Source organism: Ictidomys tridecemlineatus, chromosome 2 (assembly GCF_052094955.1).
Source record: "Ictidomys tridecemlineatus isolate mIctTri1 chromosome 2, mIctTri1.hap1, whole genome shotgun sequence".
NCBI lineage: Eukaryota > Metazoa > Chordata > Mammalia > Rodentia > Sciuridae > Ictidomys > Ictidomys tridecemlineatus.
Window position 1 is genome coordinate 10,144,510 of NC_135478.1, and position 67,444 is coordinate 10,211,953.

At 56.0% G+C, this 67,444-nt stretch overlaps 4 protein-coding genes and 1 long non-coding RNA gene across 8 annotated transcripts in view; 4 read left to right on the forward strand and 1 right to left on the reverse strand.

Annotated features, from left to right (window-relative positions):
• Nucleotides 1-14,321: 14,321 nt before the first annotated feature.
• Nucleotides 14,322-17,975, reverse strand: LOC120891759 (uncharacterized). Its single transcript, XR_005736272.2, has 3 exons — nucleotides 16,760-17,975; nucleotides 16,508-16,628; nucleotides 14,322-14,743 (listed from the first exon to the last, which is right to left on the reverse strand). It is a non-coding gene; the product is annotated as an uncharacterized LOC120891759 (long non-coding RNA).
• Nucleotides 17,976-18,427: 452 nt separating this feature from the next.
• Yju2b (YJU2 splicing factor homolog B) lies at nucleotides 18,428-42,403 on the forward strand. 4 transcript variants are annotated; one of them, XM_078037122.1, is made up of 12 exons: nucleotides 18,428-18,563; nucleotides 26,248-26,320; nucleotides 32,026-32,142; nucleotides 33,385-33,438; nucleotides 34,599-34,681; nucleotides 35,505-35,560; nucleotides 37,880-37,940; nucleotides 38,861-39,003; nucleotides 39,089-39,261; nucleotides 39,797-39,868; nucleotides 41,388-41,526; nucleotides 41,710-42,403. In XM_078037122.1, the coding sequence occupies exons 3-12, from the start codon at nucleotides 32,140-32,142 to the stop codon at nucleotides 42,183-42,185; spliced, it is 1,260 nt and encodes a 419-aa protein (XP_077893248.1). In that variant the 5' UTR covers nucleotides 18,428-18,563; nucleotides 26,248-26,320; nucleotides 32,026-32,139; the 3' UTR covers nucleotides 42,186-42,403. The 4 variants fall into 4 exon arrangements, with proteins under 4 accessions (XP_077893248.1, XP_077893237.1, XP_005336290.1 ...); XM_078037111.1 differs by lacking the exons at nucleotides 18,428-18,563; nucleotides 26,248-26,320 and adding an exon at nucleotides 29,461-29,601; XM_005336233.5 differs by lacking the exons at nucleotides 18,428-18,563; nucleotides 26,248-26,320; nucleotides 39,797-39,868 and adding an exon at nucleotides 29,461-29,601.
• A 1,378-nt stretch (nucleotides 42,404-43,781) lies between these two features.
• Nucleotides 43,782-48,826, forward strand: Mri1 (methylthioribose-1-phosphate isomerase 1). Its single transcript, XM_005336236.5, has 6 exons — nucleotides 43,782-43,989; nucleotides 44,088-44,326; nucleotides 45,085-45,260; nucleotides 46,254-46,430; nucleotides 46,514-46,738; nucleotides 48,599-48,826. The coding sequence occupies exons 1-6, from the start codon at nucleotides 43,858-43,860 to the stop codon at nucleotides 48,724-48,726; spliced, it is 1,077 nt and encodes a 358-aa protein (XP_005336293.2). The 5' UTR covers nucleotides 43,782-43,857; the 3' UTR covers nucleotides 48,727-48,826.
• A 1,652-nt stretch (nucleotides 48,827-50,478) lies between these two features.
• On the forward strand, nucleotides 50,479-53,540 carry C2H19orf53 (chromosome 2 C19orf53 homolog). Its single transcript, XM_005336234.5, has 3 exons — nucleotides 50,479-50,635; nucleotides 50,713-50,768; nucleotides 52,462-53,540. The coding sequence occupies exons 1-3, from the start codon at nucleotides 50,539-50,541 to the stop codon at nucleotides 52,600-52,602; spliced, it is 294 nt and encodes a 97-aa protein (XP_005336291.1). The 5' UTR covers nucleotides 50,479-50,538; the 3' UTR covers nucleotides 52,603-53,540.
• A 5,953-nt stretch (nucleotides 53,541-59,493) lies between these two features.
• The window catches only part of Zswim4 (zinc finger SWIM-type containing 4), a 20,386-nt gene continuing 12,435 nt past the window's right edge, over nucleotides 59,494-67,444 (forward strand). Inside the window, exons 1-5 of the mRNA XM_005336237.5 lie at nucleotides 59,494-59,881; nucleotides 62,411-62,612; nucleotides 64,370-64,726; nucleotides 66,214-66,362; nucleotides 66,446-66,596. Coding sequence (XP_005336294.2) covers nucleotides 59,729-59,881; nucleotides 62,411-62,612; nucleotides 64,370-64,726; nucleotides 66,214-66,362; nucleotides 66,446-66,596 — 1,012 coding nt within the window. The 5' untranslated portion in view covers nucleotides 59,494-59,728. The remainder of the gene's footprint in view (nucleotides 59,882-62,410; nucleotides 62,613-64,369; nucleotides 64,727-66,213; nucleotides 66,363-66,445; nucleotides 66,597-67,444) is intronic.

Consider the following 67,444-nt stretch of genomic DNA (forward strand, 5'->3'; position numbering starts at 1 on the left):
GGCAGGGACACGGGCAGCCCAGTCCCCCGCAAGTGGCTCTGTCTGCCTCGCAACCAGGTCCCTAAAGCTGCCACGCGCTGGGCTGCTTCCCTGCCCTCCCTGCCTCCCTCTGCAGACTACCCGTGCTTCCCGGGCTGCCTGCGCCATGCCCGTCCCCAGCCCCTCACCCACGAAGCTCTCCCACAGCCAATCTCAGCCTGCCGAGGGGTCCCCAGACTCACCCACAGGAGAAACCACTTGCCAGACATCCACGCGTCTTGGTCCGTTTTCTGTTGCTACAACAACATACCTGAGGCTCCGTGCTTCATAAAGAAAAAAGGTTTATTTAAGTTCACAGTTTGGGAGACCAAAAGTCCAAGATCCTAGGGCCCCAGGGGTTCAGCCTCTGATGAGGGCTTCGTGGCAGATGACACAGCAATGACAGTGGCACTGTGGAGTGATAGTGGCCAGACTGCATTATACTGTGTGTTTGTGTGTGTGTGTGTGTGTGTGTGTGTAGAAATGTGTAAAAACAAATCCGATCAGTGTGCACAACTGTAATGCACCAATAAAACACAAAGGTGGGGGCTGGGGTGGTGGCTCGGTGATGGAGCCCTTTCCTTGCCTGTGTGAGGCGCTGGGTTCCATCCTCAGCGCCGCATAGAAATAAATAAATAAATAAAGGCACTGAGTCCATCTACAACTAAAGAAAAATTTTTTAAAATAAATATAAAATGTTGGGGGTGGGGGGTGTGGGTCCGTGGTAGAGCACTTACCCAACATGCACAAGGTGGTGGGCTTCCTCTCCAGCACACAAAATAAAGTAAAATAATTGATAAAGGTCGCTGTCACGCGGCTGATCCACCGCACCCCAACCCGCCCCTCCCTGCACCGCTGTGCTTTCTTCCGCTGATTGACAGTTCCCGGCTGCTGCAGGGTGGGCCGTGGAGGAAGGAGTCTCTGTTCATTTGTCCCCAATAAACATGAAGGTGGGGTTCTGCGGGCACCAGCACCTGGCCCAGGGTCTGCCGCAGTGAAGTAAATGCAGGGACTGGCCCATCTGAGCCCCGGGTGGCCCAGTGACAGCCCCCAGCAGCTGGTAAGGACACTCAGGGCCTTTCCAGAATGTGCCTGTCCCCTCTGGTTGGACCTGAAGTGTCAATCCCAGCAGAGCCGAGCGGACGAGCCACCAGGCCTCTGGAATCCAGTACTGGTGACCCCGCTTCCCGGAAGTGGGCATCTCTGGACAGTGCTGGGGGGGACGCTCCTCCCTGGAGGTGACACCGGTTCACAGTCCTCCTTCACCCTCCTCTGTCCTGACACTAGCCAGGCGCAGAGGCGCGGAGGTGGGGAGGCAGCAGGGCTACCTTGGCCTCAGGGTCCTGGAGCTGGGGCCGGGCTGGCAAGGCCACCGTGAAGGGCGACGTCCCCGGAGGCAGCCTGGGGGTCCCCTGGTCAAGTTCCAACTTCGGACTTAATGGGTGGTGGGCCTGGGGGAGGAGGGGGTGACCCGGCTCCTCTCTCTCAGCCCTGAGGACCCAGCGGGGACAGCAGGAGGACAAGCTCGGCTCCCAAGGAGAACAGGAGGCCACCAGAGGGGGGCTCTCCAGCCGGAGCACTGTCCACAGGACACAGGAACCCTAACCCAGGCGCCCGCTCTCAGGACAGGGTGACATTGTGCTCCGTTAGCCACCACCCAGGCCTACAGACGTCACATGCAGGTTCCTCCAGCACCGAGCAGGCAATTCAATAAACAGACCGTCCAGGGGTCCCACGCGAGAATACACAGCCCGATGCCAGGGAGTTCTGAAAAGCAGCGAGGTGCGTTCCTTCCTTCCCCCAGGACGGCTGAGCTGCGCCGCGGATTAACCAAAGCCAGGTGCGCGGTGTCTCCACAGCTCTTCACCCCGGGAAGCGGGGCTGCTGACTCAGCCCACTGGACCCCAGGAAGGAGGTGCTCCTTCCTAGGTGCTCGTCTGGGTCCTTCTGAGGTGCTCACCCGGGTCCTTCCAAGGCGCCAGACTCTGTCCTATGTGCTCCAGGTACAGGATCCCACCTGGTCCCAGCCACAACCCAACAAAACACTGATCCCAGAGTCTCATAGAGGCGGCCATTGAGCATCCCAACCCTTTAAAGCAAAAATAAAGAAGGAGGAAAAGAACAAGGAGAGAAATGAGGTAAAGGAGGGGGTGGCTCAGTAAGAGTCATTCTTATGTTAATAGTGTCTCCGTCACAATTCAACCATTCTGCCTAGAACAGAAAACCCCAATAACAGTAGCTTAAATAAGAGAGTGGTACAGTGGCCTCCCCTAGAGGTGTATAGCTGTAAGAAATGACAGGGCACCGCGACCATTACCAGGACCTTCTAACTCCCTATTGCTCTGTCATCCTGACTTTTGTTCTCAAGGTTGCTCCATGACCACAAAATGGCTGCTGTAATTCCAGCCATCATGTCCATGTTCTAGGCTCTCTTTAGAGAAAAGGAGGCTATTTCCCATTCTTGAGATGACCAATATTCTCCCCCGAACGTGTGTTTCTTGCTTTACCACAAAAGACATCTCTCTCTTGAGAGAGCCTGCATTCTCTCTTGTTTCTTGAGAAAGCTCACATTCTCCCTTGTCTATTAGCGTTTCTAAGTAAATTTGTCTGTGTCTCTGGGGCAAAAAAAAAAAAAGAGGAAGCGAGTAGAGTGAAAAGGCATACCTCCCAACTAAATCATCACCGTTCAAGGGTTTACTAGAACCCTTTCGGTAACTTCCATATGGATGCCTATGGTCAGTACTGTCGTCACTAAAAGTTAGGAGATGTAGGTTTTTAGCTGAGAACATTATCATCCCCAATGAATATGAAGTGGGGTTCTGTTAGAAGGAAGAATACAATAACCCCAGCCACTCAGGAGGCTGAGGCCGGAGGAGCACAAGTTTCAGGGCAGCCTGGGCAACTCAGCAAGATCCTGTCCCTGAAGATAACAAAAAGGGCTGGGGTGTAGCCCCGTGGTAGAGCACTTGCCTAGCGTGCATGAGGCCCTGGGCTCAATTCCCCGGGCCACAGAAAAGCCTATGTATACCTGGCATCAATGTGGAGGACTGGCAGCCTCCTCTGTCCCCGTCTCTGGGAGACCAGCTGCTATGCTGGCAGGAAGCCCAGGGCAGGTGACTGGCTGAGGAACAGCCACCTGGAAAGAGTCCTGGAAGGACAGAGAGCTCCTTGGATGTCCCAGCCCCTGTCCCTGCCCCACATGCAGCCCCAGGGAGCCCTCAGCCGACACCACAGGCAGCAGAACCACCCAGCAGAGCTCAGTCGACCGCAGAATCAGGAGACGCCATCGTCACCATTGTTCCAAGCCTCTGCGTTTTGGAACATTCTGGTGCTCAGCAGCAGTAACTGGAACAGGTGGGACAGGGGAGGAATGAACCTCAGTTGCTTTAAGGTCTGTGCTGACTGACCAGCTCTCACTGCGTCCACCTCCCGCCTGCAAGCCAGGGCTCCAGGATCTGAACAGGACCTTGTGGGAGACACGATGTCCACCATGCAGCCAAGATCAGGGCAGGTCTCGACACTGGCTCCCAAAGGGGGAAATGTTCTGCCCCACAGGTGACACTGGTGATAGCCACAATTCTCTTGCCATACTTGAGGCACTAAAAGCCAAGTCTCTGTCTTCCAATAGAAATCATGAGCATATCAGGGTCCATGCCTACATTTTCCAGAATCCTCTACATTTCCCACAATCCCTTGCAGAGGGGTCAGACCCATGTGACTCGTTCTAGCCAATGGATTATCACTACCAGGCTGAGGCAGTTAGGAGCTGGTGCTCCCCTCCATCCTCCTCTTCCCCTCTGGAGGGGGCTCTGAAAGCCACCAAAGGGGGTGCTGTTCCAAAATGGAGGAAGACTGGACTTCCAGTCCCTGGTGTGGAAGTGAGCCCGCTGACCGGCCTTACTGGAAGGAGAAGTAAACTTGTGTTGGCTGAAGTCACTGAAGTTTCAGTTTGTTATAGCCACTGAACACAACCTCACACTGACTGCCTAGCATAATATCTGGAAAAAGACGGGATTCTCGGGGAAATCCTATAGACATTGTGGGTCATTTTGCCCAGCCCTAACTCACATAATTCACTATCCAAGAATCCCAGGACCTGGTGAAGAGCCATCGCCCACAGGCAGCACTCTGCTGGTCCCACCTGCTTGACAGGAAAAACCATCTATTACAGAATGAATATCATTTGAAGGGGCTCCAGCTAAAGACCCCTCCTAGCATGATGCACATGGATGCCCACACGTCACCCCACCAACGAGCTCAGTGTCCCCACTTGGAAGACTGCGTGGGGAGGTCTTTGCCATCCATTCTCACATTTTAAAATTCCTTCATTCCTTTCTATCTGCATAATTTGAAGAGGGGCAGAGAAGGAATTTGGAAATATTACCCTCCGCGGGTCAAAAAGATTATAGTAGGAACCGGAGCAGGATTCTGACCCTTCCCCACTGGGGGGGGAACCTGTTTTCAAAATTTAAATTTAGCAGCTGCTGGGTGCAATGACACACACCTCTAACCCCAGCTCCTCGGGAGCCCGAGGCAGGAGGATCGCAAGTTGAAGGCCAAACTGGGCAACTTAGCAAGACCCTCCCTCAAGAAAAGAAGGAAGGGAGGAGGGAGGGAGCGAGGGACAGAGGGAGGGAGGACAGACAGCAGCAATTTTGGCAACACCCTCTGCCTTTTTCTGGCAGCAAACTTCCTGAAATTAACAAATGGCCTCTGTTGTGCGTGACCTGCCCTCATACCTGCGGGGCGCCCACGGACAGCGCTGGTTAGATCCACACCCACTTCCAGTTCTTCCTCTCCTCTGCCGTGAGTCCTCGGTTGGAAAGGTCAACTCATCCAATTAGGACAGGAAATGCTGCCTGCAGATATCTCCCAGAACCCCTCGATGCCTGGGGCAGGATAAGCAGGCGGAAAACTTCTGCAAAAGAAAAATAATTGCAATAACGGCTCAGCCCTTGTCCTAGAGGTTTCTAGCTACTAAACTTAGCAATGTCAGTCCTGATTTGAACAATCTGATTTTTTTTCTGCAGTCTGTAATTTTATTGGCTCAAATTATTCCAACAAATTTGCAATATATAAAAAAAAAGGTAGCTATCATACCAAAATGTGAAAAGTGGTGATCTGATATAAAAAAGACAAACTCCTGACAGCTGGGCTGAGCGGCCACCAGTTCCACCTGGACTAGAGCTGTTATTTCTCCCATGATCCCCCTGCTCCTACCCTGACCCCCCACAGTCTATTCCATCGACAGCCACCAAAGGGCACCTGTGAACACCTAAGTCAGGTCACATCCTTCCCCTGCTCAGGAACATTCCATGGCTCCCACTTCACTTGAGACAAGTCTTTCCAGGACCCATAATGCCCCATTATCTCGTGCCCTTGCCTCCTCCCATGTCCCCTTCACCCCACTCCCTCCTGCTGCACTAGCCTCCTAGCTCTTGCTCAAACTTGCTAAGCACAGTCCTACCTCAGGGCCTTTGCACTTGCTATTCCTGCTGCTTAGAAAGCTCTTCCACCCAACTCCCTCTCTAACCTGCATGAATTTTTGTTCTGGTCTCACTGTCTTAATGAAGTCCACCCCAGCCACTCTATTTAAAACCATAACCCATGTCCCAGCCTTCCCAATCCCTTCACCCTGTTCTAGATTCTTTTTTCTACACTGTATCCTAACACATTTACAGGCAGATTTCACATTTATTGCCTATCCCCTCTCATTCTAAAGTGAGCCCCGTGAGGATAGGAACTTTTATTCACAGCTGGATCCCGACCACCAGGAAAGTACGTGGCCCATCACAGGCACAGAATAAATATTAATCAAAGGGATGGATGGATAAATAGATGAGACACCTGCTTTGGAATATCAGAATATGGTTTTGGAACTTTTGGAATTTCTAATTTTGGAATATTTTAATTTTGCTATGTAAATAGGTTTTTATTTTCTTCTTTCTATGGTGTCCTGTTTGAGTTCAAATCCCTTTTCTCAGTCCTCTAGGATTTCCCTCCAACATGGATCTTAAATATCTTGCTCTGTGTACTATTTATGAAACTTTTATATAAATTGAAAACTATTTCCCTCCCCCCAAAAAAAATACTTTTAAGAAAATCACCCAGTCCTGGGGCACAATTCGCATGTGGACTATACGCCAGATGCTAGGACGGTATCAGTGTTAAGGTTCTCAAAGTTGATGATTGTCTTAAAGTTAGGTGAAAGCACATTGTTCTTAAGAGATGCAGAGTGAAGTATTCAGGGAAGAAAGCACAGAATGTCCACAACTAACTCCCAAGAGATCCAGGAGAATAGTCTGGGCACGGTGGCATACAACTGTAATCCCAGAGGCTCAGGAGGCTGAGGCAGGAGGATTGCAAGTGCAAAGCCAGCCTCAGCAACTTAGTGAGGCCCTAAGAAACTCAGTGAGACCCTGTCTCTAAATACAAAAAAAAAAAATGGCTGGAGTTATGGCTCAATACTCAAGTTCCCCTGAGTTCAATCCCCAGAATTCCCCCCCAAAAAAGAAAAGATTCAGGAGAATAATAATGACACCCATGACAAGTGTGTGTGTGTGTATGCATAGATACAGTCATTCCCTCGGCCTGAGGTTTTGCTCTCTATGGTTTCAGTTAACCACAATCAATAGCAACCTAAAGATATCAAATAGGCAGCATGAGGAAATCTTGGGCCACCCTGCTTTGTCACCTGAGCAGTGAATCATTCCTCTTCCAGTGTATCCACACTGTATATGCTACCCACCCGTTAGTCACTCAGTAGCCACCTCTGTGATCCAACTGACCATCACAGTATTGCAGTGTTTGTGTTCAAGTACATTTTAATGTACTGAGTGGCCCCCAAGTTAACAGTAGTGGGGCTGGCTGTTAAGACATGCTGAAGAGAAGCTATAAAGCACTTCCTTTAGGAGGTAAGGTGAAAATAAGATATTTTGAGAGAGAGTGACCACATTCAGCTAACTTTTATCAGTGAATATAATTATAATTATTCTATTTATTATTAATTATTACTGTTCATCTCTTTCTGCATCTAATTCATAATTTAAAGTTTATCCTAGGTGTGCAGGTATAGGAAAACAACAGTCTGTACAGGGCTCAGTACTACCCAGTGTCCGGCACCCACTGGAGGGTCTAGAACTTATCTTCTGTGAATGAGGGGAGGTGTGTGTGTGTGTGTGTGTGTGTGTGTGTGTGTAAGGGGAGCGAAGGTGACAGGGACAGAGAGACAGACAGTGGAAACCCATCTGGAAAAGATTCACAATGGGGAGCCTGGGTAAAGGGTTAGGGTCTGTGGGCCTTGGGTGGAGTGCTCCTGTGACTCGTGTGAACATGGGGACATCTTCAAAACACACAATCAGCCAAGGCGGTCGTCCGGGAAGCCTCGGGACTGAGAAACCCGGGTCAAGGGCAGAGAGCCCGTGAATTCTGGTGTAGGACCTGAGAATAGAAATGTCCCTCCGAGGGGGACCCTGGTCAAGGGCACAGGGAAGGAGACTGGAGAATCTCAGGGAGTGTCCGGGCCGGGCTGAGCTTGGGGACAGAGCGCCCACCTGCCCGGGCCAGGGCTCCACCAGCCCCAGAGGGCGGGAGGGGGCCTCGCTGCCCGCGGCCAGGCGCAGTTCGGCCTCCAGCCACCGGCGCTCACCCACGGACACCGGATGGTCCCCATGAACCAAGGGTCTGCTTCCCGGGAGGGAGGCACTCGGCCACCTTCCGCAGCCACCACTTCGGGGCCAGGGAACCGCAGGCGGGTGCGAGCTCTGGAGTGTGGGTTGCTCCAAGATTTTGAAGTTAGGAAAAAAAATAATAATAAAACCAGGATGGCCATGCGGAGGGATCTTCGAGAAAGAAAGAAAAAGTAGCCCCGCCAGTCCCCACCCAGGACAGGCAGACCCTTCTGTGCCCGCGGGGAACAGATTGAGCGGGTGCCGTCGGGGAGGGAGGCCGCCAGCCTCAGGAGTAGATCCCAGCGCGACGCCCGTCCCAGCGCCCAGGGCGCGCCGCGGGGCCACCAAGGGGCTGCAGCACCCGGGAGCGTCTTCTTTCCATCTCTCTCCAAATCTGGGTCAAGAGTGTCCAGCTGTGGAATCAGGACGGTTTCCAGCGGCCCAGAGAGCAAGGCCACTTCATCCACGTCGTGGACACTGGCCCAACAGCACAGACACCTGGAGGACTGGGCCACGAGGCTGCGCGACTTTGCGCGAACTTCCCAGGACCGACTTGTAGCTGGGCGCTGCCGTCTTACAGGGTGCCGCAGTGGATGCTGCCCACCGTGGACCGAAATGTCGCTATGGGGCGCGTGACTGGAATTGACCCCTGTCGTGTGGGTCACGGAGGGCGCGTGTCCCAGCTTTGGAAAACAGCCCTTGAGGCGCCCACCCCGTGAGAGGAACTGAGAAGGGCGCCCAGCGTGGGTGACCCCATTACTGGTCTCTCTTCTTCCAACTCCGCTGGATCCTGCCCCAGTGGATGGGGCTTTGCAGTATTCTCACCTAAGACACCGTCCTTGTCCCCAACCTGAGCCACGTGACCTGAGTCCCCAGGAATAGAAACGACAGAGCAGCCCCCGGACAGACCTCGGGTTGCTCACCTCCGTCCTCATGGTGAGGAAAATCTTCCCCAACAGTGACTGTCCCTTTTGCTCCCCGAACCCAGAATCCTCGCAGACAGGGTAGGCCTGAAGTCTCCAGAGAGAAGCCACATCCCAGGTTAAAGCCACCCTGGGGTCCTTACCCACCTCGGCCCAAGGTCTCCAGCCCCAGGCGCCTGTGTAAGAATCTGCCGCTTTTGGAACAGTCACCAAAATCGCCCGGGTGTCAGGCTGCAAAGGAGTCTCCATAAACTTTGTTAGGGACTAGGATCCTACAGGGTATGAGCACCGTGGAGCTAAACTCAAAGCAACCACAAAAAGACCATGAGAAACCCCAAAGGTCTGGAATTCTAGACAAACAGGCCGAAAAAGCCCCGGGTCAGAGAAAATACCATCACAACAGAAATGGGGGGAAATCTGAACTGAATGATAATGGAAATACAGCACAGAAGACGTGGTGGGGTGAAGTCAAAACAGGGATGGAGGGAAAACCACAGCTTTGGATGCCTGTGATTGAAAAGGAAAGGGCCCAGCCCAGGGCACAGCCCTGTCTTCCCAGCCACTCGGGAGGCTGAGGCAGGAGGATCGTGAGTTTCGGGCCAGCCTTAGAGAGACCCTGTCTCAGCATGAAAACTACAGAGGGCTGGGGGGGGTGGCTCCGGGGTAGACCGCCCCTGGGTTCACGCCACCCGTGACAAGGTTCTCGGCACTGAGGGACACCCCACCTGGACTTGAACCTTTGACTTCTCTGACCCACTTTTCAACTAGACCTGTCCGGGGCCCTGTCCCCAGCCTGCCGCGTCACCCCCACCCCTGCCAGGGGACCCGAACCTGCCCAGCAGGAAGCCTGCCACACGGAGCCGGGGCTTCCCACGGGGACCTGGACAGACCCGACGGTCCCCGCGCACCCGGCTCTCGGCGTCTCCCCACAGTGTTCTCCACCCGACCCCTCACTCTCCTCTCCCCCTTATCCACGGGGAGGTGCTGCAAGACCCCCTGGATGCCTGAAAGTGGGCGTTAGGCCACACCCCACACCTAGGACAAGCTCCTCCACCAACCAGGCCCCGGAAGAGACCCGCGACGGCGGTAAGACAGGCGGAGGGCAACAGCACCCCGCAACCAAAGTCATTGAAAACCTCTGCCTGGGGCTGGGGCAGCGCGCGTGCTCAGTGTGTGTGTGGGGGGGGGGGGGTCCTGGATTTGATCTCCAGCATCACCCAAAAAAAAAAAGCCAATTGTTTATCTCTGGAATTTTCTATGGAGTATTTTCGACTGCCCTTCACCCCGGGGAACAGACCCCAGAAGGTGGACCTGTGGATGAGCAGGAGACGGCGGCAGCTGACGGGTTCCACCGGGAGCTCTGTTTTTCAATCTGGATGAAACTGTCTTCACCTCTTTTCACGCCGGCTGGCTCTGCCCCGTGTGGTGGCATCCAGACGCGTCACCAAGACCTGGACCACGCCACGAGCAGTTGGAATCCCTTCACCCGTGAGAATTTGTCTAGCAGCAGCTGGGTGCCAGGCTGTGTCGGGCTGTGGGTACCGCCCAGGCCAAGGACTCGGCAGGCAGGACTCCTCAGCCCTGTGGAGCTGGCGGTCCAGCCACCAAACGTGAAGGTCACAGGACGGCAGGCAGGAAGGGAGGCGAGCCGGGCTCTCCCGTCTGTGGCTGGTGCCTCTGTCATGGAGAAGAAGGTGCTGGCAGGAGGGACTGTGGTGGAACACATGGCAAACCCAGCTCTGGGCACGGTCAAGGTCAAGGTCAAGGTTTCTGGGACACCCGCCGTATTTCGGCAGGTTCCTTGGCATCAGCGCGTTGGAAAATGCTGCTAGCTTTCTGTCGCTGTGACAAAGTGCCTGAGAAAAACAACTTAAAAGAGGGGAAAGGTTCCTTTGGGTTCTGGGTTTCAGAGTCCCGGGTCCCGGGTCAGTCCGTGGTCAGCGGCTCCATGGCTTCCGGGCCTTGGTGAGACGGGCGTCGTGGTGAAGGGTGCCCAGAGCAGGGCCACCCCCAGGCAGGCAGGAGGCAGGAAGGCAGGGCCGGGAGAGCTGTAGTCCCCAGAGGCCCTCCCCCAGGACCCGTGGCCTTGCACTGGGTCCTCCTCCTGGTGACCGCCACCTCCCAACCGTCCGTTCAGCTACGGCTCCAGCCACAGGGAGGGCTGTCAGGGCCCATCACCTCCCGAAGCCCACCTCTGACGCTGCTGCCCGGGGGACCACGGGCCTCGGGAACATCCCACATCCAACTGTGACGGTCACCTCGTCCCCAAAGTCACACCCAGTGGTACCTGGAGGTGGGACACGGGGAGGTGACTGGTCATGAGCGCTTTTCCCTCCCAAATAAACCCACCCATTCATGGAAGGGCGGGTCCCCAGGGGGTGGCCATGCTGTCCCTGGCAGCACCTCTGTAGTGCCACCTCACTGCAAGTGCCCTCCCCCCCCCCCCCCCCCCCCCGTGGCGCTGCGACCCAGCGGGAGGCCCCACATGGCACAGGGCAGGTGCTCAAGAGCTCAGCAGCCTCTGAAGAGGTCTCATCCACAGCAGGAGGCGACTGGGGACGGGGAGCCTGGGCTGCAGAGGAGGAAGCGCTGACTTTGGCCAAAGCTGGTGTCAGTGAGGAGACCCGGCAGGGAGGGACAGGACTGAGGACAGATGCCCGGGGACCCAGGCACGGACCAAGGGAGTCATGGTCTGAGGAGGTTTGAAAAGGAGCAGCTAGACATTCCCCAGGGCTGCCGGACACAAAGGGCCACCGAGGGGTGACTTCCCCTCTGCAAGGTCCCCAGAATAGTGACCTGTGTGAGGCAGACGGGCAACAGGGGCCGCGGGACAGAGGAAGTGGGGGAGGGGGAGTCGGCGCTTAATGGGGGTGAAGCTTCAGTCAGGGAAGACGGAGACGTCCTAGAGAGGGATGTGGTGACGACCTCAGCCCCAGAGTGACATCTGAGTGTCCCTATGCTCTTAAAAATGGGTAAAGGCTCCCAGCAGCTCCGGAGGCTGAGGCAGGAAGATGGTAAGTTCAAAGCCAGCCTCAGCAACTCAGTGAGACCCTGTCTCCAAATAAAATATTTAAAAAAAAAAAAAAAAGGCTGGGGATGTGACTCAGTGGTTAAGTGCCCTGGGTCCAATCCCTGGTACCAAAAAAAAAAAAAAAAACAAAACAAAACATTGGTAGAAGCAGCCAGACATGGTGGCACTTACATATAATCCCAGCTACTCTGGAGGCTGAGCCAGGAGAACACTGGAGCCCAGGAGTCTGAGATCAGCCTGGGCAACTTGGCAAGATGCCTTCTCAAAACCAGAGAGCCAGGCACGGTCGGTGGCACACACTGGTAACCCCAGCAGCACGGGAGGCTGAAATGGGAGGATCGCAAGTTCAAAGCCAGCCTCAGCCTCCGTGAGGCCCTAACCAACTCAGTGAGACCCTGTCTCTAAATAAAATACAAAACAGGATTGGGGATGTGGCTCAGTGGTTGAGAACCCTGATTCAATCCCGGGTACCCAATAAATAAATAAATAAATAAAAGGGTTGGGGTTGTGGCTCAGCTCGCCTAGCATGTGTGAGGCACTGGCTTCGATCCTCAGCGCCAGATAAAAATAAATCAATAAAATAAAGACATGTATCCATCTGCAGCTAAGTTTTGTTGTTTTTTTTTTTTTTAAATAAATAGATAGGGCTGCGGTGAGGCTCAGAGGCACAGTGCTTACCTCACATGAGCAAGGCTCTGGGTTCCATCCCCAACGCCACAGAAAAATAAGGAAATGAATGAACAAAGGTTGGATGAGAAACAGGATATCTGCAAAGTCTCAAGGCGTCCCCCGCAGACACTGGCCACATCCCACACTTCACCATGGGGCAAGCTGTCCCCACCTCAACAAGGCACTCCATCTAATACAGAGGTGTCTGAAAATCCACTTTCGGTGACTGTGACTGAACACCACAGATTGGGTGCCTTATGAAGAATCGAGGTTCATTTAGCTCATGGTTCCAAGGACATCTGGGGAGGGCCTTCTCCAAGGATGGCAACATGGCAAGACAGAGCAAGGGTGCAGACGCAGCTGGTGTTGATAACAAAGCCCCTCCCTCCATGACCCACGAATCCCCTCACCCACAGACGGATCCACCCATTGAGCCCCGTGACCCAGCTGCCTCCCAGGGGTCCCGCCTCTCCACACAGCTGCCCTGGGAACCAAGGTTCCAACACACGGAACTGGGAAGGCACATTCAAGCCACAGCGTGGGGTAAGTCAGCGTCCCCCACACCTCCTGATAGGACACATGGAGGACACCACATCGTGACAAGGACTCGTGCCAAAAAAAAAAAAGCATGAGCTGAATTCAAGCGCCAGGAAGCAGTGGGTCAACTCCAGACTGAAGCCCGGTCTACAAAATAGCTGTCCTACACTTTTCAAAAATGTCGAGGGGGCCCAGCACTGTAGGGTGCCCTCTAATCCCAGCTACTCAGGAGGCTGAGACAGGAGGATTGTAAATTTGAGGCCAGCCTCAACAACTTAGTGAGACTCTGTCTCAAAATAAAAATCAAAAATGACGGGATGAAGCTCAGTGGAAAAGCGCCCCCTGGAGTCAATGCTCAGAAGTGCATTTTTTAAAAAAGTATCAAAGGGCTGGGGATGTGGCTCAAGCGGTAGCCCGCTCGCCTGGCATGCGTGCGGCCGGGGTTCAGTCCTCAGCACCACATAACAACAAAGATGTTGTGTCCGCCGAGAACTAAAATATATATATATATAAAAATAAAAATAAAGAAATAAAAAAGCATCAAAGGCAAGAAAGGGTAAGAAAGGGGATTTGCCCTGGATTAGGGGAAAGAAAGACACAGGAAAACACACGGCACCGTGCAACCCTGGACGAGGCTAAGCTAGAGGGAAGAACATGTGTGAGGTCAGCAGCACACTCTGAGATGAGGTGTGTTCTGTTAACATCATTCCCCGACTCCAAGGCACGAACTTGAGCTCTGTTACCATGTGAATGACCCCTGTGAATGCTTCCTGCTGTCTTCAAACTTTGTCAAGGGAAATCCACATCCCCCTAAATTACCCAGCTCAAAGCCCGCTGTCCAGCCTTCTCTGGAAGTCCCCACAAATGGGAGCATGCGAGTGGCTTCTCTCCCTCAGCAGGAGGTTTTCAAAGCACTAGCCCAATGTAACACTGGCCCGTTCCTTTTCGTGGCTGAATAATATTCCATTATGCCTCAGTTGTTCAGCTACTCATCCGTCACAGGACAACTAGGGCTGCTTCGCCTGGCCACAGCCGCGAACACGGCAGCAACTTGCCCACGAACCCCTGCTTCCAATTCCTCAGGGTGTAGAGCCGGAAGAGGAACCCCCTGTAACTATTTTCGCAATAGTTTTAGAAGTCTGCAATGATTTCCAAAGAAGATATTTTTTAATCAAAGTCAACGAGACAATCAAAATCAAGGACTTATAAATTCACAGTCTTGGAGCACATTAGAAGGGGTGAGGAGAAAAGTCCCCCTGGGGTTTGGGGGCATGACCCAGGGGAGGTGCGCTTGCCTGGCGCCTGGCTCCTTTTGCAGGCATGGGGTCCCCGGTCAGTGCACGCGACATGGCTGCTGATTTTCCCAGTGGTGGCCGAGAGGTGGCCTGGAATTCGACCCGAGAGATCGGGGCCCTCGAGGCGGCTGCTGGGCCTCAGCACCTGAATCGGGGCTTCACTCCAAGAGCGAGCCCAGAGCCTCGGGGACCCGAACATGCTTCTCCGGGTGGAATCCCAGGCCACCTCTCGGCCACCACTGGGAAAATCAGCAGCCATGTCGCGTGCAACTGAAACACCCGGGGACCCCATGCCCTGCAAAAGGAGCCAGGCCAGGCAAGACAAATACCGCCCCGTCTCATCTAAAAAGCCAAACTCCCTCCTGGCTCAGGATGGGACTGCACGCTTCCGCCCGACCTCGAACCTCTGGACCCTGAGCCCCAGTAGCCGTGCACTTCATAAGTAGCCCGCGTCCACTGTCTCAGGGGAGTGGCAGGAGCCCGCGGATACAGGGTGTCAGGTGTGAATGAGGCAGAAATGCTCTGGAACTAGAACGTCCTCAGCAACCCTGAATTGTTCCTTTCCAGTAGGTGGATATTCTGTTCTGTGAATTTCACTTCCTTTATAAAAAGAAGAAAAAAAAAGTTCCATGTGCAAACTTGGAAACTTGTGCTGAAAAATAGAGACGAGGGCTCCCTCTGGCGGCAGAGTGGAGAATAGACCATCCTGTACCGCGGACGCTGAGGATGGAGGTGGGACTAATGAACTTGAACTTGACATTTTTATTTCAGAGTACTGGTCTGATATTTTGTACAAGGCCCTCTTTTGTAGATTTTTTTGTAGAGGTGGTAGACAGCACTCAAAGTGGGTTCATCTGATTTGCGTTTCTGTGATACCAGGGATTGAAGGGGTGCCCTACCATGAACTTCACATCTCCAGCCCTTTTTATCTTTCATTTTGCGACAGGTTTATCCAGGTTGACCTCAAACTTGCAATCCTCCTGCCTCAGCCTCCCAAGTAACAGGGATTACAGGTGTGTGCCACCACGCCTGGCTTCACCCGATGTTTCTATCACTTCTTGATAACAGGCGGCATTTAAATAGCGTTCCCTTTAACATGAGCAGCCTCTTGGTCACAAGAGGTTAAGTGACAGATGTGATTTCAGCATTTTCTTTCTTTTTCTTGACTCTTCTAGAAAAGACTTTTCTCTTCCAACTGAATTGGGCATTCCCACTGGGATACTAAATGGCTGCAGACCACAGGGATGACCTCACCCCAGCTCCTGTTTGAAACCAAGAGCTACAGCATCAACACCGTTTTCTAATGGCAATCAGATGTGACATGTCAACACTTTTCCCTCCTCCCCTTTTGGCTGCACAGCTTTGTGCAACCTCCAAAATCAAGAGCCGACTGTTGCCAGGCGCAGGGGCGAAGGCTGTGATCCCGAAACCTGGTCAGCTGAGGCAGGAGGATCACAAGTTTGAGGCCAGCGTTGGCAATGAATCAAGGTCCATCTCAAAACTTAAAAACTAATAATAAGAAGTGGGGACATAGCTCTGTGGCAGAGCACCCCTAGGTTCTATCCCTAGTATGGAGAGAGAGAGAGAAAGAATATTGTAAAGTAAAAAATAAGACGTGTTCGTCATGGCTGAGGACCAGAGGGAATCATGAGTTTCCAGGACTTGGGTGTCTCGAGGTCACCCTCACAGCACCCCGGAGAAGTGAGTCTGTGAGCCACTTACCGGTCAGAAAAACAGGCTGGGTGGTGATGTAGCATCACCAAGTCATACAGTCAGCAAGGGCTATATGTGACATTTCAACACTCCTCTGCTGTGCAGTGATGCTTATTAAATATAATGAAACCTTCTCCCTCCACCAAAAGACAAAAAAGTAGACTTATGCCAGGTGTGGTGGGTACACGCCTGCAATCCCCATGGCTCAGGAGGCTGAGGCAGGAGGACTGTGAGTTCAAAGCCAACCTCAGCAACTCAGCAAGGCCCTAAGCAACTCAGTGAGACCCTGTCTTTAAAATATATATATAGGGCTGGAGATGTGGCTTAAATGTTTTAGTGCCCCTGGGTTCAATCCCCATACCAAAAAACAAACAAAAAACTGACTCATGTCTTCTGAGCTTACCCGAAACATCTAGTGACCCAGTCCTGACCCTGGGTCAATCACAAACTGTACCCCAGAGTCCACTGTCCCTTTATTTTTTTAGTAACAGAATCCCCTGAATTTCAGGACATATGATCCCAGCAGAAACTACATTTCCCAGAAACTCTTGCAGCTGAATACGCCCACGTGACTGAGTTTGAGCCAAAGGAACAGATACAATCATGATAAAACCATGTAGAAGTCATCTCCTGTGACACAAAGCCACTTACCCCAGACTTTCTCCTCCTCCTTTCTGCTGGTTGAAACTTGGACAGGAGACAAATGTATCTGAGGACAGCCCCTGGGAGACGCAGGAGCACAAAGGTGAAGGAATCTGGTTCCTTGGATGACCTGGTGAAGCACAGAAAGACAGCAAATACTCGGCGTGTATCTTACTTGACCTTCTTGGCACCCTGCTTAGCTTTCATCAATGACTTGGGCCCACACAAAGTCTGTAGCGTAAACAAAGTAGAATAACATACCATAAAACTTGTAACCATCCCATCAAGTCCCAGGTCTTGTAACGATTACTGTAAAAAACAAAAATAAACTGGAGGCCACAGTGTGGCTATATCCCAAGGCCAAGTGTTCATAATCACGAAGCTGAAACTTAAGCTATTTATGGGATTGGGGTATAGCTCAGTGGAAGAGTGCTTGCCTAGCATGCAAGGGCCTTGGGTTCATCCCCAGTACAGAAAAGAGAAAAATAAAAGTCATGCTGATTTCTCAAAAACACTAGCTCTAGGGCTGGGGATGTGGCTCAAGCGGTAGCGCGCTCGCCTGGCAAAGCGTGCGGCCCGGGTTCGATCCTCAGCACCACATACCAACGAAGATGTTGTGTCCGCCGAGAACTAAAAAATAAATATTAAAAAATTCTCTCTCTTTAAAAAAAAAAACACTAGCTCTAATTCATAAGCAAAACACACACACAAAAAAAACATAAGCTACATCCTCATCAACATGACTCAGTGAAATTAAACCAATCAGCTGTAGACACATCAGCTTAAACAGCTGTTTGCCTTTAAAAGAAAGTTAATGAATAACAGCCTATCACGAAAAAGGTCAAAATACTTCCTCCTTAATGTTTTATAAACTGTGACCTTATGCTACTGTAAAGGAGATTCTTAACCAACCAACTTGAAGTCTCTCAGATCACAACCTGTGCTTTTTGTATAAAGAGAAACTTACATTTCTCTTAACTTGATTTGATTTTTGATGTTATAAAAGCATTGGGTAGGCTGGAAGGTCGATAGTACATACAGGACCATCATGCAAACAGAATAAGGCACCTCTCTAATTCACCAGAGGCTGGGACTGGAGATCAGCCTAGCAAGAAGCCTGGGTCCCATACCCAGCACGGCTGGGTGGCGGGGAGAAAGAAAGAAGGGAAGGAAGGAGAAAACCTTTATAGGACTGGACCTGCTCTCTAGCTTGGAGACTGCAACCTGTGTCCATCAGCCCCAGGACCCTGCCCCTCAGCCAGTACCCTTTGCAGAACACAACTTGTAACGGCCACATACAGCAGCCCTGTGTGCAGGGGAATTAAAAAAAAAAATAGAAAGTGGGGAGGGAGGAGGATCTGGGATCTAAATGAATTTCTTGTAACATGAATCCTTCTCAGGGCACTGAGGAAGTTTTCTATTTAAAGAAATCCTGCGTCGAACTCTTTTGTAAAGGATGCTTTCGGAATGGAATTAGTCACCACTGAGTCATTTGTGCAGAACTCTGAGTCGCGGTTTTGTCTAAACAAGTTCTGGCTTGAAGAAGTCAGATAAATTATAGATGCTGTTAATAAATTATATAGTATTCACAGGCAAAGGAGGAAAGGAGAAAAAAAGGCGGGGGGGGGCCTATGTGATGAGCCAGGTCGACACTGAGAGGTCTTTAAAGCGGTTTCCACTGGCATCGAAGCTGTCATTTGATTAAAAAGTGCTCCCCCAAGGCCTGAAAGTCAGTTTCTGTCCCATCAGAGAGCGAACGCACGAAGACCGGCTCAGAGGAGCGCCAGCCAGCAGCCAGGCAGCAAGGAACAAGCTCTGGCAGCAGCGTCCTCGCCCCGCCCGGTTGCCCTGACAACCGCGTCAGCGTCTGGGCGGGGCCTCGGGGAGCAGCCAACCTCCCACAGTCCCTCGCGCGCGTTCGCGCAGGCGCGTGTGACCGGTGTCGCGCTGCGGCCGGTGGCGTTCGGCCCACGGACCTCCGGGCGCAGGCCGGTCGCTTTCCCAGCCGAGAACTAGGCTCCGAAGGGCCCAAGAGGGATGAGAAGCTCGTCTGGGCGCCCCTCAGGTCTGGAGCCCAGGCCACCCTCTCCACGCCGTGAGATCGCGGTCTCGCAGCCTCGGGGGCCCCGTTTGTGGGGCAGTTCACGCCCCTGCCGCAGGCGGCCCTGGGCACCCGGAGAACTCGGGACAGGCTGGGCCCCGGAGTGGGGTCCGTGGGGCGAAGGGGCTCCCGCAGCAGCCTGAGGAGGTGGGCGCTGTGACTGTGAGCATGCCACGGGAAGAAGCCGGTCCTGGAGGCCCAAGTGGCCCAAGGGATGCCAGCGGGGCGCGGCGACAGGGCCCTCCCGGGAGCCCCCATGGAGAACCCGGGCCGAGCTGGTGGCGCACCTCCCACGTGCTCGGGGTAGATGTCGAGGGAGGGGACGCGGGGAGAGGGCAACTGGGAGCATGTTCGTCCAGGCTGCAAACGTGGTGGGGAAATGTTGGGATTTAGAAGCCCAAAGATGCTTGACCTTTGTTTTGGAGCCGGGTCGGGTACTGAGAATTGATCCCAGGGCGCGTTGCCACCGGGTTACAGCCCCAGCCGAGTGTCACCTGATGCCCATGTTGGCCTTGTGATCCCCCTGTCTCAGCCTCCTGGGTAGCTAACAGGCCACCTTTGGAAATAATACCTTTGGTGGCAGATTCTTCGGCCCACTTGGCTTCGGCCCAACCTTCTGCCCGACCTGAGCTCCCATTTTGGTTTCTATTCCTAGAGTGAAAGGTTTCTTAACCACACTACTGGCGTCAAAGGCCAGATCTTTCTTTGAAGTGGGACACTCCCCTAGGCACTGTTAAGAAACTGAGCAGCATATGCAGCCTTTCCTCTCTAGACACCAGGAACACTCCCTTCCAATCCGAATGGTCACCACGAAAAACATCCCCGTGCCAGGCGCACCTGTAATTCAACCTCCTTGGGGGGCTGGGGGAAGCTAGGGCAGGAGGATTGCAGGCTCCAGGCCAACACCAGCAACTTAGCAAGACCCTGTCTCAAAATAAAGAACTGGGGCTGTAGCTCACTGGTAAAGAGCCCCTTTTTCAATCCCCAGTATTGGGGAGGAAAAGTCTTCAGACACTGCCAAACAACCCCTGGGACAGGAGATGGCCCGAGCTGAGAACTTCTAACCTAGAGCCAAAAATCAGAAGACAGAAAAGTGGGTTAGTCTTCACAAATAGATGTTTAATTCTTTGACCATCATCATATACCAGAAGGTATATATTATAGGAGTCCTCAGTTTCAGTTCTCTGTAGTCTGAAAATGTTGAGTTGGCAATTCCAGAAATAATGCATAAGTTTCAAAGAACTTTTCATTGTATGTGGTTATAATTTTTCTGTTTTATTATTAGGTGTTCTTGGGAATTTCTTATTGTGCCTAATTGATAAGTTAAGCATGATAGGTACATATGTATGTGTACATGTGTTAATTGTCTCACCATAGAGACGTTTTAAATGGCCAGATGTTCTGGAAACTGGTTGACCCAATTGGATTATATGAAACACAGTGTATAAGATTGTAATGGAGCCGGGTCGGTGTCACACGCCTGTAATCCCAGAGGCTCAGGAGGCTGAGGCAGGAGGATCACAGAGTTCAAAGCCTGCTTCACAACTCAACTTAGCAAGGTACTAAGCAACTCAGTGAGATCCTGTCGCTAAATAAAATACAAAATAGGGCTGGGGATGTGGCTTGGTGGTTGAGGGCCCCTGAGTTCAATCCCCAATACCAAAAAAAAAAAAAAGATTGTAATGGATAGTTCTGCATAGAAGCAACCCTGGCCAAGAATCAGGAGACCTGGGTTCTGTCCCCAGTTCTGCAACTGCACATTGTGACCTTGTCACTTATTTCCCTGGACTGGTTCCTCCTCTGTCAAGTGAGGATGCTGAGGTGATTTCTAAGGGCCTGGAAATACCCAGAGTCTGGTCCCCCCACAGGAAGTTATTGAGGCCACCCAGGCTGCCTGTGACCTTTTCTCTTCCCCTCCACATGTCTTGTTCGGTCAGCCTCCCAGCCTGTCCCCTAAACACATCTTGCTGAGTCCGTTTTTCAGGCTGCTACCATAGACAAACTCATTATTATTCCTGATTTTAACAAGTAAATTATGGTGGTGGTGAACACAGCAGGGCAGGGGCTGGTTTGTGGGAAATTATGGTGTTTAAGCCCAACACACCCTGGTGTTTGTGTGAGGAAAAGTAAAATTTAAAACTGGTCTTTTAAAATGCTCTGTGACGTTGTGCTTAAGTTATGGGAGTATTGCACATGTTCATAGCAGTTATTTTGACCCGGCTAATGTTCATAACAAACAAACAAACACTGACCATCTCTGAATTCCTTTGGCACTCTCCTGCCTTTCCAGGTCCTCTGCAGTGGCCAGGTAACAGGTCCGAATATTTGTGTGCAGGAACTTGACTGGGATCCTGCGTAGGAAAGGGTCTCCCCAGGACAACCCACGCTGAGCCCGCTGCAGTGTAAGCTCCAGAGAGGGACGCCTTCTCTGGTCACACAGTGTCTTTGCAGCGCTTAGTGACCTTATTGATGAATGAACAAGGGGTGTCTGGGATATTTGAGTACATAATAAACACAATCTAAATGCCTGACATTCGGGGCTGAATTCCAACTTCCTGGGAGTTATTGTGTATTGGACATCTCCCCACCTTTTTTCTCCCCCTGGCTGGGCACCTTCTGTCCTTTGCCCTCTGTCGCCCACTCAGTGTGAGCAGCACCTGCCGCAGAGCTGGAGCAGCCTTCATGGCCCTTCCTGGTGGCAGGTGGAGAAGAGATGTGCGGCCGTGTTGGGGACCGAGTTTCTTTCCCAGGGGTCTCATGTCGGTCGGTGCCTGTGGCCCCTGGGCAGGAGCCTGTACTGTGATGTCTTGACCAACAAGAATGGCCTCAGACGTTCATTTTCTATTTGCTTCTATCTTGGTGCTGGGGATGGAGCCCAGGCCTCAGGGATGCTGAGCTCACATGCTACCAGCTGAGCTCAGCCCAGGACCTTTGTTTTGGACTAAGCTCCTGCACCAGGCCCCAACTGGTCAGAAGAGAATCCAAAATGGGGTCACCCCCCTCTCCCTGCAAAGTAGACTCAGAGTGGGGCTCATCTGTAGCTCAGTTGCCTTGCCCAGCACCCACAAGGCCTTAGAAAAGTAGGGAGTCACTCATACTAAAGTCAAACCAAAATCGTCATGACTTTCTGTCAATCAGGATCCAAGAAACTATAATCAAATTTGAGCCAGTTTTAATTGGCCTGATAATGGAATTCACTCTGCCTTAATCCTTACCCACCCCCCAAAAAAGACTAACCTGATGTTGACCAGGTTTTTGCGGAATTGGGGATGGGATCCTGCTTCACACATGGAAGACAAGCAATCTCCACTGACCACATCTCCAGCCCTTTTAAATTTTTATTTTGAGACAGAGTCTCCCTAAGTTGCCCAGACCAGTATCAAATTTGCAGTCCTCCTGCCTCAGCCTCCAGAGCAGTTGGAATCGTAGGCGAGCGCTGTCAGGCCCAGCTGCCTTGTCTGATGTCCTCAGGTGGCGGTGATGGGCAGTGCGGCGCATGGCAAGGTCAGGGAGTGCTTTAAGGTACTGGAAGCTTGGCAGACGGGTAAATAACTTGTACAGATAAACCTGTAGGAAACAGGTCCACACCTGGAGAGTGAGCCAGGAGAAACAGGGAGGGCTAAGGGATAGAAGGACTGACGGGAATAACCTGACAGGGCCCAGGGAGGTCCGGTAAAGCCAAGCGAGGCCTTCTGGCCACAGGGGTCGCCAGGAGTTCAGAGGGAGGTGTCCTTAGCAGCACAGGCTGGCTAAGGCCAACTCTGACTGGCCCTGACCCCAGGGCCCACCTTAGCAGGACTGACTTGTAAGTGAAGCCCCTGAATAGCATGGCCACCATGACAGTTCCAGAAAGGACCAATTAGGGTCAAAAACGCCACCACCCGAGATGAAGGAGGAGTTGACACTTGATTGACAAAGTGCAGAGGTGGTCCCCAGGTCTCAAGGCAAACGTCCACAGGAATAAATCTGGGAGCAACATGGTGTCCCCTGTCGTCTGCTCAGGGACAGAGGCGGCCCACTCTCTCCCTTGAGTGTGTTCACTGCCACTTTCTCTTCACTTAGGATAAAAGCCCCCCAGGTGCCTTTTAGTGTCTGACCTTGGATTTTCTTTCCGGGGACACAGAACCTAGGTTTGGAGTCGCAAAAGCCGGCTGTCCCGTGACAGTGTTTCCTCGGCCCCGCCTCCAGGGAAACTGTTTACCGTTGTTTTCTTCAGCTCTTTTCTGCCTAAAACCCATCTCCGCGGCTTGACTCATGGAAAAACGAATTCCATTTTATGAAATGAAATGTTGCCTAATTCTAGAATTGAAAATAAAGCCAGTTAAGATTGATAAACTAAATTGTTCTGATTTTGTCCTGGGACGGGCTTGTGTTCTAGGTGGGGGCGAAGTCTGTGGTCCCCAAACCTCCTGACTCCTGCCTGGTGCCCATCACCTTGTATCCTGGGGTTTGTAGTTTGTTTGAAACAAGCTCTCGCTAATTTGCCCAGGCTGCCCTCGAACTCATGGCTCCAGCAATCAGGCTCCCAGGCCCCAAGCAGCTGGCCCAGGCCTGCACTCCTGCTCTGCATGCTGCTCTTAGCCCGGAAGGGGTCTCAGGTCAGCTGGCACCCGTGAGCTGGAGCAGGGAGAAATCCGCCACCAGGATCTGCCCTGTGACTCTGAGTTTGAGGCTCATGATGTCCTTGCTGAGTGATGACACGCAGTATCCTAAATTCTGACCATAAGTTTGAGGTGAAGCACTTCCTAACACAACCCCAGTGAGCAGACAGAGACCCAGGTCTCTCAGCACCTGCGGGCAGCAGCCTTCATCAGGAGCTGACTTGTAGATGCTCCCAGGAGAAGGATTTCTTCTTCTTATCAGTCCCTTAGCCTGGCGCTCAGCAAACATTTACATATTGTCGGCTACTGTCCTTCAACAAGCAGGGCTGAGGAGTGGAGCCCTTCTGGCCCAGAGCCTAAAATGTGTACTGTTTTTACCAACTCAGTGGGATCTTGTGATCTCAGAAGAACCAGATAAAGATCCCCCTGCAACAGGAACAGGACTTGGTTTCATTCAGATGTTGGTGTGGGGGTGGGGGTGGAGGAATGCTAATTGACTTGGGGTGCATTTCAGGAGGTGCTCTGCTTGTGCTGATAAGCACGTCTGGGAGGGGGGGCTGGGTGACACAGGTGTGAGGTGGGGAGAACTAGTCCTGCTGGGAACAGGCCCTGGGGATCTGTTTTTTATCTGTGTCTTTGTCCGTTAGAAGGTCTCCCATTAAGGGTCTCCTTAATGATGCACCTGGCTCATCATGCATTTGCTCTTTTGGGGGGGCTGTCTCACTCTCCGTCCCTTTAGGGAATCCTCTCCCACCCTGGCAGTGCTTACGGCCACCCCATCTGGTCTCCCTGCCCGGGACTGGTAGAGAGGCTGTTCCTGGCACCCTAGCTAGGCCAGAGGCCTGGTCAGTACTGGTGGAAAGCAGGAGGGAAACTTGAGCTGACAGCGTGCTGGGAAGGCAGGCAGGGGAGGTCCGCTCCTCCCCAGGGCGCAGACCGAGCTGTAGGTCTAAACCGGAAGAGCCCGCAGGGCGGGAGTCTGGGTAGTTGAGCAGTCTGTCCTGCTGGGGCCTGGGTGACCCTTCAGTTCTGGCCGCCGTGTTAGCTCAGGAAGAAGCAGCAGTGGAATGGCCGCGTCTCTTAAGTGAGAGGCCCCCACTGAGGTCCTGTTCAGAGGCACAGGCCACATCTGGCGGCTGACCCAGAGGCGCCTAATTCAAATGCAAGGCCTCACCTGTGGGAAGGCCTCCAGGCAGGTCCTTTGTCCCAGAGGTGGCAAAATGGGAAGGAGGGGGTGTGAACCCAGATGGAATGACAGAAAGCGACAGATACCTCGGTACTTTTTCAAAGTGTGTTTTACACAGATTCTAATCGGTGATCTTTGGTGATCTTGGTACTGTTTTCAATAAGGCACCAAAATCACCCATTTTACTCCATGCTCCACCCAAGACTGTAAAGCCCTAAGCTACCTCACCAAAATCTGTTTTTCTCCTATATAGCCTGTCCCACGTCACGTGGTGGGAGTGTGTGTGTGTGTGTGTGTGTGTGTGTGTGTCTGTCTGTCTGTCTGTCTGTCTGACTCTCTCTCTCTCTAATAAATCCTACTGCGTTTGGATTCTATTCTTCAACATTTGGGAGACAAGAGCCCAGCAGCCAAGTGCAGAATCCAGTTCCCCCTCAGAGCTCCTGTTGGATCTCAGGAGCAGTCTTGTCCCCCGAGAGAGCCGCCTTCGCCTGTCGCTCAGGGTGTCCCCTCAGATCTGGGATCCTGCAAAGGGGCCGACTCAGTTCCAGAAGACAACTGCACCCATTAATCCTGGAAGGTGTGGAATGGTGACTGCAGTCGCCCAGGTGTCCCTGCAGGGAACTGAGACGGGAGGCTGCCACCTGGGCTCAGGTCAGCACTGAAATAGTAAAGGGGACAGACCGTTGTTGATGGAGCAGACACGCCAAGCTGTGCCCTGCTCTGGCGGAGGCCAGGCCAGTCATGGGTGTAAAATGAAGTGATAAGAACACCATCAGGAGAAGGCCGTGCTGGGAGAGGGTTGCCCCGGCCTGGCCAGCCCTTCCACAGGAAATCCAATTAGCCCCAGGCCCCTACTTTGGGATTGTGAAAACCGTCCAGAGCCGCCTGTTCCCTTTGAAGTGTCCTCTCCTTGTCCTTCCTGCTTCTGTAAACAGCTTCCCACTAGAACCCCCACGGGGCGGCCTCTGTCATGGAGACAAACAGCCTGTGAACTCCACTTCCTTAGGGGTCTGGTCTCCTCCCCAGGTGCCCTTGTGCTCTCCTCTGCTTCCTGACACTCTTGGTCCCCCAGAGGGCATCTGGCAGCCCGAGAGTCACTGCCTTCCACACTTCAGCCTTTCTAAGCCCCTGTTAAGACCCTCGTGCGTGTCACCCGTTTCCTTGGGCTGGTAGGAAGGCATCAGAGGGTGGCACAGGCCTGCGGTCCCAGCAACTGGGGAGGCAGGGACAGAAGCCTCCGCAAAGCCGCCAGACCGCGTCTGAAAGTAAAAATCAAATGTCAAAGGGCTGGGACGTGGCTCCGTGGTTAAGCACCCCTGGTTCCAACCCTGGTACCAAAACAAAACACAAGACAGGCCCCGAGGGCCACGAGGTCTGCTCACGTTTGTGGGCGCTCAGTGGTGAACTCAGGGCCACCACAGCAGAGCCACCAGAGGACAGGAGGGGCTGCCGCTCAGGTCCGGCCTTGGCGGGGGGAGCCCCCTCGGCCCCTCTTCCCAGCCCTGAGCAATCACGTCCTGGGTTATCACTTCAAAGGCTTTTTTTAGACAGTCGCCCCAAATGCTCTGAGTGTCTGTCTTCATTCTTTGCTTTCTGAAATTTCAAGAACAGTAGGTTCCAAGAGATGGCCAAGTCCTTAGTGTCACACAGCAGGTCAACTGAAATCCACAGGTAACAGGGCCAAGAGGAGCACCCAGCGCTCCCGGGGACCCAGCACTCCCGGCCCCACAAGGCACCGCCATGGTGTGAATGCAATTCTGTTGGGGGACAGATAGATGAGGACGCTGGGACACCAGGTTGAGGGAGTAATTCTATAAAGTGGCCGCCGCTGTGCTGATCCCACACATGATTTCTGTTCCAGAAGCAATCTGCCTGCAGCCCTGCCTGGCTTCCATGGACAGGCCACCTGGACCTGCAGGGGAAATGCCGCCAAGGTAATGCCGAGGGGAGGACCCAGGAGGATACTGTGACGGGATCCTGAAATCCTCCCCACAAAACCTGGGAGAATGTGTGCTTAAGAATCCAGTTAGAGGGCTGGGCTGGGGCTCAGGGGCAGAGCACTCACCTAGTGCGTGGGAGGCCCTGGGTTTGAGCCTCAGCACCACATAAAAAAATAAATAAATAAAGGTATTGGCTCCAACTACAACTAAAAAAAAGAAAGAAATATTTTAAAAAATCCAATTAGAGGGCTGGGGCTGTAGCTCATTGGCAGAGCACTTGCCTAGCATGTGTGAGGCACGGGGTTCAATCCTTAACTCTGCGTAAAACAAACAAATAAAGGCATTCTGTCCATCTACAACTAGAGAGAGAGAGAGAGAGAGAGAGAGGGAGAGAGAGAGAGAATCCAATTACAACCGGTCAGTATGGGCCAAGGTAACCTAGAATCACCATGAGAGTAGGGACTTGAAAAATCTAAGGTTGTCCTTCTGTCAGCCAAAAGTCAAGAAGTGGACGTGGGCAGGACTCTCTGGAAACTTCTCTGGGACCCCCAATAAAACTGGGATGCAGGAGAGACAGACTCCCCCTCTCCTCTCTGAGAGGACCCACCCTCTCCCTTCAGAGGGTCTCCTTTCCTTCCCTCCCCTCCAGAGGTTACTGGGGATTGAACTCGGGGCCCTCGACCACTGAGCCACATCCCAGCGCCATTTTGTATTTTATTTGGAGACTGGGGCTCACTGAGCTGCTTAGTGCCTCGCTATGGCTGAGGCTGGCTTTGAACTCGAGATCCTCCTGCCTCAGCCTCCCCAGCTGCTGGGATGACAGGCGTGGGCCACCACCCCTGGCCCCCTTTCGTTTTTCTCTGTCCCTTCAATAAACTCCTTCCTGTTACTCTGAGTGACATGTCTGAAATCTGAGTTGGTCACAAGAATCAGGGCTTGAAGGGGGTCTTCACACTGCCTCAGTTTCTCAGAAGGCCCCAGCTCTGTAACAATCGTCCCCAACAAATTCATGGTGACGCCTGGTGCCCAGGGTGGCAGTGTGAAAATGCCCTGAGGACCTCCAGGGGCGTGTGGTTGGGGGGCCTTCAGGAGGCGGTGGACCCCTCTCCAAGTGCTGGGGGAGGTCTCCAGGTGGCGACCGACGTCACTGGAAACAGCATGTCATTCCCTTGGTCCCCCTTCCCCTCTTCCCAAGGTGCTCTCAGTGAGGGGCTGGGGTCTCTCTCTTAGAAGAGACCTAAGCCGAGTGCCGTGGCTCATTCTGCAATCCCAGCAACTCAGGAGGCTGAGACAGGAGAGCCCCAAGTTCAAGGCCAGCCTTGGCAATTTAGTGAGGCCACTGGGCTGGTGGTGCACGCCTGTCATCCCATCGGCTCAGGAGGATCGGGAGTTCAAAGCCAGGCCCAGCACTTGGATCTTTAGGAAGGCCTCGTCATGGGTCAGGCTGACCTACTGGTTCCCTCACCTGCCTGTATAAGAGGAGGAACTTTGAGGTTCCACGCACACCTCTCCCCCAAAACACTGTCCACAATGTCAAGTGAAATTTTGTACCTTTGTAGTCACTTCCTCTTGGTTCAGGTAAAGGACAAGGGCTCAGTCAAAGTCCAGATGTGTCAAGTGAGATTCCTGGGGTCGGATGCAGTTCTACCTCGGGCTGGAGGACCTGTGAGCTCGCCACTATTCTGTCCGCCCTTCTTCAGCCTCACTCATCATCCAGCTCAGAGGTCACTTCCTACAGGTGGACCTCACTCCTGCCTACACCCAAACCACCTCTGACTCATGTTAAGATTCCTCTGAGTTCCCATGTCCCTTATCTTTAATTCCTACAGATTCAAAGTATAGCTCAGATGACAAGAGCACAAGGTTCAGCATCAGCAGATATAACTGACCTCCATTCCTCCCTAGCTGTGTGAGCTTGAGCCAGTTGATTAACCTCTCTGAACCTATCTCCTAATCTATAAAATGGGAACAATAAAGAAGTTCTACCTCCTAGGAGCATTGTTTAAGGTCAGTACCCAGTGAGTGGGTGATGCCTATTGAGCAGCCCATGCCCAGCCCAGTATGAAGCACCATGATTACATGAGAATTTACCTGTGAGGGCTTTAGAACAGATAAAACCTGGAAGGAAATAATATGATGGGTGATTAGCATTGTCATCCCTTCTCACACTGCCTGTGATAAATTGTCAGTTATCTGCCTGATTGTGGAGAAAAAGGGTATGTCCTTTCCTCTCTCTCCCTGAGGCTTGGCAGACAGCAGATGCCTGATAACATCCCTTACACAAAATTATCAAGCCCCTGCTGGTGGGCCCTACACGCTACAAAAGTTCTCAAAAGCCTCTCCTCCCCTTTGCAGAAAGCACCCTCAGCTGGTCTGGAAGCTCTCAGGCAAGCTTCTGCTCACCTCCATAAAGGGGCAGATATTCAATACTTGAGGTTCTGTGGCCCACACACTCTCTGTGGCAACCATTTAATTCTGACCTGGTAGCAGTCGTAGGTAATAGGTCAGTGAGTAGGTGTGGTTGTACTCCATTAAAACTATTTACGGACGGTGGAATTTAAAATTACTGTTTTCACAAGAAATGAAACTTTTTTTCCCCCTCCCAATCACTTGAAAATGGAAAAACAAAAGCCGGGCGTGGTGGTGCTGTCCTGTAATCCCAGCGGCTCCAGAAGCTGAGACAGGTGGACAGCAGGTTCAAATCCAGCCTCAGCAATTTAGCGAGGCCCTAAGCAACTCAGAGAGACCCCAGTCTCTCAATAAAACATACAAAAAGGCTGCGGATGTGGCTCAGTGGTTGAGAGCCCCTGGCTCAATCGCCGGTACCAAAAAAGAAAAGGAAAAACAATTCTTAGTTTACTAGCTGTTCAAAAACAAGGGACTGGGCTGCAGGTGTGGCTCAGCGGTGGCGGCTGGCTGCTTGGACTCGGGGACCTCGCTCGAGCGAGCCCACCGGGCTGCTCCCGCTTCAGCGAGCCAGACGGAGCTCCTGGTGGGCGGTGTCGGGAGGAGGGCCTCGGATTGGGCCTGGCGGAGTGGGCGGGGACGGGGGTGGGGCACCGTGACGTCTGCGCGGTTGGGCGGGGCAGTCCTGAATTGATCCACTCCCGGGGCTGAGAGGGCGAGTCGTATTCGGCAGCCAGCCAATCAGCGTGACGTGCTGCCTCGCCCCGCCTCACGCCGGCGTCCCCGTCACGCGGGAAGGGCGATCCGCTCCCTGGCCTGCCGGGCGCACTTCCGGGCCCGGTCGCGGCGTGACGTCAGCAGGAGGGCAGGTAAGCGCTGGTGTGCTGGTGAGTGGGTGGGCTGGCTGCGTGGAGCCGGAGGTCTGGCCACCGCCCACCTGCGGACGGTGCTTCGGGACAAGTGGGGCTCTGAGGTGCCAGCCGCGTCGCCTGACCCAAGTTCACAGGGCTCCAGCGGCGCCCCCTACCCTGCCCTGGGCCCTACGGTCTCTCCAGGGCCGCTCCGTTTTCTCCTCTGGAAAATGAGACCCGCCAGCCCCTACCTTGCCAAGCCGTGGCGAAGTGGTGACGGTGGGGAGGAGAACTAAAACTGCCACCGCTGACCTCGACCTCGGGCGCTGCCCCGGCACTGCAGCCCACCTGGTCTTTAGGCAGCCTTAGCAGGTGGATGCTTTTTGTAAACCCCCGTTTTACAGGGGGGGAAAGTGAGGCTCACACAGAATCCGCAGATGCCAGATCCAAATTCACACTGTGACTCTGGGCAAATGGGGTCAGTACTCTTTTGACACTGAGGATCGGATTTCCATCCATCGTCCTGTGGCCTTGTCTGTGCCACTCACTGGGGGGGTAAAAACACTTGAAGACACACATCCAGCTCCTGAGAGCTGCGTGTTTAACACTGTGCAAGCACTTCCCGTGCATCACTGCATCCACAGCAACCCCCAAAGTCACCCATGTCCTCATCATCCACTCTTCAAAAGCCCAGGGAAACTCAGACACTGACCAAGGTCACTCAGCTGGTAAGGAGTGGAGCTGGGATTTAAGCCCAGGGAGCTGTGACCCCCCCAAAGCCTGCATGGGCACTTAAGTTTTTTCGTTGGTAAAAAGGACTTTTTAGGGTTAAAAAGACCTTGGAAAAATCCCATTCAAAGGGACACACACGAAAATAGTTTCAAGGAAATGGCAGGACAGGGCATTGCACAAACCCCTACCCCCACTCCCTTAGAATCTTTGCTATCAGCTTCTGAGGCTGGGCAACTTACTAGATCCCACCCCCCATCCCTGTCCTCATTGGTCATCCAGAGATAATAGTAGCATAATGCAGACTAAACTTAGCTGTATCAGCTCCTCCTCCTCCTCCTCTTTTTCCTCTTCCTCCTCTTCTTCCTCCTCCTCCTCAGACCCCACCCTGCCTGCCCCTCAGTGAACATCAGAGAACATGCTCCGTGTGGTGGTGCACACCTTTAATCCCGAAGGCTGAGGCAGGATTCCAAGTTGGAGACCAGCCTGGTCAACTGAGGGAGGTCCTGTCTCAAAAAGGAATGGGGATGTAGCTCAGTGGTAAAACTCCTCTGGGTTCAATCTCCATTATCACCAAAATTAATTTTTAAAAAATCTTTAGAGAGCATATACATAAGTAGGCTAAATAGGTACATAGAGACCAGTCTTCTTGATTCTTGGGCAAGAGCTGATAAACCCAGCCCATTTGATTTTGTACAATATTCAAGTAAAGAATGGTTTTAAATTTTTAAATCATTGTGGGGACAGATCCAAAGAATAATATTTTGTGACAGGTAGTAGCAATTTCAAATTTGAATTTTGAGTCCATAAATAAAATTTTTTATTAGACTGTAGCCATGCCCATCATATGCATATCTTTAGTTTGGCTCTGAGGAGAGCTTTGGGTTGTTGAGCACAGACATTCTGGGCCAAAAATCCAGAAACATTAACTATCTGGCCTTTATTCATTTATTTATTGGTAACAGGCATTGAACCCAGGGGTGCTTAACCACCAAGCCATATCCCCAGCCTTTTTTATTTTCATTTGACACAGGGTCTCACTAAGCTACTTAGGGCCTTGCTAAGTTACTGAGGCCTGCTTTGAATTTGTGATCCCCCTGCCTCAGCCTCCCGAGCCACTGCCCGGATTAGAGGCTTGGGCCACCTGGCCTGGCTGTGAACTCTTTAATATAAACTAGAACTTCCTTTTATTTGACCTAAAAGTCTTTCCTGTAAACCCTGGGGGTAGTCTGCCGCCTCCAGCCTGCACATTTAGTACCTGGGTCACCTCAGTGGACACTTCTGAAACCTCCATCAGTTGTTTCATTCAGTCTCCAGTCAGCATCCACTAGGGCCAGGCCCTGGGTGGGGTGCGCACGGCACGGGCCACCTGACCGAGATGACAGCCTATAAGGTGCATTAACAGCATGTGGCCTGTGGAAGAGCATTCAGGGCAGAGGAAAGAAAACAAAACCCACGTCTTCAGTGCTGAGGTGCAGCTCTGGTGGAGCGCTGGCCCAGCATGCACGAGGCCCAGGTCCCATCGCCAGCTCTGCAGAAACCAAAAAGGAGGGGCAGAGGAAGAGTGTGGCGGGCCAGCTGCACTGGGCCTCTGAAGACGGCCAGGAAGCCAGCGCTGGGACTCAGGACCCAGAGGGAGACAGACAGCTCCAAGAGGCAGGCAGGGCCCATAAATTGATTCTAAAGGAATCACACCTCTTGGCCTCTTTGCAGGGAAGCCTGAGGTCCCTTTGGCAGGCCCTGCAGGAGGGCAGGACTGGTCCACGCAGTGACAGAGGAACTCCAGGTTGACCGCCTCGAGGGCGAGGACCCTAGACAGCTCCCAAGATGGTGAGTAGACAGCCTGGTGCTCCCTGTGGTTTGCCCTGGGTCTTGTGGGGTCCCCAGAGTGGCCCTGTCCTCGTCCTCCACAAGCTCTAAGGCCGTCATTTTTTCCCATATTTTTAATCGGTGCATTTTAATTGTGCCTGATGGTGGGATTCTGCGTAATTGGTGATTTCAACTCCAGATTGTGATTTTTTGGTGTGGTAGGCATGAACCTTCATTATGCACTAAAATGGTCACCCAGGGACTTTCTTTGGGTGGTGCTGGGGGTGGAACTCGGCTTCACATGTGCCAAGCAAACACTCTGCCACTGAGCTACGTCCCTAACCTGGGCTACGTTTTTGAAATCTGTCATCTGTTGATGGACACTTGGGTCATTTCCGTCTGCCGGTTGTTGAGAGGTGTGTTCCTGGAGTGTGTGTCTCCTGGGCTTTGTGTTTCCTTTCCTGGGAGCTGCTGAACGGCCCAGTGTCCAAGCACCATGCCCAAGTGGGTCCTGGTGTCCATACTTTTGAAGCACCTCAGGTGGCCGTACAGTCAAATTGCACAGCCAGGTTTGAGAAGCCGCGCTCTGAGGGGTCTTTAGGTCCATTGGGCGGGTGATGCCAGCATTTACAAGGACATGTGCCAGCATTCGTGATCCCTGATGAGACCTGGGCTTCAGCTGCATCACGGGTGTGTCTGCACAGTGGTGATGTTAAAAGCGGAAGCGCTTGTCTTACTGTGGCGAAGACACCGAAGGTCAACCCGTGCCGTGTCTGCGCGCCTGCCCACGTTCCAGCCTAGCAGGGAGCGCACCCTCAGATCCCAGGGTGACTGGGGCCCTCAGCATCAGGAGATGGGCTCACAGGAATACCATGGCCTGTGGCGAGATTCACTTGCAAAATCTCCAGTGTGGTTTTCACTCCGAGCTTTCAAGCACATGACTTTTGCACTGTTGTAAAGACAAAAATCACTAGTCCAGGGCCTGGGGCTGCAGCTCCATGGTCAAGCACTTGCTATCGTGAGTGGGACCACTGTAAGCCAGTGGCCCTCTGCGTTTCTGACTGTTAGCCATGGTCCCCAAACAGTGAAGTGTGAGACTCCGCACCTGTGGGACTTCCCAGTGCGGCCACAGAGGACCTGTCACCAGGTAGCCACTGCCTGGTCAGACACTGGACCCGGTCCTGTAGGAGGTCCTGTCCCTGGAGGCGGCACGGGCAGGTCTCCTGCAGGCCCTCTCCAAGTCGCGGCTCTTCTGCTTTCCAGGGTGAAAGGAAAGGTGTCAACAAGTACTACCCTCCGGACTTCAACCCCGAGAAGGTAAGAGCGGGCTCCCTGCCTCCTCCACGTCCCTCAGCAGAGACTCACGCTGTGCCCTGAACGTGGGGCCAGGATGGGAGCCCCAAGGTCTGCTCTAGAGTCTTCTTCATCCCTGGTGACGTGTGGCTGTCCTCAGTGACCTTGCCATCTGTGCCTGAGGGGGCTGAGCACACGGACTCTGGGTCAGATCAGTGCCCTCCCGGCCCCAGCTCCTGCACCTGGAACCTTTTCCTCCTTCTGACCCGAATCTCCTATATTCCTTGAAGCTTCTTGCAGAGGTCTTCCCTGATCACTGGCTCATTCTCCACTGCATCACCTGCTGCTTCTCTTTAATCTCCACCGCATTTTAACTCTTGGCATGTGATTCATCTCCCCAGCTAGAACGTCCTCTCCCCAGGGCAGGGGTGTTCATCTGACTGATGGCCGCCTCCCCATCCCCATGCAGAAGGCACTTAAGTTAGGCCCAAGGACCCTAGCACGCGCACCTGGGCCCGGCACTCCTCCTTTCTGGAGTGGTGACTCTGAAGGAAAGTACAGCCTGACTCACAGAATCCTTGGGTGATTCATGAGGTCACTCACGCACTGCGGTCCTTTCTCCCAACCCTCCCACCAGACCTGCAGGTGATAGTGAGCAGTGGCCCCGCTGATACACGGGGAAACTGAGGCCCGGAAGGGCAAACTGAGCTTCTTGCCCACGTCACTCCCTCAGCTCAGAAACGGGAGCAGGACTGTCGGCCCTCCCAGCGGCCCTCCACCTGCAGGTCCCCTGTCCCTGGATTCACCAACTGCAGACTGAGAACCTCCAGGGAAATCCAGCGGCTTCTGTGCCGAGCATGCCCTGTGTTAGTTTCTTGTGCTGATTTAAGCACAAGAAATCAGCTACCCCAATTTATATCAGACTCAAACACACACAGATGGGGTGTCCCTGGGGCCCGGGAGCCTACCCTGGGGATACGGAGGGACAGCTGAAGTCCTGATTCCAGGTCCCCTGCTTCCCTGAGACCTCTGTGCCTCCCCTGCCGCCTCTGACCACCCCACCCCACACACAGGGTAGGACAACCAGGCCTCTCTGCCCCGCCGGCCTCTTGGCCCAGAGCAGTGGGCCGCAGAAGACCTGAGCTGCCCGCCCCGCAGCGCTGACCTCTCGCTCTTGCCCACAGCATGGCTCCCTCAATCGATACCACAACAGCCACCCGCTTCGGGAGCGGGCCCGGAAGCTGTCCCAAGGCATCCTCGTCATCCGGTAAGACCCTGGCACCACCCTGGACCACCAGGGGCGCCCTGCCCTGTGCACCCTGGCCTCAGGCTCAGCCCCTCTCATGGGCCCAGTGCTGTGGGGCCCTGATTCCGTGAGGCAGAAAGCCCCGTCTCGGTCCACTTCTGCCACACGACAGAATCAACACCGTCAGTGCCGGCCCGTCCGCAGGCCTCTGCTGGGCATGGAGGGCAGGCCCGGGCCCTCCTGTGTCTTGGGGAGTTCCTGGGAAGGACTGGCAGGTCCTGTACGGCTGGACTCTGCCTCCAGCACACGAGCCCGGCCTCCTCTGTCCTCCCGGCGCAGTGCGTGGTCTCCAGAAGAGGAAGCAGACGCCCGCCAGGCCTCCGGAGGCCGAGGTCCACACTTGCCACGCTGTCCCTCCCTTGTGTCCCACTGACTGCCCAAAGCAGGCCTTCACTCCAGGGCTGCGGCCACAGACTCCCCTCTGGACAGGAGCCTAGAGCCACAGTGCAGAGACCTGCAGGACAGGGAGGCAGAGTCAAGCCAGGCCAGGTGCGGTGGCCACCCCGGTGGTCCCAGCTGCTCAGGAGGCTGAGGGAGGAGGCTCACTTGAGCCCCAGGAGTTCAGGGCCAGCCTGAGCAGCGGAGCAAGACCCTGCCCCACGAGCCAAAGCCAGATCCCCCTGTGTGTGGCTGCTGGAACTCCGCATCGTGTGCAGCCAGGGGAACGGGAAGTTGCGCTCCATTTGTGTACAACAGAACGCATTCTGCTGGCGTGTATAACTAACGAGGATAAAAAAATAACATCTAGGAGCAAAAAGCAAAAAGAAATTATCTGTTTCTGTAGATTCGAGATGCCGTATAACATCTGGTGCGACGGCTGCAAGAACCACATCGGCATGGGTGAGCTGCGGCCCGCCCCCTGCCCTTCCCCTTCCCCCCTGCTCTTCCCCCTGCCCTCTCTCTCTGCCTTTCCCCCCTCAGCCCTGCAGACAGGGAGCCACTTGCATGCTGGGCACTGGGAGGCTCATCTCCCCTGGGAACTCTAATCAGGAACTGGGGAACAGACACCCAGGTTGCAAAGCCATTAAGTCTCTGGGCCCTTGGTTGAAATCCCGTCTCTGCCACTTCTCACCTGGCTGACCCTCAGCAGGAGACTAGCCTCTGTGCCTCAGTTTACCTGTCTGTAAACAAGGGCCCACCTGGTGTGACACACGGAGCTTGACACAGCACGTGGTCCGTGCGGAGGGCTGGTGCGGGCCAGCTTCCAGCATTCTCACTGCTGCCATTATCACCGGACCCTGGGGGGGCACAGGAGCAGGCGGGAGGGCTCAGCCTCTGTGAGGCCTTGGGCAGGGCCCTGGCTCTCCCCGCTCAGCAGGGAGCACGCATCAGCTCTGACTCCACACGTGGGGGCTCTTTGAGTTCAGTTGATTTGCTTGAGTGGCTCACAGAACCAGGAAATGTGACTCAAACGTGGAGCCTGGCCCGGTGGCCCACACCTGTGATCTCAGCTGCTCGGGAGGTGAGGCAGCAGCAGCACAAGTTGGAGGTCAGCCCGCGCAACTTAGTGAGACCCTGTCTCAGAGTAAAAACGAAAGACTGGGGGTGTAGCTCAGCGGTAAAGCACCCTCGGGTTCAGTCCCCAGCACAAAAACAATAATCTGCACACACTATTTATTAGTTCTGGGGACGCTCAGGGGAGCACGCACTCCCGAGCTCACCTCGCACAAGTGAGGCCCTGGGTTTGATCCCAGCCGCCAGGGAAGCAGAGCCGCGTGGGATGAGGGAGTGGGAAGGGGCCTGAGCTCCCGGGGTGCCACCTCCAGGAAGCTCGAGCTTCCAAACCCTGGCCCTTTGGTTCCTGCAGAAACATCACTGCGCGGCGTGTTTGTGACAGCAGGCCTGCCTCCCGCTTCCTCCTGGCCCCTCAGCATTCCTCCTCCGGGTGTAGGGCAAGACCCTGGGGGTGGGGAGGTCTCGTGACCCCCCGTTGGACAGGGCTGGGTAAGAGTTTCTTCAGGGCCAGCTCCAGAGCAGAAAGGCTGGGGAGGGGTAGAGGTTGAGTGACCCACGGCAGGGGGAGAGATTTTCATTTCTATGGGCCATGGGAGGAATTAGGAGCTGGGGACCACGGAAGAAAACCCAGATGCCTGTGTCGTAATGCTGTGGTGGGAAGCCCGAGCATCCTCCAGGACTCGGCCGAGGGGTGAGCGCCTGCGGCTCACCAGCCCTCTGCACGGCCCCTGGCCAGAGCAGCTCCCCGTGCAGGGGTCAGCAGCTGTGGGCAGGAGGCCCAGCCCTCGCTCTAGGGCCTCAGAACTGCAGGAGGAAGGGGACAGGCCACCTCGTTGTCAAAGTCCCATGTCCCTCTAATCAGACCCAGCTGGGCACCTACCTCATAAGCCTCCAGGCACTTAGAGGACAGAGATTGCCCAGGGGCTGGTTGTGGTTCCTGTCCCAAGACAGGAGGGGAAACCGGGCCTCAGCCTGGCGCCAGGCTGCATCCCAGAGCCTGAACTAAAGCAGCCGCCCAGGAAAGTAAACCGCAGGCCACACCAGCCACCAGCCCGCTCTGCCTGCCAGGTGCAAGCCTTGAACAGAGTCAGAAATACCGACTACCTGGGGCTGGGTGGTCGGTGGTGGGCTGGACTCACACCCGGGTTTTAGTCCCCAGTTCCTGTTAGGAGTCCCCAGAGTCGACGCTCAGTGGCAGAGCACTTTCCTGCATGTGTGAGGCCCTGGGTTCCATCCTCAGCACCACACAGAAATAACGAATCGGATAGTTTCATTGACAACTAAAAAAAAATTTTAAAAAGAATACAGATTACCTAACTAGAACAAGAAAGTCTGACTGTTTTTCTAAACAGGTAATAAAAGCCAAGCCTTCTTACACACCTGCCGAGTGCCAGCCCTGTCCACCCCTGTGCCCTCTTCTGGCTGGCTTCAGGGGCCCCGGGAAGCAGGCGGTGGATCCTGGGAAACAGGCCCAGAGGGCAGGGCACAGCCTGAGTGCCTTGGCCGGTGGTGGAGCCCCACTCAAACCCCGGCCCTCTGGCTCCGGCCCACCTCTGTGGCTAGAGCACCTGTGGGTGCAGCCAGGACCCCCCCTTCCCACGTGGGTGTCTGTGCCCTCCCGAGGCCCCTCCAGTGCTGGGCCTGCCTGTCCCCATCCTGAGGAGACACGGGTCCCAGCCTGAGCCTCGTTCCCTGCCCTCCCAGGTGTGCGGTACAATGCAGAGAAAAAGAAAGTGGGCAACTACTACACGACCCCCATCTACAGGTAGGAGCGCCTGGCACCGGGAACAGTGTGGGCCAGGTTAGGGGACCACAAAGGGGGAGCTTTGCCCCCTCCTTGGGCCCCTCTCTGTAGAGCTCCCGAAGCCCCTCCCCACAGTCAGGCAGGCCTGCCCCTCCCCCGGGTCCTCCAGGGCTCCCGACCCCCGGTGTGCCTCTGTCACCACCCTCACAGAAGCCTTTGCTAAGTGGCACTCACCTGCTGACAGTGTGCGGTTGTTGGACCCCTCTGTGACTCGTCCCCCTCTGGAGCATCAGCAGTGGCACATGCCTGTAATGCCAGCCACTCGGGCTGCAGGCAGGAGCATCACAAGTTCAAGGCCAGCTTCACTCCCACTGAGCAGCGTAGCGAGACCCCATCTCAAAACCAACAGGCCTGGGGTGGCTCAGGTGCAGCGCTTGTCCGCCGAGCAGGGAGGGCCAGAAAAGGAGCAGGTTGGCTTGCTCCACTGCCCTGCAGCGTCCCCAGCAGCTGGCACCAAGCCTGGCACAGAGCAGCCTGTCTCAGGTTGTTGAGTGAGCGAGCTCGTGCACGAGGAAGTGGAGGCGGAGAGACATCGATGAAGGAGTGAAGGAGCCGGCCTCTGCCTGGCCTGTGCCTGGCCTGTGCTTTCCTCCTGTTGGCCTTCTGCGGTGCTGGGGATGGAACCCGGGCCCTGATGCACACAAGCCTGTGCTCCACCCCTGAGCTGCTCCTGGGACCCAAGGTGGCCTCTTTGTCAGAAGGGCACTGGGGGTAGGACCACACCTCACCCCTCGCCCTCCTCCTAGACACAGCCCGAGTGCGTGGTCGGTGCCCAGCGAGTCCTTACTGGGTATCGCAGGTGGGTGGAAGGAAGCGAATGGGGGCCCTGGGCGTCCTGGGTGTGACCACAGCATCCGACTCCTGCCCGTGCCCTCACCCAGGTTCCGGATGAAATGCCACCTGTGCGTCAACTACATCGAGATGCAGACAGACCCCGCCAACTGTGACTATGTGATCGTGAGCGGCGCCCAGCGCAAGGAGGAACGCTGGGACATGGCAGACAACGAGCAGGTGCTGACCACAGGTGAGCGACACCTGCCCGCCGTGTGCCCAGCTGCCTGGCCCTGGCCCTGAGCGGAGCCCAAGCTGCACTGTCGTGGTCCCTGCAGAGCACGAGAAGAAGCAGAGGCTGGAGGCAGACGCCATGTTCCGCCTGGAGCACGGGGAGGCGGACCGCAGCACGCTCAAGAAGGCTCTGCCCACGCTGAGCCACATCCAGGAGGCCCAGAGCGCCTGGAAGGACGACTTCGCCCTCAACAGCATGCTGCGGCGGAGGTTCCGGGTGAGCGCCCCGGTCAGGAGCACGGGGCAGGGGCTCTGGGGGGCCGTCAGGGCAGGCGTGGAGCCGGAGAGCATGGGTCGTGAGCTGGGATCAGCCAGCACCCCACCACACCCCAGGTCATTTCACCCTAGAGCCTCAGTGTCCTCCTCTGACCCTCGGGTCACTCCCGTCCTGCCAGAACAGAAACACAGGCGGCGACATGGCCACAGCAGGCCTTGACTGCTCACAGTCCTGAGGCTGGCAAGCCCAGGACCAAGGCCCGGGTGGATGAGTGTCCAGGGAGGGCCATTCCTCACAGCGCTTTCTGGCTGTGTCCTCGCATGACGGGGACAAACAGGTTCCTAGGCCCAATTTCCTCGGCATTGACCCATTACCTCCCCGATAACTAATCGGTTCCCCAGCGACCCCACTTGATGCTGTGACGTGCCCTCGGATCTACGCCTCCCCCTGGGGGCCTCCCCCTCTGCCCCTGGTGCCCCTGGGCCACGCAGCCTCCTCGCCCCTCCTGGTCATTCCGAGCACTCCTCTGCCACAGGCTCTGCATGAGCTGCTCCTTCTGCTCCTAGAAGAACCCACAGAGTTCCTGCACGCAGAGGTCTTCCCAGAGGTGACTTCCCGGGGAGACGTCCCCTGGCCCTCCACGCATTCCCCACCGACCTCCCTGCCTCTGCCTCCCCGCGTCCCCATGTCCTTCTCTGTCCTCCTGCTTTGCCCGCTGACCCACTGCAGTGTCAGCAAGGGCTTCTGATTTTTGTTTCTTGGTACCAGGGATTGAGCTCAGGGGCACTCGACCACTAGCCCCTCCCCAGCCCTATTTTGTATTTTATTTAGAGATGGCGTCTCACTGAGTTGCTTAGGGCCCTGCTTTGGCTGAGGCCGGCTTTGAACTTGTGATCCTTCTGCTTCAGCCTCCTGAACCAGCACAGCTGGGGTTATAGGCGTGTGCCAGGCCACCACACCTGGCTCAGCGAGGGTTCTTGTCTACCCGATGTTGGGTTCCCAGAACCTAACAGGGCCCTGCCAAGGTGGCATCCTGTGCCACAGCTGCACCTCGCCCCATGACAGGAACGCATCCTGAGCAGTGCTGATGGGTTCTCTGCTGTGCTGCATCAGGTCTTGACTAACCCAGAGTTGATGGCTAGATGAGCCACACACGAGGCCTCTTGCCACAGGAGGTGCGGCCAACCCAGTTCGTGACGCACCAGGTGCCGAGGCTGCAGCGGGCACGGAGGCTGCATCAGAGTGAACTCGTGATAGTACATAGACCCAATTCAGTCCAAGTGCAGCGCAGTGTGCACACCTGTAATCCCAGCCGCTCACAGCCTGAGGCAGGAGGATCCCAAGTCCAAGGCCAGCCTGGACAACTTAGTGAGTCCTGTCTCAAAATAAAAAGGGCTGGGCCAGACACAGTGGCACACGCCTGTAATCGGAGCAGCTCAAGAAGCTGAGGCAGGATCGTGAGTTAATATCCATCCTCAGCCACTTAGTGAGGCCTAAGCAACTCGGCAAGACCCTGTCTCCAAGTAAAATACATTTTTTTAAAAGGGCCGGGATGTGGCTCAGTGGTAGAGAACCCCTGGGTCCAATCCCAGTACTAAAACAACACCACCAATAAAAATTGTACTCTCTAAAATAACAAACTGCTGCTCAGGAGGCTGAGGCAGGAGGATCACTTGAGCCAGGGATGCAAGACCAGCTTGGGCAACCCCGAGACCCCATTGCAAAAGAGAAAGGGAAAGCACAGTGTAGTAAACATGCAAGTCAGCGAAGGTCACTAATCACTCATCAGCACTGTGTGCTGCAGGTGGCCACACCCTGTGCTTCCCTCCAGCTGGACGGTGGATGTTTACTTACACCAGCGTCACCACCAGCACAGGAGGGGCATGGCAAGAGGAAGCCACAGTGGCTGTGCCACCAGGCAGCAGGTGTTTCCAGCCCCATCCATCTTACAGGGCCACAGCCGTCCCTGGGCAGCATGGCCATCTTGTCTAATGGACAATAGAGGGGCTCTGGTTTGTGTGTCGGTGACAGTGGCATCTCACGTGGAGGGGGAGCCTGAGACCCAGTTGCTGGAGCGGGTCAGGGAGAGGCGGGCTGTGACCTGACCCCCTGCTGCTCCCTCACAGGAAAAGAAAAAAGCCATCCAGGAGGAGGAGGAGAGGGACCAGGCCCTGCAGGCCAAGGCCAGCCTGGCCATCCCCCTGGTGCCCGAGTCGGAGGACGACCGCAGGCTGGCCTCCCTGCTCAGGTTCCACACCCTGGACTGTGAGTTGGGGGCTCCCGGGAGTGGGGCAGCCATAGGAGGGGTGCAGAGGTGGGGGTGCCTAGCCGTGAGGGGTGTGGCGGCCACGAGGAGCTATTTAATTTTTGGTGCCAGGCTTCGCTGGCGCCTGCTCCTCCGCGCCCTACCTGAGCCACACCTGTCCCTTCTTCAATCCCCCCCCCCAGCCTACGAGGACAAGCAGAAACTCAAGCGCACGGAGATCATCAGCCGCTCCTGGTTCCCCTCCGCCCCGGGCCCCGGCAGCGCCAGCAGCAAGGCCAGCAGCGTCCTGAGGAAGCTGGCCCAGGGCCGCAGGTGCGCACCCAGCAGCTGCCCCATCACCGTGGAGGACCTGGGCATCGTGCGGCGGCCTCGAGACGTCCCTGGGAGCCCCCAGCCCACGGCCGAGAAGGCCAAGTCCAGGGAGCCGCAGGCACCTCAGGGGACCACCCAGGACAGACCCGCGTCCTCCCAGGACGGCTCTGAGGAGACAGCGAACCCCAAGACCTGCGGACAGCCGGGGCAGGAGGGGAAGGGTCAGGACAAGTCCCGGCCCCCATCAGGCTCCTCCCTGGAGGCACCCGACCCTCCAGGCACACTGCAGCCCGGCAGCCTGAGCTCCTCTCTGGTGGCCGACTACTCTGACTCCGAGAGTGAGTGACGTGGACTGGACCCCTCCGGGGCCATTAGAGCACCCGAGGCCCTGGCCCACACCCCGAGCGCCCCTCGCCGCCCCTCCCCCTTGCCCTCCTCAGCGATGGATTGCTATTTATTTGGTCCTGGTGAGGGCCTCGTGCCTTGTGGGACCCGCATCCCCACATTAAAGCCCTGTTCTCTGCCCGGCCTTGGGTCGCTGGACAGGCCCAGGGGCTGTCCGTCCTGCTCTGTCCATCTGGCTCCCCGGTGGTGAGGGTTTCCAGGTGGTGGCACAGATGGGCTGGGGTCAGGCACCTTCCTGGAAAAGGCAGCACCAGCTGAGGGTGGAGGGTGGAGAGGGGTCCAAGCAGAGGAACCGACAAGATGGCCAGAGATGGGGCCCAGGCGCCCGGATCCAGAGCAGGTGCGGGAGGGGCTGTTGGTCACCATCCTCCAGCACAGGGACACACGGAAGGGTCTTGAGGAAGGCCCCAGGGGTTCTCTGAAGGAAAGGGGGCAGAAGGTGGCCCAGAAAATGACATCTACAAAGGGCATGTGGCCCGCCACCTCCCCTCAACCTGCAGAAAGACCATCTTATAAACACTGATTGAGCACCTAATGTTTACATCCACATTCTTGCCACTGGAGACAGCAGTGAAATTTAAGGCCTCCTGTCCATGTCACACTGAGATCCAAGCCAAATTGGCATTTCCCCCACCCCCTTCAGGGAAGTGGCACCCTTGGCCACGCCTACTTCCCACTGTGTTGCCCAACGCTGGTGCCTGTCTCCGATGCCAATCCAACAGTGGGGACTGGTTTTGAGAAAAAGGAGAAACGGGTTTTATCCTTTGCTAGCAAAGGAGAAACATGGGCATCTCCAGTCCCAAAGGCTGTGATTCTGCCCACCAGCAGGCAGGGTGCCTTTAATGAAGTGCGTCAAGAGTGACATTCTCTGTCTGGAGTGGTCATTCACCTGTTAATTTGGGAGACAATTTCTGAGCTCTCCCAGGCCATCCCCGAGGTCTGGAGGACTTCAGTCCTGCCGGGCGTGAGCTCAGGGACAGAGGCCTGTGGCCGGGATGGGAAGAAGGGTAGCCCTGCTTCCCCTGAGATTAGGACGGAGGAGAAAGGTGTCCCGTTAAAATCTCAGTAGCCGCGGGAGAGCAGCAAGGGCTGTGCTTCAAGCATCAAGTGGACACTGTTCCACTGGGATGGACAGGGCTTAGGGCAGCGTTGAAGAGCCTGCCGGTTCCTTGGAGTCCCTAGTCCTGGAGTCCCCCAGGTAGTGGCCTCGGCCTACACCCTAGGATTCTGGGATGATGACTCCAGCTCCTGTCAGCTGGACGCCACATGCTGGCCCTGTCGGGGGTGCCTTGCCAGTTAAAGGGTCAGGCCCAGGGGGCCCTGCCTGCAGAACCCAGGGGACTTCAGCACTCGGGCCTCCTTCTCCTGAAACCCAGAAACCTCAGAGGCCACTGCGCTGTGCGGTCAGAGGCCAGGGCCAGGCGCTCCGCAGACGCTGCGTTTTGGGGTTCCAAGGGGCCGGGTAACTGGCGAGGGGCTGGGGTGGCTTCTGCCACATGGACTCGGGTCTGGGAGTCCCTCGGGTAGGGCTGGAATGCGCATGTGCAATCTTCCGGGAGGTCCCGCCCCGCGTGCGCGGTGGCTGCAGCGGTGGTGACAGTGGCGGTGGAGCCATGCCGCTGGAGGCCATCCGCTACTCGCGGGGCTCGCTGCAGATCCTCGACCAGCTGCTGCTGCCCCAGCAGAGCCGCTATGAGGCGGTGGGCTCGGTGACGCAGGCCTGGGAGGCCATCCGCGCCATGAAGGTGGGGCCGCGCGGGGACGGTGAGGCTGGGGGCGGGGGAGTTAAAATCTCAGTAGGCGCCTCTGCAGCCACTGCAGCCCCTGCCGCCCTGTGCCACAGGTGCGGGGCGCCCCGGCCATCGCCCTGGTGGGCTGCCTCAGCCTCGCCGTGGAGCTCCAGACGGGCGCCGGGGGGCCGGGTCTTGCCCCTCTGGTGGACTTCGTGCGCGACAGGCTGAGCTTCCTCGTGACCGCCCGGCCCACTGCTGTCAACATGGCCCGCGCTGCTCGCGACCTGGCGGACGCCGCAACTCAGGAGGCGGAGCAAGAGGGCGCCACCGAGGAGGCGGTCCGGGAGAGGTAGGGAGCCCTGCGCGGTCACCCCAGCAACAGACGCTGTTGGCTTTGTGTACGCATTTTACAGATGGGGAAATAGAGGCACGGCATTCTTACGTCCCTTGTCGGGTCCCACAGGTGACGCCACGGATCTGGGCCCTAGAGCTCTTGACCTCAACTATGCAAACCCCACCCCTCCCATGCCCAGCTCACCTGTGCCCATGTGGCTCTCCTGGTTCCCTTGATTTTTGCTTTTGAGGAACTTTGTTTCCGGTCTTCATCTCTTCCCTGCCTTCTTCCTTTCTTCCTCTTCCCGGTGGCTCCAACCACACCTTTCTCCTCAGTGTTCCTTGCCTATGCCAGGCTCACTCCTGCCTCAGGGCCTTGGCACATGCACTTGCTACAAGCCACCTAACCCCAGAGCTTGGGGTTGCAGGTCTCTGCCTTCCCCGACCGCTCTTCATAATACAGCTGGCCCCTGCTCTCTGTTGGGAATTCTGCTGCCTCCTCCTTCATTTTATCTGCTCATCCTGCCCCCCAACCCCAGTGTCAGCTCCACAGGGACAGATTTTCATCTTGTTTACTCCTTTGCCCCCTCCCTAGCATTGGCACACCAGAAATAGTGAGCACACACTGTGAGCATAACGGGTTTGTGCCGGTGGCAGAACGTCCAGCCTCACAAGAGCAAGAGGCCTGAGCAGTAGGCCCCACACAACAGCCCTGGGCAGAGGCAGGACCAGCCTGGACCTGGCAGCTGGCGCTAACCCTCCTTGTCGGCCCAGAGTCATCCGCTGCGCCGAGGACATGCTGGAGAAAGACCTCAGAGACAACCGGAGCATCGGGGACCTGGGAGCCCACCACATCCTGGAGCGGGCAGCCCCTGGCGGGGGCAAGGTGACCGTGCTGACCCACTGCAACACTGGTGCACTGGCCACTGCTGGCTACGGCACGGCCCTAGGTGAGTGGTGTCTTCAGGGACAGGAGAGGGCCTTTGTTTTTTTTGGATGGAAAAGAAACTCAAACCACTTTATCCACCAAAAACAGTGAATGTAGGTGGTTGGCATCAGGTATAGCTCGACCCAGGGCTCAACCAATGACATAAGGAGCCACCTGCCCTGTCCTTAGCTTTGCTCTCATTTATCTTCATCCTCTGGGAGTGGGCACGGGGGACTCCCAGGGCTCAGATCACAAGAAAAAGAGCCAAGAGGATCAAAATTCTCCTTGTATCTCAAGATTCCTGATAGGGTCACCTGCTCTTCCAGGCCCGGTCACTTAATGGGCCTGGACTGAGGCTTATGCCTGGAGAGTGGGTAGGATGTGGACTCCAAAAGGACAGGAGAAGGGAACAGCCTCCCTGCAGGTGAGATTGGGGTGGCTGTGACCAGGAGGGGTGGGCAGTGTCAAGGCAGCAGGTCCCCTTGACGCTCCGGATCCGGGAAGCTTCCTGGCTCTCTGGGCCCCTCCTTTAGTCCTGGAACTCGGGTCTCATAAAAGACTCCTGCCTTTGACTCATCCACTCAACCAGCTGTTGAGTGGACCTCAGACATGCCGGATACGCACCCTCCCGCAGCACCACGTCCCCAGCCCTGGTTATTTTGAGGCAGGGTCTGCTAAGTGCCCAGGCTTGTCCTGAACTTGCAGTCTCCTTCCTCAGCCTCCCAAGCAGCTGGCACTGTGGGCGTGCACCACCATGGCACTCCAGTGCCCTGCTGCAACCAGCATGCATTAAGCACCTGCTGTGTGCTGGGCACTGGAGTCCACAGGGAACAAAGCAATCAAGGTCTCTGCCCTAGGGAGGCCCCAGGGAAGTGGGAGGGGCTGACTGCGGGAAGGACAAATAGGTGTTAGCAGGGACAGGACTGCGCTTGGTGAGGTTTTGGGGATCCCCTCCCAGCCTAGGCGCCTGTGTCCCTCACCACTGGGCAACCCTGTCCTTCTGCTGCCCCCACAGGTGTGATTCGCTCCCTGCACAACCTGGGCCGCCTGGAGCGCACCTTCTGCACAGAGACGCGGCCCTACAACCAGGGAGCCCGGCTGACGGCCTTTGAGCTGGTTTATGAGCACATCCCCGCCACCCTCATCACCGACAGCATGGCGGCCGCCGCCATGGCGCACCGGGGAGTGTCAGGTCAGCGAGCTGCGTGCGGGCAGGTGGGCAGGGCTCGGGGCAGCCAGGACCAGGTCATGTGACCCCCAGCCTCTCTCTCCCAGCCGTTGTCGTGGGAGCCGACCGCGTGGTCGCCAACGGTGACACAGCCAACAAAGTGGGCACCTACCAGCTGGCCATTGCCGCCAAGCACCACGGCATCCCCTTCTACGTGGCCGCGCCCAGCTCCTCGTGCGACCTCCGCCTGCAGACGGGCCAGGAGATCCTCATTGAGGAGCGGCCCGGCCAGGAGCTGACCGACGTCAACGGGGTCAGGATCGCAGCACCCGGTAAGCCGGGGGCTCAGACAGGAGACGCTGGCACCTGAGCACTTCTGGGGGTGGGTGGCGTGTAGGGCATGGGCAGCCTGCTGGGGGGGGGGGGGCACAGGCAGCTCCGTCAAGCCATTCCTTACAGCAGGGCACTCTGAGTTCAGGTGAGAGTTTGCAGTGAGTAACGTGGTGTCCTGTATCCTCGCGTGACCTCCTCACTTGAGCAAGAAACAAGAATAGCCCCGCCAGCTGTCTCGGAGGAAACTGAGCCAGGCTGAGGTGTGGCTGTGGTAGGGCCCCAGCCCAGCATGTGGGAGGCCCTGGGTTCCATCCCAGGGCTGCAAAGGAAAAAAAAAAAAAAAAGATAAGCTACCATTAAAACCTCTTCATAGAAGCCAGGCTCGGTGGAGCACGCCTGTCACCCCAGCGGCTCAGGAGGCTGAGGCAGGAGGATCTCTAGTTCAAAGCCAGATTCAGCAATGAGGAGGTGCTAAGCAACTCAGTGAGACCCTGTCTCTAAATAACATAGGGCTGGGGCGTGGCTCAGTGGTCCAGTGCCCCAGAGTTCAGTCCCTAGTAGAGAAGAGAAAAGAACCTCTTCGTAAACTCAGGGACCTTCAGTAAATGAATCCACATGCCCTTTAGAAGCGTGCCGGTCCCTTTAAATATTAGCTCAAGAAATATCAGCAGTTACAGTGATGATTACAAATAGAAAATGATTTTTTCTTTTTCTGTTTGGTGCCGGGATGGAACCCAGGGCCTTGTGCATGCCAGGCAGGTGCTCCACCTACACCCAAGCCCCAGTTTGTTGTTGTTGTTGTTGTTGTTTGTTTTTCCATTGGCCTGGGAGTAGCTGAGTGGTAGAGCACTTAGGTTCCAGCCCAAGTGCTAGAGAAAAGGAAAGAAAGAAAAAGACCTCGAGGAGGGCAAACGAGGCAGGCGTCGAAGACGGCAGGAAACAATTGTATTTGGCTGCAGCCAGGTTCAGAGGGCACAGCTTTTGCTGTCATCAATCAATCCCCTGAACCCCGAGTTCAGGGAGTTTCAGAGTTTTGTACCCAGCATGTAAGGGGAGGGGCTCAGAGTTCACAGTCTGCAGAAGTTCCCAGAAAAGCAGCTTTTTCTGTCTCTGTTCTAGGCAAGTTAACCCTTCAAGGACGACACCTGAGAAGGGAGAGCTTCTTCTCCCCTTTCTTCCCTCCCCCTGCCAGCTGTTACCATGGAGCCCAATTGTGACTTATCTTAAAAATGTAGACACCTCTGTGAAGCCCAGCTCAGGGCCAGAGGCCTTGTTTGCACATTTCTACAAACTACTATACTGGATGCGTTTGTGAAAAACTAGTAAGGGGTGTCCACACCTGGAGTGCTGGCATCTTCCCGGCCAGTGGCCGAGTAAACAGGGCGACACGAAAATAGGGAGTTTATCTCCACTGGGCTCTTTCACAGAGACTCTTTTGCTCCAGTCCTAAAGTCAGCCATGGTGAAGATTTCTGGAGAGGCCCAGTTAAGACTTTTCAGTGGAGAAAGGGGCGCCACTTCAGAACAGGGCTGGGTCCTGAGGTTCTTTCCCACCCTGGCTTGACGGGCTGCGCCGCACCCTGCGGGTCTGAGGTTCCTGATGAAGCCCCGCCATGGCCAGCGGTGGCGGAGGCGCGTGAGGCCGTGAAGCTGCCCCCCCCCCCCCCCCCGCCCCCGGGCTGGACGGTCCGAGAATGGAGGGGTCTGCCCTTGTCACGGGTGCACTGCCCCAGCCTTCCTGCACTTCAGGGGCGAGGACTCTCAGATTCTCAAGAATCACCTTGATGGACACAGGTGACAAGAGCCTGGGAATGTCCGCAGCACCACATCCTTCCTCCACACCTCCGTCTCTCCCTGCAGGAATTGAGGTTTGGAACCCTGCCTTTGACGTTACCCCCCATGACCTCATCACGGGCGGCATCGTCACCGAGCTGGGTGTCTTCGCCCCGGCTGAGCTCCGGACGGCCCTGAGCACCACGGTCTCCTAGCGGAGGGACCCCACACGGACCGGATGGAACCACCTCAGCCTTCTACCTTGCCCATGTCTCTCAGGTTTTATAATAAATTGATCGAGTGGCCTACCCAAAACTGACCTTCCCCCGGTGCTCTCTAGAGCAGGGAGAGCGGACAGGGCCTTGCTCGGCTCTTCAGAACCCTGCAGCAGGCTGGGGTGGTGGCTCAGTGGTAGAGCACCTGCCTAGCATGTGCAAGGCACTGGGTTCGATTCTCGGCACCGCATATAAATAAATAAAATAACGGTCCATTGACAACTAAAAAATATTTTTAAAAAGAACCCCAGGAGCTGCAACTAAGCTACCCAATTTCAAATCCCAGCTCTATCTCTTTCTCCACTGTGTTATCTTGGGCAAGTCGCTTCACCTCTCTGTGCCTTTCCTAAATTATAAGATGGGGCTGATACTAGTACCTCCCTTAAGTAAGTAGGGTAACACCTCAAGTGCAAATTTTAAAGCGACTCCCCAAAACCTTAGTAATTAAGAGAAATAATATTTTAATACAATTTTTTTATTTTTATTTTTTCTTTTTTTTTGGGGGGGGGACAGATAGGTACCAGGGGATTGAACTCTGAGCCACATCCCCAGCCCGTTTTTTTTTTTTTTTAGAGACAGGGTCGCACTGAGTTGCTTAGTACCTCACTCAAGTGGCTGAGGTTGGCTATGAACTCGTGATCCTCGTAGTCCCCCAAGCCACTGGGACTACAGGCGTGTACCACCACGCCCCACCTAATGCAGTATTTTTTTCTTTTAAAAGAATTAGGCAACTGGACACAGGGCCACACACCATAAGCCCAGCATCTTGGGAGGCTGAGGCAGGAGGATCGAGAGTTGAAAGCCAGCCTCAGCAATTTAGTGAGGCACTAAGCAACTCAGCGAGACCCTGTATCTAAATAAAATATGAAAAAGGGCTAGAGATGTTGCTCAGTGGTTGAGTGCCCTGGGTTCAATTCCCAGTAACAAAAAAAAAAAAAAGAATGTAAAAATAATTCCATGGTTCCAAGATTTTAAATAAAGAATTTAACCTTATATTTGCCATTTGAGTTTACTCTCCTCATGCCTGATACCAGCTATGGTTCCAATAAAACTTGATTTACAAAATTAGGCAGCCATTCTACACGCTATAGTTGAATGTGGTGAATTTTATTTGTTTTTGTTTTTGTTTTTTGGGGGAATAGGGTGCTGGGATTGAACCCTCACACACAGCAGGCAAGTGTTCTAGCATAACCACATCCCCAGCCCCGACCTTACTGGGGATTGAGCAGAATCCAACCAGCCTTTTTTTTTTTTTTTCCCCTTTCAGTCAAGCTCTCCCTAAATTGCCCAGATGGAATCTTCCTACCTCAGGCTTCCAAGTGGGTGGGATTACTGGCGGGTACCATGCGCCTGGTTTAAGATGGTTTAAAACATTGAAAGTATTCTTGGGGGGCTGGGGTGTGACTCAGAGCTTGTGCTTAGCCTGCAAGAATCCCTGGGTCCTGTCCCCAGCATATACCATGATCACTGAAGCTTTTGTCACCCCTTACATTTTCCAGCCTGGCCTCACCCTAATCCGGGCTTCTATGTATAAAGAGCATAAAATGATGCGCCTTTTAGGAAGCACACACGCGCCCGTGATGTTGGCCTTACACACTGGGAACTGTTCGCGAGTGGTGTGATTGACAGCTCCTGGGGAGCCACGCTGTATCCCGTGAGCCCTCGCGCCCTCTGGCCCCGCCGTATCCCAGGTGCCGAGCTCCTTCCGGTTACGGCTGGCCGAGGCCTCGCCCCTTCCGGCGGTGCCCGATCATGGCGCAGGGGCAGCGCAAGTTTCAGGCGCAGAAGCCGGCGAAGAGTAAAACTGCAGCGGCGGCCTCGGAGCGGAACCGCGGGCCGCGGAAAGGAGGTGAGAAGTGGGGCCGGGAAGGGCGGGGAGAGCTGGGCTCAGGGCCCTCCGGCCTCATGCCGCCGCGTCTTTCCCAGGTCGCGTTATCGCCCCCAAGAAGGCGCGCATCGTGCAGCAGCGGAAGCTCAAGAAGGTGAGCGGGGCCAGCGAGCGGCGGCGGGTGGAGCCCGTTTTCGTTTTTGAGACAGGGGCCTCACCAAGTTGCTGAGGCTGGCTTTGAACTTGCAGCGTTCCTACCTCAGCCTCCCAACCACCCGAGCCGATCGGACCCCAGGCCTGCGCCACCACGCCCAGGCTTTTGTGCTAGTCTTGACGTGTAGCCGTCCTGTGTAGGTGGGTAGGGTTGAGCTGAGGCAGAAGTTGGGGGGAGATTCAGGTGTGTTTTGTCGGCAGCAGACGTGGATTTGAATTGTAGCCCACACTCACTAGTCCCGTCATCTTGAGCAAACCATTTAGTCTCCCCAGAGTGTGATTCTTTAAAAACTGGGTACCTAACCCCCAACCCAAGCACAGTGGCTGGCCCCTTTAATCCTCGCTATTGTGGAGGCTGAGAGAGGAGGATGAAGGCTAGTCATAGTACCTTAGAGAAAGGCTCGGTGGCAGAGTGCTTGCCTAGCATTTAAGAAGCCCTGGGTTCCTTGACCAGCCCCAGTGGGAAGAGAAAACCTGGGTAGCAGTGGTCTGCGTATCTCTGTGGGGGGTGGGTAGGAGTCTCAAGTACATCCCAGACTCCGAGTGTCCAAAAGAGCTCCTGATGCATCTTTCCCGTCCCCCTCCTCCCCACCCATGGTCCTGGAGTCTTACCTCACGACATCCTTGAATTCCCGCTTCTCTCCATCCCTTTAGAATTGGTCTGGGATCCACCCACTTCCCATCCATGTCACCTCCCAACTGGACTTCGTGGTCACCCCCTGCCAGGTCTCCTGGCTTCCACCCTTTCCCCACAGCCACCACAGCAGCCCTAGGGAGCCTGTCCCTGCTCTGCCCAGAACCCCCTTCTCAGGAAAAGCCCAGGTCCTCACCTCAGCCAGAAGGGCCCTGCCCATCTCTCCTCCCTCTGGAGAGTCCCTTACTCATCCCTTAGTGACTCCTTGTCCACTTTGGAACTTCACTCTGGCTGCTTTCCCTGCCTGGACTCTTTCCCTGGGAATCTGCATGGCTCCCTTCCCTTCTGCAGGTGGCTTTAGTGACACCTTCCCTGACGGCAGCGTCACCTCCCCATCATCTCTGATTCTGCACAGCAGCGCTTAGTAGCATTTAAAAGTCTAATGCACCATGTCACGAGACTAATTTCTTCCACACGTTTGCATTGAATATTGGCTCCACGTGGGCAGGGATTTTTCCTTGTTCACTCTCCTGTCTCCTGTCCCCTGTACCTGAGCATGCGGTCAGCCACCCTGGTGGTGGTGATCATGGTGTTGGAACTTATGTAGGTAGGGAAGGTGCAGTTTGAGGGTGGTGATTCAGCCAGACTGGTTCACGTCCCCATTCAGAGCCTCAGTCACCTTCAGCAAAGCAGAGATGACATGGGATAGGAGGGTCATCTGAGGTCAGAGGCTTTGGGCACCCATGTGGCTTGGGGATCCCGGGCAAGGACCTCCTTGCTACATAGCCTCAGTTTCCCCATCTATAAAGTGGACATGAACAGAGGTACAGACATGAGAAAGTTGAGCATTTAGGCCCCGAAGTGGGTGGGTGAGACTTAGGTCCAGACTCCCAGGCCGGCGCCAGGTGAGGGGAGACCTGCCGACCCAGCTCTGAGGGCTCTGGGCAGGAGAGTGGCAGCCCGGCTTCCCCACCTCGGGATTCTCTGGTTGCCTCCTCAGGACCTGGAGGTTGGGATTCGGAAGAAGATCGAACACGACGTGGTGATGAAAGCGAGCTCCAGTCTGCCCAAGAGGCTGGCACTGCTGCGGGCCCCAGCCAAGAAGAAGGGGGCCTCTGCCACCTCCGGGAAACCCTCCTGAGGCCCCAGCCCCACTGCACCCCACAGGCGGCACCGTAGGCAGAGGATCCTCTCCCCAGCTCCGGGTGACACCGACTTGAGGGGGCACCATAGCATGCAGGTGGACCTCCCAGGGCACCAAGAAAGGGGTGTGCTCAGCTGCCTCTGTCCCGTGCCAGGGCCCCGTCTCCACTGCTCTACCCCAGAACAATAATAAACCTGGCTCGGCCTACCTCCTGTCAGCCCTCCTGCCAGCGGGTGGTGCCCACCGGGCTCCACTGAAGACCTGTCCTGTCCTGCTCGTCCCAGATGATGGTGCTCTGCACATGGAGCTGGGAGGGCTCTTGTGCTTACTGAGACCCTAGGTGACTCTGGTCACTTCCTCTGTCTGCCCAGCCATTCCTCAGCCCTGCCCCCATAAAGCATTGCCTGTGGGCAGGCATTAAGGTCACCGCAACTGGCAGGACGTCCAGGTTGGTCATGGCCTTGACGTTCCAGCTGGAACCTGCAGCTGGCAGACCACAGTCTCCCTGTCCATCCTGGGGCCCCTCCACCTGCATTGGTACTCAGGTCTGCTGGACTAGACTGCCTGTGTCCGCAGGGCACTGGCCTGGTCACTGCCCTTTTCTCCTGTGGCTGTGGTCTGGGTGACACTGAACTGTGGTCTTTGGGGAATGGGGCCTGTGGACACAGATGGCTGGGCCCCCATGGCCCATCCTTTCCTGACCGCCTCATGCCTCCCTCCAAGGAGTTGCCGTCACCAGTAGATGTCCCTAAGGACTTAAGCATATGGATAGTGGCTCCCAAAAATCCACGTGTTTAGGTGGTCCCCAGGGTATTGCTATTGGGAGGTGCTGTGAACCTTAAAGAGTAGAGACGGGCTGGGGCTCAGTAGTCCAGCACTTGCCCAGCACCTGTGAGGCCTACATCCAAATAAATAAAATGTGTTGTGTTCATCAACTAAGATTAAATTGGTTTTTTAAAAAAGTAGGGGCTGGGGTCGTGGCTCAGTGGGAGAGCGCTCGCCTAGCACATTGCGAAGCCCTGGGTTTGATCCTCAGCACCACATAAAATACAGGTATTTAGGGGCTGGGGATGTGGCTCAAGCAGTAGCGAGCTCACCTGGCATGCGTGCGGCCCGGGTTCAATCCTCAGCACCACATACCAACAAAGATGTTGTGTCCGCCGAGAACTGAAAAATAAATGTTAAAAATTCTCTCTCCTCTCACTCTCTCAAAAAAAAAAAAAAGTCTTAAAGCATATTAAAAGTCTCTTCAGATTAAAAAAAAAATACAGATATTTAGAAAAAAGTAGAGCATGCTGGGAGGTCCTTGGGTCACTGGAGAGACATGCCTTCAGGAGCCTGTGGGACCCTAGCTTCCTGTCTTTGTGAGCAGTTGCTCTTACACATGTCCCCTGTGTCCCCTCCCACTGCCATCTGGCACCCTCACCACAGGCCCAAAGCAGTGAGGCCCCCTGGTCTTGGGCTGAAATGAAGCTTCAAAAATAGTGAGGGGTGCTCACTAGTGGCGCAGCACTGGGTGTGATGTCCCCAATCCACCCCAGGCAGAGACTTGAAAAGAGAAAACAGGTGTTCACGCAAATACCTGTTCATAGGTGATTCTAGTAGGATTATTTACAACAGCCCAAAGGTGTGGAGGAGCAGAGGGGGTCTGGCCACACAGTGGAGTATTGTTTTGCTTTGAAGAAGGACGAAGTGCTGCTGCAGACCACGGCACAGTGACCAGTGAGAGGCCAGACAAGAGAGGCCGCAGAGTGTGGTTCTGTTGGTAGGAAACTTCCAGACCAGAAAAGTCTACAGGGACAGAAACATCGGGGGACAGGGAGTGACTGCTAGTGGGGGCAGGGTCTCCTTTTAGGGGATGGAAATGTTCTGGGTCCCGGTAGAGGTCATTGTGCACATTGAGGTGACGAGTTTTGCCAGGCATAGTGGCACACGCCTGTGATCCCAAGGGCTCCGGCGGCTGAGGCAGGAGGATGGCGAGTTCGAAGCCAGCCTCAGCCACTCAGTGAGGCAGGAAGCAATTCAGTGAGACCTTGTCTCCACAGTTTTTTAAAGGGGAGCGGGCTGTGGCTGTGGCTGTGGCTCAGTGGTTCAGTGTCCCTGGGTTCAATCAATCCTTGGTATCAAAAAAGAAGTGTATGTGAATTTTACATCAAAAAAGTGGGGGGAAGAAGATTTTCACAAACGAAAAAATCCTGGCTCAACATATTTTTAAATATTTGTTTAGCTGTAGGTGGACACAATGCCTTTATATTTATATGGTGCTGAGGAGCAAACCCAGCGCCTCCCATGTATGCCCCAGCCCCAGCCCAGCCCCAGCCCGACTCCACCTCTTCAAGAAGTGAAGTTTGGGCTGGGGCTGGAGCTCAGCAGAAGAGCCCCCGCCTGGCACGTGTGGGGCACGGGGTTCGGTCCTCAGCACCTTATGCAAATAAATAAAATAAAGGAATCACGTCCAGCTACAGCTAAAAAAATGTAAAAAGAAAAGAAGAAAGAAATGAAGTTGTGGCAGCAGCGCCCACTCAGACGGGGAGGCCCCAGCTGGAGTTTCCCGTCTCCCACCTTCTGCTTGTGCGGCAGGAGGCGGCTGGAGGACAGCCGGGCACGGGCCAGGGGCGGGGGGCTGGCGTGGGCCGCTGAGCCTCCCGCAGGGGACCAGGGCCCTCACCTGTGCCCAGCTCAGCAGCGAGTGACATCTGCCCTTGGCGGCGGGCTCTTGGAGCACTCAGCATTCGTTCTGTGCCCGTCTCTGCCCTGGGCAGAGCTCAGAACTGACTCTAGTGAGAACAGGACCCGAGCCCCACCCCAGCCTGTGTGCCCTGGAGACCACCCTCCTCCCTGCCTTGGCCCCCGGCCTTTGCATCTGGAATTTCAGCCCCTGACTGCCCTTCCCAGATGTCCCTGGAGCAGCCTGCCCTGTCCCCTGCCCTGGTAGGGGCCTTTCTGAGTTTCTGCTTCGGTCTGTTCTGGCTGCGTGTGCTGGGGTGGCACCCGGGGCCGCACACAGAGCACGCAGGTCCCCTGTCTCGGGCTCCTGCGGTCTTGGTGGTGGCTGTTGGCTGCGGTGCCCGGAGCCCCGGGCACAGGTGTGCTGGGGCGGGCGCAGCCCTCCTTTCTGCGAGGACAGCCCGGCTTCCAGGAGGACGGGTCCACGGGCGCGCCCTCTGCACAGCCGTCGCGGGTACCGCGCCACTGGCCGTGTGAACCCCTCCGGGACTCCCGGCTGGAGCCGCGGAGCCACACGTCGTCCTTCTAACCCACTGGGCTCCAGACTTCGGGGCCTGGGACGCTGCAGGGCCACCTCCGACCCACGGGGAGCCGGTGGCCTGGGCGCCTGCGCTTCACACCCTGGACCCGCGAACGCCGCGCCTCCGGCTCCGGCCCTTTGAAGCGCTGGGGCGTCTGCCGGCTCCGCGGGAGTTAAATTAACACCTAACACGTTCGCATCTCCCCATGCCTTTGAGAGTCACCGCCTTTTGAGAACTATCTTTCCACCTTCCTGTCTGAAGAGGAAAGAGCCACGACAGGCTGGGCCCCGGTGCCATCTGGCACCTGCCTCCGCCACCAGGAGGCGCCTAGGCTGGAGGCCAGGGCCGCCCACGGGCTGGCGCGCGGGCGGGCCACAGAGCCCTGAAAATTGGCTCCTTTTGTGTCTCCGCCGCCAGCCCCTTGGAGGAGGAAGGACCTCGGGGGCAAAAGAGCTTTCGGGAGCCACAGTTAGGGAGTCTGGAATGTGGACCCACCTGTTTGTCCCCCTTCGCCTGCCCCTGGCCCCAGCCTCATTTTCCCATCCTTTCCCTGGACCTCCCCCCACCAGGACTTCCACCTGCCCACAAGCCCCCCTTTAGCACCGGACCCCAGACTCCAAAACCCCACTCCTCGAGTTCTACACCGTATTTTCGCCACTGAGCTGTGTGACCTTTAGCAAGTGTCTAGCTTTCTGAGCCTCAGTTGTCCCATCTGTTAAATGGAGAGCCCAACACCCTGGCCTTGTGTGGACTCAGGAGCCTGAAGGACTTGGGACTCCTGGATGTAACTGGGTACAGCCCTTGGGTGCTGGAGGATGGGCGAGGAGACGCCAGGGCTGTCATTAAATGTGAGTTTTCAGACCCAGTTTTTCTCACTCAGTCCTCTTCCTGCACCTCCCCGGGGTCTGGAATGCCGTTTCCTGGCCAGGCCCTGATTCTCGCACGTGAACTTGTGTTTGGAGAGGAAGGAAGGGACGCAGGCAGCTCTTGCTTGCCAGCCAGCCATCTCCACCAGGAAGCAAGTGACTGACCGGGCTGGTTTCCTGCTGCGTCAGCAGGGCTTCGGGGTGCAAGGGGCTGGACTCCCAGAGAAGCGGGGTGGCATGTCCTGAGCCAGAGGTCCAGGTCCCCTCCCTCGTCCGAGCCTCCGGGAAGCCCCATTTCCATCCTGTGGGTCAGGTCGGGAGAGGACACGTGGTTTTGGGGTCAGGAGCTGCACATGCCTAGACAGTGAGCTCACACTGCGGCAGGGATGAATGTGGCTTCCATTTCCCGAAGCCAGAGCTCGCCGGCTGCCCGGAGACCGAGGGGGCGAGTGTCTGGGACCCACGCCTCACCAGTCCCCCACTCTCCTCCCCTGAAGCTCTGCCTGGAAGGAGGCAGACTTGAAATAAGCCTAGAGACTCCATCCTTCAGACTCCCTACCTCCCAGGGGCCTTTGGACATCCCACATTCTCCCAGGATTACTGTGTGGCCTTGGGCAGTTTCCCAGCCGTTTCTGAGCATCTTTTCCCTCACCCATAGAATCAGGGGATGAGAGCCCAGTGTTCCTGTTTCCCAAACTCTGCTCAGGCGCTTCCCTCTCCTGCTGTGGGCCCAGGGCAAGTCATTCTGTCAGCTCCCTGCCCCCTTCCCTGTCCAGCACAGGTGGCAGTGAGCCTTTGAGATGGGCTGGCCCCCACGGGGCTGTGCTGCCCATGTGAATACAGACCGCGTTTCAGAGTCCTGTGTCTTTCTGTGTCCCAGACTTCTGGCATGTGACACGGGGTGCCGCGATCAGAGGACAGAGCACCCTGAGCCCATGACACCCTTCTGTTCTCTTGGGACCAACCCGCTGGCCTAGGGTGCCCTCAGGACACCACTATGTCCCCTGGAGGGCAAGGACGGGCTGGCTGTCACACAGCCTGTGGGTGCTGGAAGCCAGGCCTAGATTGTTTGGAGGGGATCTGCCAGGTCCCCTGCCTCCCACTCCTTACTCCCTCCCACGTGGCCCCAGGTCGGGGGCGGGGCTCACCCGTGCCAGGCCCTGGGTTCCCTCCCAGCACACACCCGCACCCGCACCCGCACCCCGGCTCCTGCAACCTCCGACTCCACACAGCCCCACCTGGCTTCCGCCTGGCTCGCCCTTCCTGATGGGTGACCTCAGGCCCGCCAAGCCTCAGTTTCCTCGTCTGGGAGATGGTGACGCTCCCCACTGGCCAGTGCCTTTGGAAACCCAAACTCCATCACCCATCTCAACAGGGACAGCACCGCACGGGTGGCCGCCTCTGTGGTCGACCCTCGCGGGCCCTGGCGAAGTCCAGTAGGAACAGTGCAGCCAGGTTGAACGTCCTGACACCACGTGAAACTCAACAGGGGGCTAGACCTAACAATGTGTGACGTTTAGCCACCACCTCAACATTTAACCAGTATTTTAACTAACGTGTGTGTGTGTGTGCGCGCGCGCACCCTTTCAGGACTGGGGATGGAACCCAGGGCAAGTGCTCCACCACTGAGCACTCTGCACTAGCCCCACCTTAAGGTTTCTGAGACCTCTGGTGGCCGCTGCCACCCCAGGCTGGTCAGAGGGAAGTGTCCACATGGAGGGGAGAGTCAGGCCTCTGTGGGGCGGGCTTGAGGTCTTCCTGCTGGTTCCTTGGAGGAGCTGTAGACTGAGTACCTACTGTATGCGTTCCAGGTGCTGCAGAGAGGAACTCCAGCCTCCTGGGGCTCACAGTCAGGAGCGAGACAGAAATTAGCCTCAGGAATAGATAGATAGACCCACGATAATGGAGAGAAGAGTGAGGAAGGTTCTCCGAGATCATGAGCTGGGGATGGGAACGACCCACGGAAGATAAGGCTGGTTTCCAGGCCAGAGGTGGTGGCCTGAACAGGCCAAGTTGGAAAGTGATGGGAAGTGGTGGGATTTGACGTGTATTACATGGAATGAAATTGCCACTTTTACAGATCGAAAATGAGGGATTTCATATGATTCAACATATTATTTAGGAAGTAGAAAGGATTGTGGAGTATCCTAGCTTGAAGCTCAAGGAATGGTCAACAGACCTCCTAAGTGAGCCCGGTTTCAGGAGAGAGGGTCTGCAGCCCACATAAACTCTACGAGGAAGGCTGCGACCCACAGCCCTCCTCCCGAAGCATCAAAACGACCAGGAGCCCAGAGAGGTTGAGTGATTTTCCTGGGGGTCACACAGCCCGGAGAGAAGAGAGGCTGAGCTGTTGCCCAGGATCCCACTGCTCTGTCTAGCTCCTGGCTGGCTTATGTTGATTGTCCCCATGCGGCGCCCGGAAGCGACCCTCAGTAAACAAAGCCGTGTGTGGGCGCAGCCCCAGCTGCCCCGGGCGCACTGTCCAGCCCGAGGGGGGCGGGGGAGGAATGTTGTGAATGAACCCAGGGCCCGCCCCGAAACTCCGCATAAGGCATGCGCCACAGGGGTTCTCCAGATCTGATTGGCCGGCGGCGCCCCGTGATTGACAGCGCCCCTCGCTTTACTCTCTGATTGGGTGGATGCGAGAAAACAGGCATGTCAGCTAACGAATGAGCAGTGGGATATTGGAGACGGGTCCGGAAGCGCAGCCAATGATAGGAGAGGACCGCGGAGGCCGAGGGGGGGTCCAATGGGGACAGGCGCCGGGGGCGGGACAACGGCGGTGGATAAAGCGGCGGCCGAAGCAGCTTCATTGTTGTGAAGAGTCTTAAAGGGGCCGCATCACCCGGCTGGCCCGGTGCGGGGCGGGGTGGGTGCAGCGGGGGTCCCGGGGCGGCCGAGAGCAGAGGAAGGACAGGAAAGCGAGTAGGGGCCGCGGGCTCCGGCGAAGCGAAGTGAGCACCGGACAGACCCCCCCAAGCAGGCCCCGCCCCGGCCCCGGCCCGGCCGATGGACCCCCCCGCGGCCAAGCGGAGCCGGGGCTCCCCCGCGGGACCGGAGGAGCGAGATGCCGGGGCCGGGGCAGCGCGCGGCCGGGGCCGACCCGAGGCGCTACTGGACCTCAGCGCCAAGCGAGTAGCCGAGAGCTGGGCCTTCGAACAGGTGACCGAGGGGGGAGGGGTGCTGGGAGGGACGCACCCCCAGCCCTGTCCTCACCGCCCCTTCTCTTCACCCCTTCTCCTCCCAGAGACTCCGGACCTACCTCTGCTCTGAGACCCCCCGAGATTGCACCCCCTAGAGCCCTCACCCTGCCCGAATCCCTCCCGCGTCCTCCGTGGCTGTTCTTCAGACCCTGTGTCCACCCTCCTTCCCTGCGCCCCGTCCCCACCCCTCGGCGCCCCAGATTCCCACGCGGGGCACTTCCTTCTCCTCTGTCCCTGACCCCGGGTCCTCCCGCATCGCTAGGTACCTGGTGTTCCCACTGCACCCTCATCTCCCAGTGAGGACGCCCCACTAAGACCGCACTCCTCTCTCAACTCTTAGGAACAGCTCCCACTTTGGGACTCTACGTCCCCAGAAGCCCACATTTCCCCACTCCTGCCCTCCATATCCCCAGGTGGAGGACTCCCCCGGTCTCCAGATCCCAGCTCAGGACACCCCCTTTCTGCCCTCCTATCCCAGCCCTCAGGTCTACAGAACCCACCCATCTTTGGGGCCCTCCTCCTCTCCAGATCCTCCCTCCGGAGGCTGCCCAGCCCCTGGCAGCAGGGGTTACTCAGGGGGTCTTCCCTTCCCCCACATCTCACCTCCGCCCCCACCAAGCTATCCCAGTGCTTCTGGGAGGAGGAGCCCAGGCAGAGCCTAGGAGGTACCTGTACAGGTACACCTGGAACCCCACAGCTGTGGCTTCTGGGGGCTCCTTGGAGTCCTCTTTCTTGTCCTGGGTGTGGGCCCCAAGGAGCTGCAGCTGTGTCTGAGCCTCACTAAGGAGGGCAGCCCCCAGGCTCTGTCCCTGACCCTGGGGGGCATCTCTGCTCCCAAGTCAGGACTGATGGGTTCGGCGATTGTAGATGGAGTAGGCTCTGATTCACGGACCGGAAAATCCCTCCTTAGTCATCTGCCAACTGTCACTGGGCCAGTCACCGGCTCTCCCACTTCCCCCAGAAACCTACATAGGACAGGGGCTAAGGCCCCTTTATTGTGTGGGAGATACACAGAATCATCCCCAAACCATATCCAGGGCTCCCGTGTACCTGCCCTGGACAGGCCAGATGCTAGAGAAGTTCTTTCACCCTTTGAGGATTGTCATTCTCACTTTGAAGGAACTGGGGCACAGAGAGGTTGGGAAACTTGCCCAAGGTCACCCAGCCTGTGAATAGCAAACCCAGATTGGAGGGCAGGCTCAACCAGCTGGTTTCATTGCCTGGAGTCCACAGGGGTGGCCTGGGCACACCTCGATTCCTGGGGGCCCTTCCCAGGGGAGGGGCTCAAAGAGGAAACTGAGGAATGGAGCCAGCTTGGGGGACCCTGAGCAAATGAAGTCGCTGTGCGCCTGAGCCTCAGCTTCCCCGGCTGTAAGACGAGGCTCAGTGTGGGCCAGGTGGTTCTGAGGTTAGGGAAATCAGTCCCCAGGACGTTCCGCACAGTGCACACTGAGAAAGTCACCCTTGATCGTCATTCTTATCGCCTTTATGTCACTTCCTTCTGACCCCCTAGTGCCTGGGAAGTGGGAGAATCTTATGCCAGAACCCAGGGACCTGGAATCCTGGAGGGAATCTGTAGAAACTTCTGGAATGCTAAGGATGGACCAGGCATCATTTTAAGTGCTTTACATCTATCAGTGCTGGGTTTTGTGGTGGTGGTTGTGGTTTTTTCTGTCTCATTTTTGTTTGTACTGGGGTGAAACCCAGAGGTGATTTACCCCTGAGCCACATTCCCAGCCTTATTATTTTTTTTTTTGTGGTGCCTGGGGTCAAACCTAGGGCCTCATGCATGCTCCCCAGCCCTTTTTATTTTTTTTATTTTGAGACAAGGTAGCGCTAAGTTGCTTAGGGCCTCATTAAGTTACTGAGACTGGCTTTGAACTTGTGATCCTCCTGCCTCAGCCTCTGGCGTGCACCACTGTGCCTGGCTCCCAGCCTTTTTTATTTTTTTATTTTGAGACAGGGTCTGACTGAGTTGCTGAGGCTGGCCTCAAACTTGGAGATCCTCCTGCCTCAGCCTCCTGAGTCACCAGGATTGCTTCCTACTGTGAAGCTCAGTTTTTTGTTTTTGTTCTTTATTTTAAAGATATGGGGTCTCAGGCTGGAGATGTAGTTCAGTTGGTAGAGTGCTTTCCTGACGTGCACAAGGCCCTGGGTTCTAATCCCCAGCACCACCAAAAAAAAAAAAAAAAAAGAGAGAGAGAGAGAGAGAGAAATGGGGTCTCTCTGATGCTCAGGCTGTTCCTGAACCCCTGAGCTCAAGCAGTTCTCGCTCTTCAGCTTCCGGAGTCGCTGTGACACCAGGCAACCTGGCTCACTTGAGCATATAGATTTCAGGAGATGGTTGCTGTTCACATCCCACTTTATACTGGGGACGCTGAGTCAGGGAGGCCGACGGCTTGCCCAGGCCGTGTGCCTCTGGTACACAGCAGAGGGTGGTCCAGCGGGGGTTCCAGCTCGGCTTCTAACCCACCAGCCCTCCCTGCAGGTGGAGGAGCGCTTCTCCCGGGTACCAGAGCCGGTCCAGAAGCGCATCGTCTTCTGGTCGTTTCCACGCAGCGAGCGAGAAATATGCATGTACTCCTCGCTGGGCTACCAGCCCCCGGAGGGCGAGCAGGACGCCCGGGTGCCCTTCACCCGCGGGCTGCACCTGCTGCAGAGCGGGGCTGTCGACCGGGTGCTGCAAGTAGGTGAGTGTCTGACCCCAGCCCTCCAGGGAGGTCCAGTGCAGGCGGGGGTGCAGGGGGGCTGTGGTGGAAGCTTCCAGACCTCGGGCTTGGAGGCCCAGGTAAGGTCCCCAGCAGAGAGACTGTCACCTCAGATATGGTCCTAGACCTTGGGCAGCAGGAAGTGGGGGCAGGGAGGCCCAAGCAAGGGCTGAGCACAGAGACAACAGTCACCCCACATCCCGGCAGAGGTCCCTGGCAGGGCCTGCAAGGGGCCCAGCACAGCGGGTTGAGATGGTCTTAGACCTGGGGCCTCAGGCCCAGCTGGGCTTGGGCGCAGGTTGTGAGCTACAGGTGGAAGGCAGACCTCGGGCGGCTGAATTGGGGACCAAGGGAAGAGGTGGGATCAGAGGAGCCACCAAACCATGGGTAAGAGAAGTTTCTAGACTGCAGACAGAGGGACCCGGCGATACGATGGAGAGTTCAGAGGCACAGGTAGGAGCGATCCCAGACCTGGGACCAGGTGACAGGCGGACCCAGACATGCAGAGCCAGGTGAGAGCTGGTCAGAGCTCAGGCAGAGACTTGGGCAGAGGCTGGGGTCAAGGTCAAGAGCCCTCTGCACCGCAGCAGTTACTTCAGGTCACAAAAATGTGTTCTGTATTATGTAAAGAACCAGAAGGAGGAATCGGAAGCTTTCAAGCACAGAAATAGTCAGTGTTAGAGGAGCAGGAAAGGCCGATTCTCCTGACTGGATCATCACACGCCGTGTGTGGTGCGGAGTTGTCACCCACACCCCGTAAATGTGTGGGATTGTTATGTGCCAATTAAAGAAATGATTAAAACCGAATTTAAAAAAGAAGGGTTTAGGGCCATCGTGGAGGGATGGTCTCAGACCTAAGGCAGTGGAGCCGAGGTAGGAATGGAGAGTAGAAGTTCAGGGTCAGATCTGAGAGGCAGTCTTGGACCTCAGGCAGCGGGGCCCAGGTGAGGTCGGAGGCCCGAGTCCAGAGCTGGAGGAGGAAGCTGACCTAGACCTCAGGCGGCGGGGCCCAGGTGAGGGTTGGGGGGAGGTTATGAACCAGAAGGAGAGGAGGGGACTGCAGAGCTGGAGCTGGGGAGATGGGAAGGAAAGGCCTCAGACCTCAGGCGGCAGGGCCTGCAAGGGGACCAGCACAGCTGTGCCAGGAAACTCTAGCCTCCTGGGTGGCAGGCCACGGCAGGGACCCAGTCAGCCGTCGAGCCCCCCTTGCCTGGACAGTGCCCAGCTGGCCTCCTCCGGTATGAGGAAGCCATGTCTCTGGTGACGCAGGCTGGGCCTGGGCTGCCCAACCAGTTGGATGAGCCTGGGAGACATCTGGGCTGCCTAGGGGCCAGGGAGGGGCAGGGGGTACCAGGGTGATGTGGCCCCTGGCCTGCCACATCAGCCCCTCACTCTCAAGTGCCACCAGCCTTTAGCATCTTCCCAGGAAGCCCGAAAGCCCCGGGGGTATCCGTGGTAACCCAAGGACTGTCGGGCCATCTTGAACTTGGGGACTGTGGTACACTGTCATTGGAAGGAGAAGGAGGGTTGCCCAGGACGGATCTTTACGCCACTGTCCTGAACGTTTGTCGCATATTAGGTCACTCAATTTTTCTGTGACTCCAGGGACGTCGTTAGCATTCCAGGTGGACAGTCGGGAACCGAGGCGCAGGCAGGGCTCGGCTGGGCTGCGCAGGGGGACAGGGCCCCCGGGATCTGGGTTGACACACCAGACACCAGGCGGTGGCCTCTGCTTGTAGGCTTCCACCTGAGCGGGAACGTCAGGGAGCCCGGGGCCCCCGGGGAGCCGGAGCACCTCTACCACGTCTCCATCAGCTTCGACCGCTGCAAGATCACGTCCGTGAGCTGCGGCTGTGACAACCGAGACCTCTTCTACTGCGCCCACGTGGTGGCCCTGTCCCTGTACCGCATCCGGCACGCGCGCCAGGTGGAGCTGCGGCTGCCCATCTCCGAGACGCTGTCCCAGATGAACCGGGACCAGCTGCAGAAGTTCGTGCAGTACCTCATCAGCGCCCACCACACCGAAGTGCTGCCCACCGCCCAGCGCCTGGCGGACGAGATCCTGCTGCTGGGCTCCGAGATCAACCTGGTGCACGGTGAGGGCGCATGCGCGAGGGCGGCCGCTCAGCCCACGGCCATGGGGGTCGCTCGGTACCAGGCGCCTCGGGTGCCTGCCGTGGGGGGGCACAGGGCTTTGTCTGCGCAGACCCAGGGCATGTCCCCAGTGAGTGGCAGGTCCTGGTTATACTTTGGCCCTGGGGCAGATGAGTGCTCAGGAACCAGGACGTGGGCAGAGGGCGGGGGCCAGAGGGAAGAGCCCGCGTGCAAGGTCCTGCCCAGGGTGGAGACGGCTCAGAATCCGGGGCTCAGACCTGCGTGGGTGGGTGGAGGGCGTGAGGGTGGGGGTCGTGGGAGGGGCCTGGGGGATACACACCCGAGGGGACCGCAAGGGCTTGCCACGGTGGGGTGGCGGGAAGAGGGCAGCTGAATGAGCAGTGGGCGGGGCATCGGAGGGGGGACTCTGGGCGGGCTGGTGGGTGCAGAAAGCTGGGATCAGGGGGTGAACTGTGGTGTGGGAGAATAAGTGGGGTGAGTGCATGGGTGGTGAAGGACGATGGCGGGTGAGTAGGCGCTGGTGGTGAGGAAATGGGTGGGAGGCTCTGGCAGTGGACAGTGGGGTTGGCGGAGAGCGGAGGCCCAGCTTTGGGTGCGTCATGGGTGCGGGGAGGGTCTGCAGTGTGGACGGACGTGTGGTGGCCGTGGAGGGTGGGTTTGTGTGGGATGGATGGACAGGTGGAGGGTGTTTTGAGAGGGACTGTGAGCGGCTGGTGGACACAGGGAGGTGGCGGGGGCAGGGACTAGTTGGATGGGGGTTAGCAGGTGTGGGGCTTGATGGTGAGTGGGAGGGTGGGGATCCTGAGTGGTAGCTGCACGTGGGTTGAAAACCTGGGGCAGTCAGCGGGTGCAGTGATGGGATGGGTATGTAAGTGGAAGGGCAGTGGGAATTATGGGTTGGGTGGCCGCGTGGTCATGTACAAGGGGTCAGATATGTGGGCTGATGGGGGCCATGGTAAGATGGATAAAGACAGGCATAATGTGGCTTGCCAGATGTGTGTTTCCGGTGGGATGGGTGGATGGGTGAATGGGTGGGTAGATGGGTGGGTGGATGGGTGGATGGATGAATGGTTGGGTGGATGTGTGGATGGATGAAAGGATGGGTGGATGGGTAGATGGGTGGGTGGGTGGGTGGAGGGGTGGATGGATGGATGGATAGGTGGATGGGTAGGTAGATGGGTGGATGGATAGGTGGATGGGTGGGTGAGTAAGTGGATGGTATTCGAGGCAAGATGGATGGATAAAGGAACTGGTGGGTGAATGGGTAGATGTACAGACAGATGGATTGATAGGTGGATGGGTGGGTGGGAGGGATGGACAGACAGGAGGGTGGGTGGTGCTTACTCTAGGAGAGATGGAACTTTGGGATAGATGGGGTGACTTAGAGGACTCGATGGGGAAGGCGGACAGACACCCTCTCTCCCACCCCAGCCTGGGATTCCCTTCACCCACCCCTGCCTTCCTGCAGGTGCCCCCGACCCCACAGCAGGTGCGGGCATTGAGGACGCCAACTGCTGGCACCTGGATGAGGAGCAGATCCAGGAGCAGGTGAAGCAGCTGCTGTCCAACGGCGGCTACTACGGGGCCAGCCAGCAGCTGCGCTCCATGTTCAGCAAGGTGCCGCATGGGCACGGGGCACGGGGGCTCAGAGGCCCAGTCCTGGCACCCCACACCCTGCTCACTGCCCTGTCCCCGTGCAGGTGCGGGAGATGCTGCGGATGCGGGACTCCAACGGGGCGCGCATGCTCATCCTCATGACGGAGCAGTTCCTGCAAGACCCGCGCCTGGCCCTGTGGCGGCAGCAGGGCGCGGGCATGACGGACAAGTGCCGGCAGCTGTGGGACGAGCTGGGTAAGGCTCCCTGCCCAGGTCTTGCTCCCCCGATAGGAGCATGTCCCTGGATCCTCCTCCATTTATTGAGCACCTCCAACATGCGGGTGCTGTACAGGGTGCTGGAGCCACAGCAGAGAACAGACAGACGGGTCCTGCTCTCGGGGGCTGACATGGGACAGGAGAGGGACAATGAAATACCATACCCTTGTCCCTCAGTATCCGAGGGGGATGGGTTCCAGGACCCCCAGGGACACAAAAATCTGTGTGTGAGTAAGTCCCTCATATAAAAAAGAAAAACGGGCTGGGGGTGTCGCGCAGCGGGGGAACGTTGCCTAACGTGCAGAGCCCTGGGTCCCATCCCAGCACCACAAAAGTAAAAGTAAAATTAAAAATGGCCTACTATGTGCAGAACCTACTCACATCCTTCATATATTCACTTATTTATTTATTTATTTTTTAGAGAGAATTTTTTAATATTTATTATTTTTTAGTTCTCGGTGGACACAACATCTTTGTTGGTATGTGGTGCTGAGGATCGAACCCGGGCCGCACGCATACCAGGCCAGCACGCTACCGCTTGAGCCACGTCCCCAGCCTATATTCACTTATTTCTTTGGTGCTGGGGATGAAACCCAGGACCTTGTGCATGTTCAGCAGGGTTGTATTGTCTAAGGACTAATGTGAAGGGGGGAAAGTCTGTACGTGTTCAGTACAAATATAATCTTTTTCCCCAAAATATTTTCAACCCAAGGTTGGTTGAATCCAGATAGGTGACCGCTGGATTTGGAGGGCAGATGGTCAGCCTAGGAGGCCAGGGGTCAATGTGTGTCAAAGTCAGCCAGTGTTTTCAGATTCTCTGGCCATTT

Bases quoted from the DNA above. Each gene is read 5' to 3' on its own strand.
- Yju2b (XM_078037122.1), top strand. The intron at 34,682-35,504 runs GTAAGACCCTGG...CTGTTTCTGTAG, and splicing joins CAAGGCATCCTCGTCATCCG to ATTCGAGATGCCGTATAACA. The intron at 39,004-39,088 runs GTGAGCGACACC...TGGTCCCTGCAG, and splicing joins CGAGCAGGTGCTGACCACAG to AGCACGAGAAGAAGCAGAGG.
- Mri1 (XM_005336236.5), top strand. From the start codon at position 43,858: ATGCCGCTGGAGGCCATCCGCTACTCGCGGGGCTCGCTGCAGATCCTC. The intron at 44,327-45,084 runs GTAGGGAGCCCT...TTGTCGGCCCAG, and splicing joins GAGGAGGCGGTCCGGGAGAG to AGTCATCCGCTGCGCCGAGG. The intron at 45,261-46,253 runs GTGAGTGGTGTC...CTGCCCCCACAG, and splicing joins TGGCTACGGCACGGCCCTAG to GTGTGATTCGCTCCCTGCAC.
- C2H19orf53 (XM_005336234.5), top strand. From the start codon at position 50,539: ATGGCGCAGGGGCAGCGCAAGTTTCAGGCGCAGAAGCCGGCGAAGAGT. The intron at 50,636-50,712 runs GTGAGAAGTGGG...CGTCTTTCCCAG, and splicing joins CCGCGGGCCGCGGAAAGGAG to GTCGCGTTATCGCCCCCAAG. The intron at 50,769-52,461 runs GTGAGCGGGGCC...TTGCCTCCTCAG, and splicing joins AGCAGCGGAAGCTCAAGAAG to GACCTGGAGGTTGGGATTCG.